Here is a 72089-nt window from a genome sequence, read left to right as displayed (position 1 = left end):
TCACACCCGTGAAGGAATTAAAAGTAACCTTTAGAGGTGCAAATAAGCCATTTTGAAGAATAAAATAACACTCTTAAAGGTGTAAATTCGCACTTTAAATATAAAAATTGTAGCTGATGAGAGTTGAATCACACCTCTATAGGTGTAAATAGGTTCGTATAAAGAGTAAAATCAAACTTTTAAAGGTGTAAAATCAGACTTTTAAAGGATTAAAATCAGAATTTTAAAGGTGTAAAATCAGACTTTCAAAGGTGTAAAATCAGACTTTCAAAGGTGTAAATTCACTTGGTAAAAGATAAATAACACCTATAAAGGTGTTAAAATGCCTTTTTGAAAGGTACATTCCACCTACAAGAGCACAATAACAATTTTAATGGTGTTACTATGTCACTTTTGTAGTGTTCTAAAAATCTTTAATTAGTTAAAAAACCATAGAAACAATTGTTGCAGTTTACAGCACGACAAACCGGGCGCAGCGGTAAAATTGTGCAGACAATTTACAAAAACCTTAAGTATAACTAAAGCAACGCCACAACAAACATGCTTTGCCGAAGACGTAATTTTAACTGCGACAATGAGCAATAATGCCCGGGTGTTTTATACCGAAAACCAAGCGTGAATTTGTATATAGATTTAAAATTATTCAAAATTGAAAGTATCTCATCGCCAAATTGAACTTTCTCGAATGACAAATACAATTTAAAAGCAATGCTTTGATAATATAAAGTTATCCTATACTTCGATGTATACGCCGTCGCCACCTAGGGGTAGTTTTACAAACTAAAGAGCATTTAACCAACCTTTTCTTATAGGAGGATTTTTAGTACACGCGGTGAATGGTACCAGTACAGAAGCTTAAACCCCCACTGGGGAAAGGGTTTACGACGTAAGAAAACTTTAGATGACCCTCGGCCCTCCTACTTAAATAAATAAATTGTTTATTAATAACAAAAATAAACATTGGCAGCGGTGGGATTCGAATCCACGCCTCCGGAGAGACTGGTGCCTTAAACCAGCGCCTTAGACCGCTCGGCCACGCTACCACTTGTATAAGTTTGAAATCAGCAAATGGAGATACATTTTCTTGTTAACTATGATGGGTTCTCATCCAAGCCCGCCTCCCTATAGATCGAGGCAGCAGCCACGCCAGGTAAGTATGCCAGTTTAGAGAAAAGTTAACCTTCGATTGTTGTTAGAATAGTCTTTCTAACCTTCTATTGCTGAATACAATAGCGCTAACTAAAGGTTGCTTTCAAAAAATGATGGATTTATATGAAAATAACCAAAAAAAGTTTATCACCTTTGGTATTTCAATCAGCAATTTCCGCGTTATCGGATTAAGAAATGCCCAGGACAGGGCGATAGTACGTCATTATTAGGGATGCAACGGTTCCACTTTTTTGGACTATCTCGGTTCCGGTTCCTAAATTTTTGATCTATCGGTTCCTGTTCTCAAAATTTAGAACCGATTGGTTCCTAAACGGTTCCTTTACGGTTCCAGTGTGTTTAGTATTAATTAAAGTTAAATACACAAGCAATTCAAATGAAGTTAAAGAGAAATAAAATCCACCACATTTTTTTATTTAGAATATAAAATTTGTTTTTGATAAATTATTTTTTAAAAATAGTAGCTTTCTCAGTGACATAGCTATGGGTTTGGGGTCCTCCCGCGAAACTGTTTTGTCGTTATTAAGGCCGAGTCGCGATTATCGCCATCTAGAAATAGGGCTAACATGTATCGCCTTCTACAATTAGATTTAACATGTACTTGCATGTTAAATAAATAAAACGCTTAAAAATGGCTTTAAGCCTTAAGTGAAACGATTAAGATAAATGACGACAATCAGCGTCCGGAGCATTAAAAACCAAGGTTCTGGTAGAATTTGCAAGTCTGGAACGTTTTAGAAGTTGGATTGGGCAAAGAGAAACGAAACGGGGGATCTAGGAGCTTAGCCCCCAATGTAGAATGAGTAATCGTTCGCGAATGTCATTAAGGCATTAACAGTAACAACAAGTTGCAACAGTTATCATACGAATTGTATTTTAGTCTTTAGAGTCGTTTATGAATTTAAGATACATAAATCCACAATAATAAAATGAGAATGGTTTTGAATTTTTAACGGAGTGTAGCTTCACCGAATGAATGCATGTGTTATTGTTTGACTACTATGCAAATTGGCGGGAAAAGACACAGTTGAGCTTCTATATGCTTTAAATGTTTTTAAATTGAGAATTTGAAGCTTTAAACTGACCAAAAAGTTGAAGGGGCAAGAACATTAGTTGCCCCTCCCAGCAAAATTCTAGGGAGGGGCATTGCCCCCTGGTTCCTACGCCCCTGCCTCATTTCATTGAAAAATATAAAGACGGGATTTCTATGACTCTTTTTGATTTCAGTTGAGTATATCGTTCTAAATGGAGTCCATATTATTTCGTTCAATAAGCATTGTCATTTGTAAAATATAAGAAAATGTATAAGTTGAAATTTTTGATTTTCTAGACAAAAACTACCCAGGCCAGCGATTATATTATGCAAACGAATTAGCCTTACCTTAAAAACTTTAAATTCAGAAACACAACTTAGTTATTAATTTACAAGGTTTAACGATCTGCTATAAAACACGTGTCTCAATACTTTTCAAACTTTAATTTTGTACGTTATTGTTTGGATATTTATGCGATGGTTATGGTGCCTGTATTTATAAAGGCCTCGCGCGGTCTGACTTCTACACGTTCCCATAGGCCACTTGGGGGCCCCTCGATGGAAGCCCCCCCCCCGCATTGCGGAGTCTGCAGGGGCGTTATTTACGCCACTGGTTTTTCTGCTGTTTCTCCTCTAAGTCGAGTTTTTCGACTGAAGAAAATAAAACTAAAACTATCGCGGATTTCCGGATTACGACAGTTTTGAAAGCAAACATTTGGAGGACGAGCCCATTTTCAATGGAGAATACGTAAGGGTGTGTCAGTTGACAGTTACGTAGAACCCACATAGAGTTATCTGAGATAGGATTAAGATGAGCTTATATGAAAAACTAATAGTAAATTAGGAAGTTTAATTACTAAATTTCAACATGCGCTAAATGTTGGTAAATAAAGTTACAGAACCGTTTAAAAACCGTTTAAAACAATAAAAAACTCGTTTCCGGTTCCGGTTCCGGTTATCATATTTTTACAAATATCTGTTCCGGTTCCGGATACGGTTATCAAATTTTTATATTATCGGTTCCGTTTCCTAGAATTTACTCGGTTCTTTTCGGTCCCGGTTCCGGTTATCCGTTGCATCCCTACCATTAATACCATCAAAACTTCCAAGCCGACCTCGGCAGGTTGTATAGCTATGGACCTTCTATACGTTAAGTGAAATTGGAATACTGTTGTATCAGATTACTACTCCAGATTTTTAGAAATAGCCAAGTTAAAAGACCAAAGAACGAACACCATTATAGACATACTCAAATCGATTTTTGGAACGTTTGGTATACCGGAAACAGAGAAAAGTGACAATGGATCTCAATTTAACATCACGAACTCATCCGAATTTAGTAGTTTCGCAAGAGATTATGGTTTCCAAAACAGAACCTCTAGTCCACGCTTCCAGCAGAGCAACGGTTTCGCGGAAGCTGCCGTGAAAATAATTAAGTCCAGAGTTACTAAATCAAAAGACTTACAACGGGATTTACTAGCGTATAGATCTACTCCACTCAGAAATGGATATAGTCCTGCTGAACTTCTATTCAACCGTCGACTATGAACCACCGTACCGATAACCTCATCGTTATTGGAACCACGCAACGAAAAGCTAAGAAAGAAGAGCAAAATAAAGTTAACCAAAAACATAATTATGATCACAGACATAGTGTAAGAAATTTTCGAGATATAAAGCCAGGCGAAAAAGTTTGGATAGTAGATCTACGACGAGAAGGAAATATTGAAAAGCAAACCAATACACTCTTTTACGAGCGTATCAACCCCCCCTTTACAATCTCCCATGTTTCGGCCGCCACCGCCGTACTACCTCTGCCTCCACTATTGTTTTTTCCCCTAACGGGTCCCTTCCCCATGTACTCAACCTATTCTCCCACGAATATTCTCCGTAAAAGAATCTATACTCCTAGATCATACTCGGTTGTTACACCAAAGCATAGCTGCACAAAAAGACTTGGTCTCGGGCTCAGTCTCACCAAAATTTTGGTTTGTTCTTAGTCTCGTCTCAGTCTCACAATAATTTCCCCAAAAACACGAGAGCTCGTCTCGGGCTCATAAGTTTTTTTCCTAAATACAAGAGCTCGTCTCGGGCTCATTAATCTATATTTTTAACACAAGAGCTCGTCTCGGGCTCATTAATCTATATTTTTAACACGAGAGCTCGTCTCGGGCTCATTAATCTATATTTTTAACACGAGAGCTCGTCTCGGGCTCATCAATATATTTTTTAAACACGAGAGCTCGTCTCGGGCTCATATTTTTTATCTCCTTAACAAAGTTGGTCGTGTCGGTGAGAAAGAAAGCGTTACGGCTACGGCCCATGTTTCTCTGCGCGGCAGCGCTCCCCAGTGGCCAAGGGGAACATGATCGTGCAAAAATGGACACATAACCGTCTCTTAAAAATTAAAAGGTCTCATATCGGGCTCGTTACGAAAAAATGGTCTCAGCTCGGACTCGTAGTAACACACCATATTTTATTGGACGCAGCTCAGGCTCACAGCAATTTACTATATTTTAATGGTCTCATCTCGAGCTCACACAAATACGCTATATTAAAATGGTCTCATCACGGGCTCAAATTAAATGACCACAACGTTTTGGTCTCTTCTCGGGCTCGTATCATTCTTATAATAAAGCCTGGGCTCAGTCTCAAATCGAGCTCGGGCTCTTAGTGTGAGACGAGCCCGTTCAGCTATGCACCAAAGGGGATTGTTCGAAGAAGTATCTTATCAACGCATTGCTTTTAGATTGTATTTGTCATTCGATAAACTTCAATTTGTGAAACGTAGGAATCTTAATGATTGGCGATGAGATACTTTCAATATTGAATAATTTTAAAACTATATACAAATTCAAAACCTTCGGTTAAAATTCGCTTTGCACATGATATCAAAACGAAACTTCCAGATCAGTTAAAAACCATACCTTTACCGAATCGAACGAATGAGAAACCGTTCTTATTCAACATGTCGTACTGATCTCCCGAAACTGTTACACTTGGGAAATCGCAAAAGGTTGAAGGTCATTGATAGATTAAGTGATATTTATCTGAAAATTGGTTAAAAAAATTTCATTTTTAGGGTTTTGCCCTCATAAATGAAAATTGAAATAAATTACTAACTGAACTGTGATAAGGTGGTGACTGAGATCAGAACATCCGGTGCAATAAATATCAAGCAGCCAACCAAAGACCTGTATGGGACATCCTTCATTTGCTCCTTCTCTTCCTCGGTTTGGGGGCAGTCTTGCCGCGTCAATACTACTCCAGCACTTATAGGCAGACTGACGTCCTCTTCTTTAGAGATTTTAAACTTCTTAGCGACCTCTTCAATGTATGACGACTGGTGGAGTTAAAAGAGCCATCCTCTGTTTGGTCAAATTGCACGCCCAACAACTTCCGTAATGGTCCTAAAATCTTAAGGTCATATTTTTGGGACAGTAAGTGGTGGACTTCTCGTAAATACTTGTCTTCTTTTGCCAGGACTACCAGGTCATCTACGTAAACCAAATCTATGGCTTTATATGGGATATAGTAAATGCAGTTCGTGCCGAGGAACTTCTTGAAACCCAGACCATTAAAAGTTTTGTCTAACTCCTGAAACCAGTGTCTTCCGCTTTGTTGTAGTCCATAGAGTGCCTTGTTGATTTTTAAACAATGAGTGTCCGTATTCTTCTCTTCGTAGCCTGGTACCTGTCTCATGTAGATCTCTTAATGTCCATGTGCCAATGGACCCATCCCAAAGCCATCACAAATAGTGATATGAAGAAATGAACGAGGGTAAAGTTAACGACAGGCGAAAATGTTTCATCATAGTCAATGCCTTCTTGACTATAGCCTTGAGCGACTATGCGAGCTTTAAATCTGAGGATCTTCCCATTGTGATCTCTTTTGATTGTGTATATCCATCGACTCTTCCTTTCGTGGCACCGGACTGTCTATAGGAAACATCTGTCTTCCAGCCCACTGGCAACTTGGGTGCCTGTTGTGGGACAACACCTGGTGCATGTATTAGTTGTGGTACATTATCTGTTGCAGGGACGTTTTGAGGTATGACAGCTGGAACAACTACCTTAGCTGGGATTTCTTGGGGTTGAAATTCTTCTTCAATCTCCTCTTGCGGAAAAGAAAACGATGAACCTTCTTTATTTGATTTCGTAATATGCTCAAAACTCATAATATTCTCGTCAAAGAGTACGTGATATGTATCCACCACTTTCGTTTCTAATGGGTAATATATTCTCTTGGTGTTGAACGCATAGCCAATTAGGACACCGAGTTTAGCCCTATTATGGAACTTGCTTCCCTGCCTCTGCTTTGGAATGACTGAAAGATAAGCTGCCAATGCGCTTCAAATGATGGGCACGCGGTGGCTTCTTAACCCAGAAATCTAATGGGACATGGTCGCCAATCAATCCTTGTTTTGCCCTGTTCTTTAGGTACGTTGCAGTTGTAATTATTTCTGCCCAAAGACATATCGGTAACTTGGCATCTTCCATGAGGGTTCTTGCGTAAGTCTCAAACACATCGCATTTATGAGCCATAGTATATAAAAATATTCTTCAGCTATAATCGTCCACAAAAGTGACATAGTAGCGGGCGCCGCCTAAAGATTTGGTCGGAATGGATGAGCTCGAGAATGCCATTACTCTGTATACCTTCGAGACTCTTGTGAGTTGATTTGGTACTTTTGCTAAGTTGACATTGTATGCATGTTTCTAGTTCTCCTGGGACAGGCTTCATCCCCTTTAATAGCTCGTGATTAACCATAAATTTCAAGTCCTTCTGGTTAACGTGACCTAACCTTCTATGCCACAGGTCAATTTCTTTGGTTCCGATATGGTTATCCCCGGAACTTGCATGAGCTTCAACTGTTTGTTTATCTTCGGAACCTGTAGGAGCTTCAATCATGTGCTTCCCCTTGTCCACAAGGGATCTGGCATTCCTCAACGTATAGAAATGTTCATTAGACAAAACTCCATGGAATATTGGTTTACCTCTCTTATTATACACCATGTATTTTGAGTCCATGATTATCGACTTCAGGCCTGCGTTATCAATTAACCTCCCAGATATGAGGTTCCTTCGTATACTCGGCGTATACATGACATTTGTCAATAAATGGATGGTTCCATTTGAACCCCCAATTTGTATTCTGATATCTCCCTTGCCTTCAATTTGAGATCTACCTGCGCCGCAAGAAACTTTAGCTTTTGGAAATTATAACATACAACATTAGAACCGGAACTATTATTATTTCCCTTCTCTGGCTGTCGTATCCCCTGATCTCTACCTCTAGTTTGCATTACAAGTGCATCTGACATGGTTTTAAAATCTTCCTTATGTATTTGTCTACTATACTCTGCCAGTAGAGTCCTCTTTATATTAATTGGGGTAAACTCCGTATCATTATAATGGTAGATCTGTTGCACTAAATTATCGTAGCTCTTACGCAACTTATTTTTAAGTTGGTATGCTATATCATTGTCCTGAACTAATTGACCAGCGTCTACTAATTGTCTCTTAACTTCATATAACCTCCCGATAAATGCAGGTATTGTTCAATCTTGTTTGCAATAAATAGTATAGAACTCCGCTAACATGGGATTTTGACCTAAAATTGATCAAAAGTTGATCAATTTTGATGTTTTTATTGTCAATTTTTATTTCTTTTTTCTTTTTTTTTGCATTTTCGAAGTTTTGAAATTTGTTTAAATTTTTCACAGGGTCAGAATCCCATGTTATTTTCAATGGGAAAATTTAAATTTTTTGTTGTCAAAAACATTTTTCATTGCCATGGCAAAACGGTTGCCCATTGATTAAATTCCCTTTATGATTTTTCATCATACATGAACGTCTACCAATCCCCCGAGTTTGAACAAAATCGGTGGGTTACACTTCGGGATGTCTCCTTTTAGTGCATTCCATATATCTTTCGGACTATTTGCTTCAACAATTAAATTCCTACAATCTTAAACAATTGACAGTTTTAAAATCGCTTTTGCCCTAGCTAGCCTTGAATTATATTTTTGAAGCTCACTAGGATTTGACCCATCAGGTGCTGTTTCAGTTCCATCTACCAATTACCAATATAAAAAACCTATATAGCAATAACAATTAATTCAACACACATATTAAACAAAATATATATAACTTTATTTATTAGGAACCCCAGCTATTTTACAAATGCAAAAAGTTAATAGGTGATTATGAAAAAGAATTGCGCGCAGAGGCTCACGGGAGTTGATTATTTTTTGACAAAGCGTCGGCTGCTTAAATTCGTCTGCACCTACCGAGGCCCGCGGTCGTCCGCGTTTAGTAAAAAGCACCAACCATGGATTGATTGTTTGAAAAGTTAGTATTTTTCTAAAATTATTAAAAATACATAAAGTTAACAAATTTATTATATATTTTTTTTATTTCTTAAAGTTCTAGACCAAGTATTGATAAAGAAACAAGCCCAATTTTAATAGAAGACACAAGGTTATATTTACATACATGTTTCCATTATTCCTGAAAATGAATTAAAATCAATTTGGATAGAATTTAAAAATATTTCATTTAATAAATCAATTACCTTAATTTAACGACTTTGCAAACTTCTCTCAAAACGAAAAACGAAAAATCCTTTCGATTGAACAATGAAATGATAGAAATCTCGCTAACCCTTGCCCAACTAGCCAGACGAATTTACAATAAGGGCCAATTTTGATACTTTCAACTTGGTAGTACTTAACCAAATCACGTGACCACCGATATTTTTCATAATCACCTATTCGAAAACTATGGTTTTGAATTTAACAGCCAAAAAACCTTTTCTGGTGAAATTTTAAATGAAAAAAATTGTTGAAATCCCAAATGAAAAACTGAAAATTTGTGAAAGCCTAGATATTAACTTTACACACAAAACCAATGTTAGGGGAGCGTAGACTGATACCTTGTATTGAATAAACTAAATACTCAACCATGGAGAAAGGACTCAACTATTAAGAACGCAAATATAAACCCATTCGTAGTTGTTTTGGTTACTAAATAATGTAGACTGATATTATTAAATTTACCCTATTCGAACTTGGATTAATAATATGTTATATTAAAATTCGATAGTGCTATATCCAGTAACATATTATTAATCCAATATTCGAAGATTCAAAGACCTGACCAAGGCTTAAAACCTACACTAACCCACACCTTGGATTAAATGTTATTAACAGTCCAAACTTTAATTGAAATTTTAAAAGGAAGAACTAATAATAATTAGAATTTGACGATTAGTAATGAATATTATATAGTTAACAAGAAAATGTATCTGCATTTGCTGATTACAAAATGTTTGAAGTGGTAGCGTGGCCGAGCGGTCTAAGGCGCTGGTTTAAGGCACCAGTCTCTCCGGAGGCGTGGGTTCGAATCCCACCGCTGCCAATGAATATTTTTGTTATTAACAAACAATTTAAGTAGGATAGCACCCAACGAGGGTCAACTAAAGTGTTCTTACGTCGTACACCCCTTCCCCAGTAAGGGTTTAAGCTTCTGTACTGGTACCATTCACAGCGTGACGTGCGTGTACTAAAAATCCTCCTATAAGAAAAGGTTGGTTAAATGCTCTTTAGTTTGTAAAACTACCCCTAGGTGGCGACGGCGTATACATCGAAGTATAGGATAACTATATCTTATCAAGCATTGCTTTTAGATGGTATTTGTCATTTGATAAACTTCAATTTGTGAAACGTAGGAATCTTAATGATTGGCGATGAGATACCTTCAATGTTGAATAATTTTAAAACTATATACAAATTCAAAACCTTCGGTTAAAATTCGCTTTGCACATGATTTCAAGTTTAATTATCATTATTTAAATGTCTAGTTAAGATAATTATTCAATTCATTTTCTATTTCATAGAGGTGGTTCTCCAAATTGGTCATAATTGTGATATTGATTTTGACTTTTATAATATTTAAATAGGTTTTCCAAATATTTACCATTTTGGCTTCTTCTTCAAAGTCAATATGAGACGAAATTCGATTTCACTCTCGCAATTTCTAGTTTCAAATGTGCTGAGAACGATGCAAAAAACCACGTGTCAATAGATTTAGCCATTAACGAGATGATCGTTGTTTTCCGGGCGCTTGTACAGGCATTAAAGTGATGTTTAAAAACAGCCACTTTAATATTCATTTAAGCTATCGAAATTTGGCTGGTAACTTTTATGCAACAAAGTGTCGCGACGTGCAAAATGAAGAGTGCTCAATACTTCGAGCTAAAGAACTCGGGATAAACGAGGGTGAAAACGCACTTTTTTTTAATTTTACGGTGCTTCCCCCTTAACTGAAATATGGGCATGGAAGAAAATATGAAACCTTTGCATTTCTTTTGTTTTGGTTCATGGCTTTAGAATCAACGGTCATGTATTTGCAGTTGAATCATTATGTTGAATAACTAATTCGCTGCTAGATGTCAAATTGCTATTAATAAGTAGATAATCATCACTGGATGGCAACCCCTAATCCGTATATACTTATTATGATTTGTCTTTGTTTCGATTTGTAACCACTTTTTCGTAAGCGTACTAACTGCCTTCGGTGCTCTATTCATACGAAGCGGTATCATAAACAACGACTACGACATTAACTTACAAAAGGAGGATATGTTAAATATGAGGTTTCACTAGCAGTTCAATTCAGTTAATATAGTTTTACTTAGCAAGTAACTAAAACATTTAATTAAATAAGGATAAAAAGGGGCTTCCTTAATTACGCAATTAAATTATTTTATTTATAATAAATTTATGAAAAGTATTACATTTAGTACATGCGCGACTAGTTTCGCCCTCTGTTCAGAGGTATAAGTGTTCTTAGCCAATGAAACGCGCAAGAAACTAAACGTGTGTTCTCACGTTCAAACCCCATATCCAGATGAAAATTCTTCTGAGGAGAGGTATATTTTGGCTTGCCAACTTGTTTTAAACTAAAATAAAGAAAAAAAATAGATGGTAGACTGGCAGTTTTAAGTTTTGCTGGAAAATGTAAAAAACGACGAACTTTAAAATAAATCAACCGAATACCTTCATGTTAATCATAGAATTTGCTCTATTCATTTCACTGATGAATGTTTTATGAATCCTAAAAAATAGGCTAACAATTTTTAACGTTATTGAAGGTAAAGAAAAAACTTCCACGAGCACTTAAATGGCTTCTTAATATTGACTGGCAATTAATAAATTCAAAATATAGCAACGGCTAAACAAGCACCAGAAGAAACTGTGTCAGTTACAGACTCATTGGAAGATATTTCAATGGAAAGAGCATCAAAAGCCCTATATCTTCACTACTATACTTTACCTTATTTGTTAAACAGTATTCCATCAGCCGTTACAGAAAATGGTAATTAAACTGTGAATAGCTTTTAGATTTTTGTTGATAAAATATTACAGTGCCTATAGTTTAACCAATTTATAAACAATTTCCAGACATTAAAATCGGGTACCATATTTTAACATTACACGAAAAGGAACTAACGCCTCTCTATACTCTCTGGTAGTACTATAGAAGCATATTAACCGATGGGGAAAGGATATCAATTATAAGCAAAACAGTCATTGGCAGCGGTGGGATTCGAACCCACGCCTCCGAAGAGACTGGTGCCTTAAACCAGCGCCTTAGACCGCTCGGCCACGCTACCGGTACATTTCAGCTATATTTAAATTAAATAAATTCATAATTATTAAAACGGTTAATTTTAATAAATCCCATTTAAAGTTTGTCATAACATTTACCGGGCACAATGCAGTCTTTCAACCGGTCCCATACGTAGCATTTTATATTTCTGATTATACGTTATTGAGCGTAGCTCTCACTGTGGAAACTTGCCAGGAAAGTTGGCTGTCCGTCGCGCATAGGGGGAAGGAAAAGGGGAGCTTCGGAAAGCGACTCTAGATTGCTGTCCGTCGGAAGCCAAAGGAGTTGGGGGAAAAGGGGAGCCGTTCCCAAGGTTTAACATGACGTATGTTGCCGTGTCGCGAGTTAAATCATTGGATGGTATAATCTTTGACCCGGGTCTTATTATTGCGCGCCTTTTAAAAATGAACAATAATAAGATTCTCCTAAAAATAATATAATCCTGGTGGTCTTAGAATCATATGTGAACGTTTTTCGAGATAAAACGTTAGAGGGTACAAATATCAAAGTCATAAGGAGGGTAAAGTCTATTCAGAACGTGAAGTCGAAGAAGTTTCCTTGCCTCCTGCTCTACTTTCAGCGCGTATGGAGCCACCCGTGGTGTCCGTAAAGAATTCTCTCTCTCCCCTTATAATCTCTTTTTCAATGAGAGGGCTGCTCGAACGCTCTACTATAGATAGGATACAAGCGCCACGTTTTTACCCCTTCCCAATATTTTAGGTCCCGACTTCTCGTGGTATTCGCACAGTCGCCTTTTCTTCGTTATTATAAACATAATTCAACATCGATTTTAAAGTAATTAAAAAAATGGCCAGGGTTTCTAAAACTCGAACGCCATCGAAGACGCTCTCTCGTAAAAAGTGTCACAAAGAGAGAAGAAAAAAATTTTGAAAATCGCAATCCCGTAAGTTTTTTTCTATTATTTCAATTACCAAAATGTTGTAATATCTAAATTGATATCTATGATGAAATAGTACGCAATATAGGATAAGTCACTCCTACAAGTTTCCCAGCATACATGTTTGTTTGTCGGTGGCTTGTTCTTTATTATTATAAAAATCACTCATAGCATCAAGAGCAGAATTACAATGTTTTAATTTGTAAAGTGATGTTATTTTATTATTTTGGTTATAATTTTAAATATTATAATTATTATGCTAGAGTGAAAGATGTTGGCCAGAAGGATTTATCACAAGGTTCATTTTCGGAAGTGGAAAACACTGAGCCCATATTTTATCGGATTGAAATCCCAATAACCGAACCTGAAAACACAGCTACATGTGCAACAACGTTGAACATAATGCAATTTTCCAAACCTTTAATTGTTATTACAGAGTCAACCGAAGAGTTACCCAAGACCTCCACTCCTAAAGTTCTAATGAATGATAACCGAAGAATTGAAAAACTCACCACCAAATTCGTCGAAAACCTATCAGAAATTCAATCGGCTTATCACGCTGGCTATGTTGAGAATCTTCCAGAATTACAAGTGGAATATTTACCACCTATGCCAACGCAGGACCAAAAAGTTAATGAGCTTGAAGGGAGACGAATTGTAGATATTCGAAATTTCCTAAATAGTATGCGATTGATTGAACACCACTCTTGTATGAAAAGCACAAGGGGATCGTACAAATTAGTACGCGAAAGTATCAAGGGCTTTCTTTCAACGTTTCATTTTGAATGTCCATGCTGCCGTCAAAAAGAGGTCGTGATGTCAGACCCGACGCCACTCAAAACAAAGGACTCAAAGTTTGGGGATTTTTGAGCATTGGATGAGGTCATGCGAACTTGGATGAAACGTTTTCTGTATTGGGAATCCCAGTTAAGTCTAAGAACACATTTAGAAAGTTGGAACAACGAATAGGAGAGATAATCCATAAAGTTTCGAGAGTAATTTAATTACAATTATTATTATTATTATTATTAAAAACGTGTATTACTTTTCAGAAATGGAAAGACATATTTTACGAAGAAATGCTATCCGCAGGAAAAGAGGAACGAAGACTCGCCGAAGAGGCTGGTGATGTCGACAATAAAGGTGTGCCATTTATAACGGTTATTATCGACGGGGGCTGGTCTCATCGAAATCATGGTCATCGTTATTCGGCCAACTCCGGTGTTGCCATCATAATTGGTAAAAGAACTAAAAAAAATTTGTTTATCGACGTTCGAAACAAATACTGTTCCACTGGTGAATTTCTGATCACGAATCTGCCGGGTGCCAGAGCGAGAAAGTTGGGCATTTTAAGTTATGACGTCATCAAGATGGCCGCCGGTACCACAACACTAAACGGGGCTTATCTCCAGAACGCCTTGTTCGAATATTACTTTTAAGGTGTCATTTGATAGATATTGGACTTTTTCATATCATAGTCGTAATGAATCGCCAATATCTATCACCAGGGGGCAGTGTGATTTTTTTAGGCCCTAAAGGTTGATTCTTGCAAAGAATATAGGCTTGTAATATCTCATTTAAAAGCATTTTACGACCCCTAAGTTATTTCAATGCTGTTAAATTAATAATTTATTCATAACTGCCACTAGGAGGCGCTGTGATAATTTTGAGCCCTTAACTGTGATTCGTACAAATAATATGTATAGGCTTGTAATATCTTATTTTAAAGATTTTCGCGATCCCTTGGTCGGCACCATACTAAAAAAACCCTAATTTATTAATATATTCCACTAAGGGGAGCTGTTATAGGTTGAAATTCAACAAATTACTTATGTATAAAAATATTTATTAAAATGACATATTTATCAGTTTCCGTCCTTATCATCGTCAAATTCTACAGCTGGATTAACCGAGTACTTATTTTTACAATTATCGCCCCCTTCACATTTGCAATAAGACGTACACGATAGACCAGAAGAATTGCAGTTACATCGTTTTCCTTCGCACATGTTTTTAGATTGGCAAGAGCAAGCAACAACTTTCAGTAACCCTTCAGGGGCTACAGCTGCTGTACCAAAATTTAGTACCGGGACATCCTTATCCAAAAATTTGGTACCGTAACGTGGTCATCTCAGTCGCTTGGCTTCCACCGTACAAATTTACCATGAAAGCTGTACCTGCTTTGGTGTAATTTTCTTCCGAGGCCATCTCGTCGCGCATTGGGGAAAGATCTAGTTTCGATTTCAAAAAGGATTCTAAGGCACCAACCTTCCCTTTCCCAAACGGAGAAGAATCGCACAAGGTCAAAGCGTGGAAGGGCAAAATAGAGCCGCGTATATCTCCCAATTTGGAAACGGTCTTCTTTATATCAATTATTCGTCCGCCAAACATCTTCATCGACACTGTGGAGCTTATTTTGTATTTCCAAACAAAATAAATTAACAAACGGAAAAGATCGGTATCGTCCGATTTAACTTGAAAATGAGTTCTTCCTTCGTTGTTGAGTTTAAGGAGATAGCTTATAATTGTGACATCGGCCTCTTCGTGTTGGAATAAACATTGTTCCTCCCCTTACCAAAATGGGAGTCTTACTTTAGTCGCCAATTAGTCTCAATGTAGGATTAAGGATTTTTAAGTATTATGTAAGCATAAAAAACTGAGACCAGAATTGTGGATCCTAAATAAAATCTATTTTAGTCTCAATAAAAGAGTTTTATTATTATATATTTAAATGAAACTCATTTTAGTCTCATTTGGGAAGACCCATTTCTATAGACTTAAAAGAAGCTTAATTGAGAGTTGATTATGAGTTACAATATTATATTAAAATAAGAGTTATTTAATACTTCAATTTAGTATCATATGGGGAGACTAATTTTTGGGGACTTGAAAGAGGCTTATATGAGAGTTGATTATGGGTTACAATAGTAGATAAAAAGAAGAGTCATTTAAGACTTCACTCTAGTCTCATATTTGAAGACTCATACTTGGGGACTTGAAAGAGACTTAATTGAGAGTTTACTATGGGTTAGAATTTTAGATAAAAATAAGAGTCTTTTAAGACTTCACTTTAGTCTCATATTTGAAGACTCATATTTGGGGACTTGAAAGAGACTTAATTGAGAGTTTACTATGGGTTAGAATTTTAGATAAAAATAAGAGTCATTTAAGACTTCACTTAAGTCTCATATTTGAAGACTCATATTTGGGGACTTGAAAGGGACTTAATTGAGAGTTTACTATGGGTTACAATATTAGATAAAAATAAGAGTCATTTAAGACTTCACTTAAGTCTCATATGGGGAGATTCATTTCTGGGGACTTGAAAGATACATAATTGAGAGTTGCTTAGATGTAACAATTTGAAGTTAAGCTAAAAGTAATCGTAAATTTCATGTTAAACTTTCGACTGGATCCTCTTATCTAGCTATTTTGGTAGTGTTATCTAAAATGGTCATACGGGATTGGCTGGCTATATTTGGTTAAGCTAAACTTACTTGAAACCCTCACATACTTAAAATTAAAATTTTTGTTATAAAATAACAGTTCCAAAATTTTAACTCTATTTACTAAATAATATACTTGAAATTCTTCAAATTGGATATTTCATTTCAAGTAAAATTAATTCTAAGTATGAGTGTGTAAAACAACTGAACTGGGTCAAAAATAGCCGAGCATCTAGCGCCATCCTTGAAGTCTGGAGATTTTAAAACTTGCAATCCAGCATGGCAGCTGAACAAAGTAGTCATTTTTTATTCAGTATTTGAGTAGCCAGATAGAGGGTCATTATAAAATTAGATATTTAGAAAATAATTTTATTTTTTTAAAGGACACCCGAGCGTAAAAACTACCAGCTATATAGCGATCGCCATGCAATAATTGGTGAAGAATTTCGCTATAGATTGCAGTGGACTGCTCACATACAGAGCACCCTGGATGTATATTAGTTTTACTGATATCGGCAGATTTCCAATTACAGCTAGAGTTCTTTTATCAAAATCGTGACTGTCACTTTTAAACTTAAAAAGGTTTTATTTAAAACTACTACAGTTCCAAATGCATCCTCAAATCAGATTTAATTCATACTTATTCTGAGACTAACGAAAGTCTTAATTACGGTTGCAAAATATCTTGTAAAATCAAGTGTTAAATAAGTATGCAAGAATAAACACATGTAAGACTTGATTTAGATTCAAAACAAGTGTGAAATAAGTAATAAATAAGGATCGATGTATTTGGAATTCCTGTGGCTTTAAGACTTGATTTAGACTCAAAACAAGTATGAAATTAGTTATCAATAAGGATGTATTTGGAACTGTGGCAGCTTAAATGAAGTCTTAAATGTGTTTATTCTTGCATACTTATTTAAAACTTGATTTTACAAGATTTTTGCACCGTAATTAAGACTCTCATTTTCTCAGAATAAGTATGAATTAAATCTGATTTGAGGCTGTATTTGGAACTGTGGCAGCTTTAAATAAACCTTTTTTAAGTTTAAAAGTGGCAGTCACGATTTTGGTAAGGGGTTGTAATGAAGTTGTTTTGGCAGTTGTACAGTGTGTTTGGAAATTTACCGAAGATTCAAATTCATTGTTGGAGCGTAGCTCCTTCACTAGCGACTTAAATGGCGTTATGTCTGTAACGCTGTTTCTCAGAAACTACCGCACCTATTGAAAAGAAACTTCACACAAATAACGATATAAATAACCTCCGTGTCCTAACGAAGTAGAAAACGAAAAAGGGTTGTGAAAGGTCCGAATTTATAGGACACGCACCGTTTTTTTTAAGTATATTTTTATTTGATTGGCAAGGTAGACGAAATTCGTTCGGAAATGTAATTGCCCAAGTTCCAGAATTTAAATTTACAGAAAATATTTCGTAATATACTGCAATTTGGTTTGACGTTTTAAGCATAGAAATAAATTATAAATTGTTTTTTACCAGTTCTCACCCTTTCGGCTGTGAATACGATGTAATATATTTGCGCTATGTAAAGGTTATATTTATTTTACGCATATTAAGCTTAATAAAATAGGTGTAATTGAGGTTGGAACTAAATTCAAATAATTTAGTTATAGGCCTGGTTTTCCTTTTCGATTACACTCTTAAAACAAAGGGTGTTTTAATGGTATATTAAGGGTGTAATATCTGTAAAAAACACTCTTTAATGTTTTTTTTTAAATAAAATAATATTACGTAATAAAAAGACTGGATACTTCATGGCTAATTCTAAAATAGCCATGAAGTATCCAGTCTTTTTATTACGTAATATTATTTTATTTTAAATTCTAAAGCCATGGCAGGTAAAACCTTTCAAACTCTTTAATGTTAATTTAAACGATCTAAAGGGATTTTTATTGTCCCAAATTACAAACTTGAAAAGGTGTGTATTATCCCGTAAATTGAGTGATTTAACACCTCGTAAGGGTGTAGCTCCCTTAAGGCAGTAGTTTAGTACCCTAGAAGGAGTATTTTAACACTTTAAAGGGAGTATTGTAGCACCCTGAAGGGAGTCGTTTGGTACCCTAAAAGGAGTAGTCTTGTACCCTGAATGGAATAGGTTTATACCACAAACTGTATAAAAAGTAACCAAAACGGAGGACCTAAGCATCCCAAACAGTGTAAATAAACACCCTAGCAGGAAAACTGCTTTTTAATGTGTAGAATAACATCCTTTATAAACCTGTTAAGGTGTTAAATATGGGACAAGAAAATACACTTTTGGTGTTAAGAGTGTACTCTTATTATATTAGCATGATGAACCGCCGGCAGGAGACATGAGCTATAATTTTTAAAGCAATAACTTTATGTACTCTTTGTATTGGATAACGATAAAGCATTCCAAGTCGAATGAGAAAATGATCGACGGTGAACGACAAAGTGTTCTACCACGAACGACAAAGCGTTCCGCGGCGAATGAGAAAATGATCCACGGAGAACGACAAAGCGTTCTAATTTGAACAAAAAAGGTGTGTTTAATATAGAACATCTAAGTTCAATTTTGAACCATCAACCATCGTTCTTTATCGAACGAATATTTTTTGTTCATATTAGAACAAAATGGCGTTCTGTTACAGGGACAACCTTCTGAACGGCGATCTGTTCAAATTAGAACAATTTTTTTTAACAGTGTGGTGATTGGAATTTCTTCGCATTATGTTATTTTAAACAAAATATTAAAAAAGAAATAACGTAGTATTCAAATACTAGTCTCGAAATTGGTCCATATAATTTTGTTCTTCGTTTAAGGAAATTAAATGGGTATTCAAAAGGACTAAATGTTCGAACATAACTTTTTTATACCTTTACCACCAGGATTGGAAAAGGTTTATTCTTTGAGCTCGTTCCCTTTCAATACCCCAAAAGGTATTGTATTCAACATGAAAGAGTAAAATGGGTCTAAAATAATTGATTGGACTGTTTTCAGTAACCAAATGGTTTGAAATAAATTAAAAGTCCAATTTTGGTCGTTTTATAAACCTTTATTTTTAACAGTGTGTCCTTTTAAAAAACTATTCAAAGCTTCTTCGGGTAAGGACACTTTCAATTCCAAAAGGTGCCACGTGAGGTATCTGGCGTAGTTCCAGTGACCAGCGGCGAAAAAATAAGGAGTAATCTTTTCAAGGCAATGTACATGCAGCGACCAGTTTCCTTCTCTTTCCGCTCTTATATAGCCAAAAGTGGATCAAATAAAAGTAATTAAGGGCCCATAGAGCAACGCTAAAATCATTCGACTCATTTGACGTCACGCGTCTACCCGTAAGTCGGGGGGCAGTTCGAGAGGGCGGGTGGAGTAATTCGGCACGTTCCCAACAAAAAAAACGCGCAGGGTCTTCTGGGTAACCCTCTTCGACCTCTCAAAATAGGCGCGAAAAGTTGGGCGTTATTTCTCGGTTAAATTGTTAAAATGGGTATTTAAATTTTTTAAGTTAGTATAAATTAATTCATGTTTTTCTAAAGATGGATAAAAGTACGCAATACAATTAATATTTGATAAATAGAAAAATTACAAAGAATACGGCGACGAATTGTGATATTACAAACTTATCTAAACTTTCAAAGCAAGTGCAAAGGCCTACAACCACAACTGGATATACCATAAACTCCAAAAATGTGTATTGCCAAGCAACTGATGAATTTAATTTAAGACAAGAAAAATCCGAAGAAAAGGCAACTCAGTGCAGCCGCGATATAATTATTTCACCCAAAGGGAAAGCAAACAAGTGTTCTGAAACTGATTCAACCATAACTAATCCCATGAGAGATTTTTCATGTCAAATTGATGGAAATTTTACGCTTCATAATCTTAAACTAAAAGACCCTGTCTTAGAAAAGTTTCCAATTGAAGTTTTACAAACCCTCAACAAACAGCAGTATGAAGATGTTACATTTGAGGTAATCTAAATAAGCATTTATCAAAAGTGGATCAAATAATTGATCCATGTTTGTATTTATGGTGTGAGCGAATTTTAAATTAAAATTTGTTTTCCTTAGAATAAAAATATTATTCGAGGAGAACATGCTCTAGCCTTCGTTCCTTCGCTACTGGGCCTCATTGAAGAAGACATTGAACCAATAAACATTCTACTCACCGAATCTGGAAAGTGTACTTTATCCGTAGTTTTTAAACCGACTGAAGTATTTAATCTCATTACCAGTAACATTTTTGACCAAGAAAAGTTTGAAGATATTCTCAACTTATTAGTAAACAAAAATTACGTATATTGTTCTGGTATATTGAAAGATAAAGTTCAAGGGGTTTGTAACCCAAAACTTCAATTTTACAACCACCCCTTTCCTCGCTACCAATCACAAGATTGCCCAATATTTCATCTTTCGGAAAAGAAGAGAGGAAAAATTGAAAGAATTCAAAAATGTAGTAGTTGCATAAGCTTAAGAAATTATCTAGGACGAGCCCAAAAAAGGAAAGCAGAATTAACTCCAACAACAAAATTTAAAAGGCTTAAAATAGACAGTCATTATAAAGCATCTTATTTAACACCAACGTCTAAAACTAATTGTTTCTGGTTCTTTTCCGTAGCTTAAGCTTTCACAGTTAGTAGTAGAGGTTTTTAAAGCGTGGGATTTTCATTCTCTCCAAACTGCCAAAGAATCAGTCAATAGATATCCAAAAACACTGTTCGCATAAAAACTCAGAACCGGTTCTAAATCTTCAGAGAAATACAATATAGTTATGCGCGTTATTTTAGGAATAAGGTTTTCTTCCAATGTTTTTGCTTCTTCAAAGTACTCTATTATTAATTGCCCCATTAAGTCTTTTTTCCCAAGTTTTCTTTTAAGGGTTGTGGTATTTCTGGAATCAATGGTTTCTTTCAATGATAAAAAAGACTGAATTAGGTTTTCAAAATGAATGTTAACATTTTGATCTCTCATCAACATTTCGTGTAGTTCAAATCTTTGTTGGCATTCTTTAATATGATTTTCTTCATTGGCTTGATTTTGAATATACTCATTTAAAGTTGGCAATGTTGTTAATGGATTAGGGTTAGCATTGTCTTCATTCTTGTCATGGTTATTAGGGCTTATTATATCTTCATCGAAAGCAGTTACCTCATCTGTTAAAATATCACAAATTGGAGGACTATCAATATCACGCATTTTGGTTTTGATTATCACAAGTCTTCACAACATTATATCAGTACGGTCTTCGAGCGGGTCCCAAAACATACAGTGGAAAGCCTCCACCCAATCCTCCCATTCCTCCCATTCCTATTATTCCTCCAATTACTCCTGCTCCTCCCATTCCTCCAATTCCTCCCGCACCGCCGTCCCGCCCGCACCGCCCGCGAGTACCGTGGTGGTGAACAGCCAAAGGTAGGGTGAACTAGCAAAGTTATGTTTAACGAAAGAGTGACGCAATACTTAGGTGGTGAACGTACAAAGGCAGAGCGGTGTCGGCAGTGAACAGCCAAAGCTACAGTTGAGTGGTGAACGTGTAAAGGCAGCAGCCTTTTGTGTATTAATGGTTGACGCTCATCCCTTTACCCCCTCGTCGAAAAGAAGGGTTATAATCCTGACTGACAGACCCCGCTTCCGTTGGGTGGTGAATTGTAACGCTATAGAGAGTGGTGCATAAGAAAACGTACAGGCTGTACCCCGCTAAAATGAAAGGTTTATAGAAGGTAGCAGCCTTTCTCTGTATTATTAATTTCCTACCGAAAAGAAGGGTTTTAATCCTGATTGACAGTCCCCGCTTTTCGTTGGGTGGAGAACGAGTAAAGATAAGACATCAGAGGTGGTGAACGTGTAAAGCTATAGAGAGTGCCAAAGTGTCCCGAAGAAACCCATTATCCTAACTGGACACTTTAATTTGGAATACGTCACTTTCAGCCAATAGGGAAAAAGAGAGATGCTCCTCAAAAATTGCTCAATATTGTGTTTGGGGTAAACATAGAATTCACCGCCCTCTCGGACACCGTTTAGGTATACGTCATTTTTAACCAATGAGAATCTTGGTGGCGAACTGGTGGTGAACGCGCAAAGGCGGGGTGAGGGTGAAGTTTTCAAATCTAAAAAGGGTATAAAAAGTCCTGGTACGAGGTGAAAAAGGTATATTCAAGATGTATTCGTGTAGTATCTGTTCAACCGTTTTCTCCCAAAAGGGAAATTTCAACCGTCATATGATATCAGTTCATGGTAATACCAGGTTAAAATGTCCCGTGTGTGATAAGTCATTTTCGAGACGCGACCTTTTAAATCGTCACCAACGTAATTTTAATCACGGGGCGGTCCCCGTTACGGTACTGAATTCTCCGCATCCACCGCCGCCGATGACGTTTCTCCAACCCGGACCGTCTTCGAGGACCCAGCCGTCCCCGAGATCCGAAACGTTTTCCCGGCCAGAGCTGTCCCCGATCTCTCAGAGGATTTCACAGCCCGATCTGACACCTCGTATCGTTGCCAACCCATCATTCACTCGTTCAGGCGCACCACATGAATTACCACCACCAAACTCGCCTGTAAAAAGGGTCTCATCACCCGAATCTTTTTCTCGTAAAAGAGTTAAAAATGGTAAGTTTCTTCAAAAAAATTTTATTATTTGTTACATAAAGTTTTTTTGATATAGATGGTCAAGAAGACAAAGTGATTCATCAATCGGATCCCTTAAACCATCTATTAGACTCTCAAGCCGAAGACGAATGGCTTGGTGAGCATTGGGATAATATTCAAGCCCAACACCAACAACCAACCGCAGTTGGTTCAGCCGTTGTTGATCAGCAAGCCGTCGACGCTCCTAACCCATTCACTAACCCATCCACTAACCTACCTACTAACCAACCCACTAACTCACCCGCTAACCCACCCGTTAACTTACCCATTGCCCTTCCAGTTGGTCAACAACCACCAATGCTACCAGCTAATCCACCAGCAGTGCTACCAGCTGACCCACCGGCAGTACTACCAGCCATCCATCCACTTCAAATAGAGGAGGTTAATGCGCTTGGTGACGCAATTTTTTCGGCTCGTATAACGGCACCAGATGGCGTAACCGACCCTGTGTTATTTATAAATGAACACCGTGCTAAGGTAGAAACGTATCTTCAAAACAAACTGAGTACCAATAAAGGTATCAAGTGGTATATGGTGGTGCGGGCACGATATACCCGTGAACTTGGCAATACTGGTACGGACGTTGAGGCAATGCCGTATTTCAGGGGTTTTACACACGCGACGCTTTCACCCGAGGTAATCCCCGAACAAATAACTTTAGTCGAGACCAAATTGCAGACTCTATGAACAATTATGAAGGGTTAGAAAGTGGTTGGGTTTTGGATAGAATTTTGTATTTACAAATAAACATTATACAATACTTACCACTCGTAGGTGGTACATATTTTCAATTACCGCCCGTGATTGAAAATAAACGAGCTACGGTAAATGTGAACCCTGAAGACCCAAGTGACAATAAATGTTTCTTGTGGTCAATTTTAGCACATCTACACCAAAGAACCAATTTTAAAATTCAAAAATTTTGGTTGGAGTCAAATGGTAAATAATTTAATACTTCTTTTAAATTCGAAATATTTATTTATTTGTTTCATATAGGTTCCTTACACCATTTTCGCCGATTTCGAGTCGATAATGTCAAAAATAGCGACATGTTTGCCAGACGCAACATTGTCATCGACCACGACCCTAGCCGTACATGTCACGTATGGATTTTCATACGCAATTGTCAGTCCCACTGGTACGTTTGATCACTTGAAATTCTTTAAATTCTTTATCTAATATTTATTTACTATGTAGGAAATCTCGTAAAGCACGAGACCTACAGGGGCCAAGACGGTGCGTTGAAGTTTTTGAATATGCTTTTGGACGAGTCTACGGCTATATCGGAAGCGTTGAAGGAAAACATCCCTATGCAACTTTCCGAAGCTGAAGAAATATCCTACCAAACCGCAACACATTGTTACGTCTGCGAAGAAAAATTCACGAAAACTTCAATTAAAACACGTGACCATGACCATTATACAGGAGCGTATAGGGGCTGTGCGTGTCAGAACTGCAATTTGAAAATGAAGGCGCCAAAATTCATCCCGGTTTTCCTTCATAATCTGAGCAGGTAAATTAATTAACTATATTTTTTAAAGGTATTTTTACTTATGATATAAAGCATTTGTAGATATGACGCCCACCTCATTATGCAACAAATTGCAAAGATCAAAAATAAGAATATAGGCTGTATCGCTACCAACAGCGAAACATACATTTCTTTCACCTTGGGTAAACTACGGTTTGTTGACAACATCCGATTCTTGCCAGCTTCTCTCGAGACCCTCGTCGGAAATTTATCGAAAGGTGGGACTGACGAGTTTCCGCTCTTAAACTCGGTTTTCACGTCGGAAGAGGTTAATTTACTCCTGCGAAAAGGAGTTTATCCGTATTCATATATGGATTCGGAAGATCGTTTTAAAGAAACACAACTACCACCTATCGAGTGTTTCTTCAACGATTTAACCGATGAGCCTCTGAGTGAAGCCGACTACGTGCATGCGCGAAACGTCTGGAAAACTTTCAACATCGGAAATTTGGGTATGAACACTATTAAAATAATAAATACGAATAATCTTTAATTGGAACTTTTATTTTTAAAGGACGTTATCACGATATTTATGTTTTGTCTGACACATTACTTCTGGCAGACGTCTTTCAAAGTTTCCGTCGTATGTGCATGACGTATTACCGACTAGACCCCGCACATTCGTACACAGGCCCGGGTTTCGCGTGGCAGGCGGCCCTATGTATGACTAAGGTGCGTCTAGACCTTTTTCTGGATGAGGACATGCATCTTTTCATAGAAAAAGGGATACGAGGTGGAGTTTCAATGATCAGCCATCGTCTCGCACAGGGTAATAACAAGTACCTGGAAACACACGACCGTTCCAAACCAGATAGTTACATCTGTTATCTCGGTAAGAATAATCAAAATTTTAATAATAAATTTAATTATACAAAAAAAAATATTATAATAAATTATAAAATTGTATAATTTTTTTAAATTTTATAAAAAAAAATATTTTAAAAATTTTATTAAAAAAAATATTTTAAAAAATATTTACAAAAAATATTTAAAAAAAAAGAAATAAATAAAAAAATTTATTAAAAAAAAATTAAAAATTAATTTTAACGATGTTATTTTAAACAGATTGTAACAATTTGTACGGTACTGTCATGTGCGACGCGTTACCAATGAAAGGTTTTGAGTGGATTGAACCCACCCCTGACTGTCAACGCGAAATTCTAAGTTGCCCCGACGACGCCTCTGAGGGATTTATTGGGGAAGTGGAGTTGGAATATCCGGACGCATTACACGACGAGCATAACTGCCACCCGTTAGCTCCAGAGTCCATGTCCATTAAACCGGAAATGCTTTCCGAGTATTCCAAAACCCGGATGACTGAACTGAAAATCCCTGTTAAAGAGAGTCTACCGAAACTGGTGCTCAACCTAAACAACAAAGAACGATACGTTGTACACTATCGCAATCTCAAGTATTACCTGGAAAAAGGGCTAAAAATCACGAAAATCCACCGAATTATGAAATTCGAACAAGGTGCCTGGTTAAAGTCATATATTGACTTTAATACGGATAAAAGGAAGATAGCCGCCAACGATTTTGAAAAGGACTTTTTCAAATTAATGAACAACGCTGTCTTCGGTAAATAATTAAAAATTAAAATTAAAAATTTAAATTTAAATTAATTTTTTTTTTCAGGTAAAAACCAATGAAAACTTACGTTTACGTAAGGATTTTAAATTGGTTACGACACCAGAAAAGGCTGTTAAAAAAGCTAGCTCGCCCGCGTTCGAAAAGTTCACCATCTTCCAAAACGACCTTGTTGGAATTCATTCCGCCAAGAAAAAGCTTATTCTAAACCGGCCCATCTATACAGGTTTCGCCATTTTGGATCTATCGAAACTTTTAATGTATAGATTTCACTATGACGTCATAAAGCCGCAGTACGGAGAAAAGGTCAAACTTATTTTTACCGATACTGGTACGTATACCCTCTTGTATATAGTATAGCTCATTTCTAATGATTGTTTGTAATTTACAGACAGTCTCACGTATCAAATCCAAACACCGGATTTATACGAGGATTTCGCCCAACAGAAGGAAATGTATGATTTTTCTGGATACCCCAAAAATCATCCACTGTTTGACGAAACCAATAAAAAGAGACTCGGAAAGTTTAAAGATGAAATGGACGGTACACCTATTGAAGAATTTTGCGGACTGAGACCCAAAATGTACTCTATATTGTCCGCCAAAGGTGAGAAAAAGACTTGCAAGGGTGTGTGTAAACGTGTTGTGCAAAAGCGCGTCCGTCACGCGGAATATCGCGAGTGTCTTCTGAACCGTAAGTTAACTATCGCGGAGATGAAGCGCATAGTGAGTAATAAGCATATTGTGACGACTGTGCGACAAAACAAATGGTGTTTAAACCCGTGCGATGATAAACGTTATATTTTAGTCGATGGTATATCAACGCTCGCGCACGGACATTATAAAACGAAACAATAAAATATTTTTATGACAAATTTATTGAGTATTTCTTATACATAAATTCTACAATCATACGATCATTAACATTTTTGTTTTTTGAAAATCTTTCCAATATACTAAACATTTTTATTCCCTGACACAAATTAATTGCAAAATATATACAGTAACCACCGCAAGCTTTACTAGAATTTCCTTGCAATTGAGCAGAATTATACGTGACAGTTAAGCTGTTTTTCTCTATAAAATAGTTAAATTTAAATAAATCAGGGCTGTTCCCGAAACTCTCGAAGAATGTACAATTGAGTGACCTTGAGAGATATATCAAACACCAATGTTCTCCTACCCCATTGGATGTATCAGTGTTCACGATGTAAAGTGAAGGATACGTTTTCACATTCTCGGGAAGTTTGTCGGCAGGGAAGACTCCTCTGAACAAATATTTGGTATACGGGTCTTTCTTGAGTATGATTTCAAGTTGTTGCGAGTCCATTAAGAACTTTTATCAAATAAAACTGCTCTGTTCTTGTCGATCTCGACTAAAGATTGATATTCGGAATAGTAAATCACGCTAACTGTTGACGGCAATGATTCTCCGAATATTAATTCGAGACGAACGCTCCCGTTCTTTATCAGGTTAAAACAGTCAGTTGAACTTCCATTGAGGTCGGGAGTTAAATCGAATACGAATAGTGCGTTTCCATTGGCGAATTCATCACGGTTGATGAAATTTCCTTCATCAATATTCCATTGACCAGTTTGAAGAAAGAGATTAGCGTATGATCGCATAAACAACTTATCTTTGAAATTTGGGTTTAATGGTTTTGCCGGGACACTACTACCATCAAGGTATAGGGCGATTTGAGTTATAGAAAAATTTTTAAAGTTAAAAGGTGACATTTTGTAGTCTCCCAAATACGCATTCCGGTCCACAAATCCGATCACCACCTTACTCGGTATTTGACCATTATATAAGTTGTCTTTGACGCATATTTTGTTGCCTTGGGAAATTGAAAATGAATTACATTCCGTACGGGTGATAGGATATTTCATTGTTGCCAGTTCCAAAGTTTTAGCGTGGGATAACATAATCTCTGGCGTCAATCTAACTTTTCAGACAAACATTGATGCGTGTGTGAAAATGACTGTGCATTTTTCACCGTCTGTGTGTAAACAAAACTCGTTTGAGCTTTTGATTTGAAATTTAGATCTATCAGGTTAGGAATAAGTCGATTTTGTTGACAAATATCGGTTCGTACAACTCCTATCATGTCAATAACACCTTCTTGAGCAAATTTTGCACGTTTCTTAAATCCGTCGTTATTGGAAAATTCGTCAAATTTCCCAGCTTTGTCTTTATAGAATAGAGACGCGGTTAAGAAACTTTCCTTGGCTGGTCCACCATATGTCAAGAGCGTTTGAATCATACTCTTGTAAGGATACTGTTGAGGGCATGACGTAACTGATCTGTCACCCAATGATACGTGAACTTCGCCAAAGAGACTATGTAAAAACAAATTTTCCGGACCAACTTTGTCCGCGGGAATTGTGGTTTTAGATACAGCGTCGTAAATATCGGGTTTTGGTAGAGTTCCATCTGCTTTCACAATTTTCACTTGAACTTGAAGTAAAGTATTTTTCAAATCAATGTAAGTCTCCGAGTTTCCAGCGATACTAAAGATAATTGCTTGGTTTTCATTTATGTTCGATGTTGGATTATATTCAACCCATTGACTTCCTATTATACCAGTTTGAGTATAAGGTACGTGAAATAAATCAAGTTCCGAGCTAATGCTGTTTTGTGAACTGGGGTGAGCTAGAGACATTGTTCAATGATTACGAGAATATATCAGACTGAAGCAGAGGACGTCTTTTCTTCTTCCTGGTTCGAACTGAACTGATGATGGGAGACGTTTTACGTTTCCTTTTACGTCCATTTCCACTAAGTTTACTCACTGCTTCGGCAGCTCTTCTTAAGGTTTCTTTCCCCGCCTCTTTCCCCCGAGATTTTAACGCGTCTTTAATAGACACACCACTCGAGACGTCGGAAGCAATTTTTGCCCCGGTATTTAAAAATTTTCGACCAAGGAATGTGGCACCTTTTTTGAGTAAAGGCATGGCAGACCGAAATGCCGAGGCTAATATATTTCCAAGACCATATCCTCTTTGCACGGCTACTCCACGGTATACCGGAATTGATCCGTGTCCAATTTTATTTAAGTAATAGTTATTATAATCGTTTACAGAAACGTGATCCAGATTACGTGGAGACATGTTTCTCCTTTGACCCGCTAACCACAAATGAACAGAAGAAAGATTTTACACTTGATTTTATAAAAAGTCCATGTTCTTCGGGGTCTAAAATGAAGAGTGACGTGAACCTTTCCTCGTTCGAAATGTACAGGCTGACCCATTTCACTCATAATATTAATTTCAATGGTTTGAAAATTGTTAGGCGCAATAGGCATATAATGTGGTCGTGAAAACTCTTTCTCAACAGTGTCTCCGTCTTTTCCTTGAATACTTATAATACGTAATAATGGAACATCTGAATCTCCAGCCGATCGACTTTGTATAATGTCCGAGTATATGAACAGAGAATGTAACCCAGCGTCCATATCACAGCTAAAAGGCGCCGTCATGGAAGTCACTATAGTTACGTCTTTGCCTGGAGTTCTCGTGAATCCTAATATGATGGCGATTTCATGTGGTATGTAAACTTGGTTCATTTCATATAGTTCAACAATTACACGACGGTTTGGTTTGTTGTAATATAACTTGATTCTAGAGCTAATATTTCGCCCGTCGTCATCAGTAGTCATGATTTCCAGTAAATCTTCAACTCCGTAATATCCTGGTGGTATTACTATATTAACGAAATCCATTACGTCGTTGAAATTTTCTATGTCAGTGTGTTTTCTCAGTGTCTTAGGTGTTTTAGTCTTTGATTCTTCTAAGGAATCCGGTAGAGAGATAGTTTTCCAAATTCGAACAACACATTCTTCATTAACGTTATTCCACGTTCTAGGATAACTGATTTCAGCAAGTCCAACTTCGTAAGCTCCCTCAAGTTTAATGGGTTCTGGTAAATACGTTCTAAACTTGCTTATAGTATTGTTTTTGAAATAGCCCATAGAAGAGTCGGACGGTAACGTGATATAGAAACTCATAATGTGACGATTTCTTGCACCCAAGAGTCAAAATCTGAACTGTATCCGCGCCAACGTACTAGTAGTTCTTTAGTTCCGTCTGGTTTTGTTCTTTGCCTTAGAACTTTTTCGATTTTGAATAAGCAGTTATCGAGGTCTTTCCCGATTTTCTGTATTTCCTCCTTGTAGAACACACCCGAAATGAGCTCAGTTTTCAAATCCTCCAGCTTATATACCGGAGGGTCTCTTGGTATGCACTGCACTACTTTGAATATTTCCTCGGTATAATTGGCTTTGTAACCCTTTTCGAACGTAGTTTTATTCTTACTCATGCGAACCAAGTCCCCTATTTCAAAAGGGAACGAGACTGGGGGTGAAAAATTGACTTTCCCGTATAAATTTTGCCACACTTGTTTCGAATTTTAATTCTTCACTTCAACGGGTTTGCATTTAATAGATTTGTGGTAGTTATTATTATACGCTTCCAATAAATCCGGTAAAACGTCGATATATTTGTGCGTATCTTTCTCCGTAAAATATCGGTACATTCGAGACTTCAGTGTTCGATTGAATCGTTCTATAATACTGGATTTTACTTCGGAGTGCGTTGCGAAAAACTTGATTCCTCTACGTTTTAATTCACCTTGAACTTCTTTGCATAGAAACTCGTTACCATGATCAGTCTGTACAACCTTCGGCTGTCGACCTGATTCTAAAATATATTTGAATGACTTTACCATAGTTGATCCTTTCTTATCCTTGGTAGCCACAGCGAATGCGTATTTGCTAAATACATCGATACAACATAAGATATATCGGTATCCACTATTGTGATTTTTTATATCTTGCATGTCTGCCAGATCTAGTTGCCATTGTTCGTCTATTCCATACACTATCGTCTTGTTTCTTCTGAATTTATGTTTTATCGGCTTGTGTAACGTGTACGTATCTTGTCGTTTTAAAAATTCTCTCACATCGTTTATTGTCACTTTAATTCCCTTTGCCCGGGCAGCACGATAAAGACCGCGAATACCTCCGTAACTACCGGCGTCCTTAACGTTGAAGTATATTTCTTCTAACTTATCCATTCATCGTACAGTTCATTTTCCGTTCGTGATACCAGTACGCGAAATCAAATAGTTCAAAAACGATATTAATAAATATTAACAAAAACGCCGTAATAACTTTGGGTGATTTTAAGTATGATATCGACAAAGAGGTTATCAACCCAGACGGAGTAGGATCGATGCCACCTTCCATGTTGAGGTATAATTCGTTAATGAAAGAACTGAAACCTGATATATTATTATATTCTTTATTTCAAATTTATCCAACTCAATAATCCATTGCCATACATTGATTCGGGACTGGGAGGTAAATAATCTGAATCATCGTACACCTTCTCTGGTAGATCGTTAGAAATAATAGGTACATTTTCAATAGGGGATTCAAAGGGGAATTTATTTTTTACAAGTGATTTGGGTACATTTTCCTTGGCCAACAATTCATAAAATTTATCCAATCCAACAATTTCATGTTTCGGTTTGGTTTTGTATCCTTTAACTGATTCGTGTAAAATGTCCATGATATTAGATCTAACTATAGGGCGTTCTTTATAAATAAGTTCACCACTGGTAGACCAATCAATTTTACTGTTTCGTTCAATCCACTTGTAGTACATCAACTAATGAAGATTAAAAATTTCAAAAACCACTCCTTGTACAGTAAAAAGTTTATTTAAATCTTTAAAAATTTTATTGTACAAGAAGTGGTTTTTGCAATTTTTAATCTTCATTACATTATGATTTTCTGATATTATAAAATGGTATTTTTAAATTAAAGGGCCACAGAATAGTTTGAAAATTCGTGCCGAATTTCTGGTAGCTCCATCCCTTCCATCAAGTGACTCAAACGTAGCTTCCCTCTTTCCAAAACACGCGATTCTGTAGCCCCACCCTTAATATTATATCGATTCTGTGGCCCTTTAACAATGGTAATCTTCGATACAATTTTTAGAAAATAATAGGTAATAGCTCTTTGGTTTCTATAAAGTTACGTCAGTTATAGCTAAATTTCTAGTTAGACCAGTATTATGCTAGGCCTATACCTTAACAAATATTCAATTTCGTAACGGCCAGTTTCTTTTAGATGGCGCCAGGTGTTCCGTGCGGGACTAAGAATTAAACTTTTAACACGTGGTTATTGTTTTTCCGGCAACGGACAAAAACAACATCTATAATAATTAAAATTCTAATCTAATAATTGAAATAAAGTAAAAAGAAGGTAAAGGCTTCTCAGAAAATTTAGTACTGAAGCTCAGTTTAATGTAAAAACGGTGGAGGATTCCTTTTTCGAATTTCTTACAAACGTCACGTATCTCGTTTTGCTGGACTTTGGTAGCGTTCTATAAAATCGGCCCAAGACCGGCCAAACTTTTCATACAGACTATAGAGCTAGTGCAGCAGGACTAACAAATTTTGTTATTCTTTGGTTAAAGAGAATTCGGCTTTATCCTGCCTTAACAAAAGTGACATAATTACTAAAATATTCATATAATTATGTCACTTTTGGTCTTTATATGAATATTTTAGAGACGTACCTTTTAGGAGTTGTAGGAGGGACCCTAGGTGTTGAAGTATGTTTCGGGTTAAGAATATTTTCTTGATCAAAGTTTCTTTTTAAACCCGTGGATTTGGGACTAGCATTTTGCTTATTTGCCATCAAACATTTATTACAAAAATCATTTAAAATAAGAAAAACGGCGCGGAAAGCCGGAAATTAGTGAAGCCTAGGCTAGCAACTACGCTACTCCTAAAAATCGACTGTTCTCAATTTCTTACGGGTTTGCCAGATAAATATTTTTCTCTCACACGAAAAACCCGCCAAACCTTCACCTCCTCCGAACTCAAAAGGGGGAAAGCACACCACACCGTTTTTAGTAGAACGCTGTATTTATTTTACCGTCACATAAAAACAAGTTGAGCAGGCGTAGCCACTTCGTAATATTCATTAGCGGTAAACAAAATAGCATTGTATGTAATATTATTTGAACACAATCTTGAGAATAGTTTAAGTAGTACAAATCGGCCTTTTTGCCCTCTGGTAGTTGAAAGTATTACTATCATTTAAAATATTTAAAAATTCGCATACGAAACTAGAGTTAAGTGTTGGTCAGCTATAAATCGTGCAACTTCCTAGCAAAGTTACTTACTTGGCGCAACTACAGTCTCGATCTAACAGGAGACGGGTTGGGAGACGGTCTTACCATTGCACTCGGGTTGGATTGACTCTTACCACTAATTGCAAATAGCAATATGTGGGGCGCGTAATTTTTGGTAGCGGGGTCTTGCGTACGCGCTCGACCCTTTAATAACGATTAACCAAAATTAATAATATACAAATAACCCTCTAGTGCGGGTGAAAGAGGCCCAAAAAGAGCCCTCCAGTTGCAAAATTTGTTTCAGTTGGCAATGTGGCCTAAAAATTCTATTTTGGAGTCTACTATGAGGATCCGATGAGTCCACAGTGATGAGGGGTGGACAACACAGTTTTTGGGCCGTGTTTAGTGTTGTTCCCTAAGGTACATTTCACCCTGAGTCAAATGCGACCAACCACATGCCCGTAGGATGAACCGCTTACGAGTTATGGCCGAATTTGTACTGAATCATGTGCCTTTTTTCTCTAATATGAAAACAAAAATCCCCAAATGTAAAATTTTGCAATCCGGTCAAAACATTCAACCCAATCCGGGGTTTCTTAAAAAGAGTCACGTGATCTTCTACGTATAAGATGACAGCGCTGTCTCATTTCTAGAAAGTTCGAATCAGCCATTTTAAAGGCTCCACCTCCGACTTCGGTCCGGTGTGGGCTGGTAACTGGGCTTCGGCCCAGGCTAACGGAGAGGGGCTGGGCAAACAGGCCGTCTCGGCGGATTGAGTTGCCTGCTGTGGGGCTGCGGGCCTCCGTATGAGGGCACGGCGGACCCATCTCCCGGCCTTTTGGAGTTCCGCCGGGATATCCGGTGCCAGATGTGCCGGGTTATGCGGGCTGCTGTGTGCCCGCCGTTCCCCTTTAGGCGCTCCTTCCAAAGGGTTTGACTCTCTACCTCCATAGGTAGGGTGTCGGCCGGAGTTGCTAGAGCATCCGCTCTCGATCCCACTGTTGTGTGAGAAGTGGTGGGCTGGTCGACCCATTGCTGCACCTTCTGCTGGGTTGAGTGGCTTGCGTCAAGGGCACGACTATCAGTAGTGGGGTTCTGCTACCCATACTGGTTTTGCCGCCTGTCCGGGTCTGTGGACGCTGGGCCGGCGTTAGGGGGGGGGGTAAGCGGGGCAAAAGTACCACGGGCGCCTAACTAAAAGTTACTGACTATTTACAAAAAAACAGATTTTGGGGTAAAAATTACCTGGGGCCCGAAAATCCTAGCGCCGGCCCTGCGCTGGCGTAGGGCATAATGATGACAGACCTCCGGTGGTGTGGTTTAAATCTTACCGGGTACACCGGGCTATAAATCTGACACATGTCCAGCCATTTTAACGGTTGGTTTTTTTTCCGGCCGCTTGTACCATTGAGTTGGGAATATTAATCTAGAGGTCCAATCAAAACGTCGGATTTCAGTATTTCACGAAACAAGTTTTTAAAAAATAAGAATACTGCCGTCTGCTCCCAAATGACGAGAAAACTTTATCATTATACCCGTGGCGCCGTCTATCTCAATGGTTCGTTCAAATAAGACGCGTTTTCCGTCAAAAAGATTGTTTTTTTTTCTTAAAAAATAATGGATTGCGCCACGGGTCATATGGTAATGTTTTCTCGTCATTTTAGAGGAGACGGCACATTCGTAATTTTCAAAAACTTGTTTCGCGGGGAGCAGATTTATAAATTTCAGCAAATTCTACAAGTTATTTTAAAACTCGATAAAATATACAAGACCATGTTTGGTTTAGATTTTTAACGAGCGAATCATAGACTAACCCAATGCAAAGACGGGAAAGCGATCAGTGAGAATTGTTAACAATTTTAAAACGTCAATTAGCGGGCTAGCAATTTATTTATAATAATATTTCTTATAATTTTTAATTATTTTCAAATAATTATAAAAATTATAACGAAGAACTCTTATCAAGAGAAGAATTCCTTCTTAGATGTATTCTTAGTCTTTTAGCTAGTTCAGTTTTCACATTAGATCAACTTCGTCACGCTATGAGGAAAATTTAAAAGACTCAACTGATGTGTGGAAATTTAAGAAGACGTTAACGCTATGGGGACTAATTCCGAGGGGCTAACCACTCTTTGAAAGTCTGTACACCGGATTACGCTTAAATTAGCACTACCAAAGGCAGGGACTTCAAAGACTACACGTAATCCCATTAGTACAGTCAAAGGTACGGCTCTGTACACCGATTACGCGGAGTGATCAGCCCCTCGACTAATTCTTTGCGCTCCTGTATCTAAAAACCGGTTGCTTTGTTAAACTTTAAATTTTACAGGAAGGTACGGTTGTTTCTAATTTAATCGCTTTATATTTTTCATACATTATAGCTTATATTTATGGTTAGAAATTGTATTTAAAAAACAAGTTGGCAAGCCAAAATATACCTCTCCTCGGAAGAGTTCAGTGAAGCGTAACTTTATCCGTGGTTCTGCGGTAGAACGCTCACCTGTCGTGCAAGAGGGCTCGGGTTCGAATCCCGGACGATTAAAAAATTATACTACACCCAATGACAAAAAGAAGGCGCTTTTGGAAAAACCTTTTCCCTGATTCTAAGAAACTGGGTACGCAGTGATTACCCTTTGCCCCGAAAATGCGAACGCGTTCGCAGGCCTGACAGACAGACCCACAGACAGACAGACAGGGTGGTTGTATAACCCCTTCTAGGGTACAAAGTCCCCTCGGAGAGGTAATTACTATGGTTGTTATTGGGAACCAGATGGCAATAGCGATCCGATAGCAAATAACTTATCGCTATTGAACGAGCCTCTCACTGGGTTATGTTTTTGCTCTCTCGGTAAAAATAAAGTAAAATAAAATTCTTAATTATTACAAGCGGTTAATTTTAATAAACCCCATTTAAAGTTTGTCATAACATTTACCGAGCACAATGCAGCCTTTCAACTGGGTCCCATACGTAACATTTTAATATATCTGATTATTCACGTGTGTGTGACGTCATTCCCTATTCAAGGATCGAACCGAGCCTCGGCCATTTGGAAAACCCTCGGCCTCGGTCCGAGGGTCGTCTAAATATAGCCGAGGAACCGAGGATTTTTTCGCTCTTATTAAAAACATAAATAACTGAAATTTTGGCCCATTTTCTACCGTAAAATTTATATCTAAGGAGAATGAATATGTGGAGACGATCGTCCGGTTACCGGCACCTTGAACGCTTTTTCCCCTGTCTTGCGCGAAGGAGGAGTCAATACTCGAAAGTTTTAGTTTTAGTTTTGTAACTTTTGTTTTAGGTTCTTTTCGTGTTAACCGTCGATAAGCGAAACGTGAGGGGGCGGTGCTGCTTTATTTATCCATTTGACCCAGTGGCGTAGCGTGTATTTCTTTCACCCGGGGCAAACCCTAAATTTTCCACCCCCCCCCCCTTTATTTTCGCAACTAAGCAAAAAATTGGTGAAAAATCTGTGATACTTTGTTGCTCTGTTGATTGCAAAAGGATTCAAGTAATTTAAAAATTAAAATTTTATTTTGCGTGTTTTTAGCAACGCGAACTCTTTAATGAAATGGTCAATATGAATTGGTACCTCTTGTTCGATTGCCAAGAAACCCAGATTTGTTCATCTCAACATGCACATTGTAGACCTTTAATAATTTTTTATAATTTTTCTGATACACGATCTCGGCCGGCCGCGTTCGTTTCAATTTTCTAGGCCACTGGCCGCCCCCTACATCTAAGCCGCCCAGGGCCATGGCCCCCTTTGCCCCTCCCACGCTACGCCACTGATTTGACCATTTAACCGTTGCCTCGTTGCCGAGGCCGAGCATTTTTGAACCCTCGGCCTCGGCCCGAGGCAGTTTTTCGACCCTTGTTCGATCCTTGTGACCCTATTGGCAGTTTGGACAATTGGATTTGGTTAATTTCTTACTTATTTCGCGCTGTATACGGTTAATCGATACGGGCAAAAATAAAATTGAAACTTTCGAAAATAAGGAGGCAAATGTTGATATAAATATTAAAAAAACGATCAGCCTAAAGATAAAATTAATAATTCGAGTGTTCATTTTGTCACGGGTGAGTTTAATATTTAAGGTTACTTTTGATATCAGAGTAAACAATGCTAAGATTACCAGTATTTACACTCGGGTTGAATTAAACTGCCATATCCTTCGAAGAACCACATTTGCTGATCAAGAGTTGTTTTTTTATTCATAAAGTTTGGGGTCGAGCGCGTACGCAGGACCCCACTACCAGAAATTATACGCCCCATCCAATGCAATTTGCAAAAGAAAGTTGAAGTCAAACCCATCGTGGTGCAATGATTTGTTCTCGTCCAAGCCCGCCTCCTCATAGATCGAGGCTGCAGCGACGCCAGGTAAGTATGATTTATTTGGTAAAATTGAGACATTTATAATGAGAAAATTAAACTCGGATGCCCTACGCGACCTTTGTTTTTCCCGATATTTTAGGTATTAAAGTGTTATTTCGAAATATCAGATGACTTAACTCTACAGTGTAGTTCATATTAAAGGACCCCTTGATAAAATATACAATAACGTTTTTACTCCGCTTTGGCTTAGTCGAATTTTGACAATTTTTAAATCAACGTTTTAAGATAAATACTTGAAATAAATGGTATATTTCATTATATAGGTCGTAACGTAAAATCTGTTCACAGCACATTTTCAATTTAATTATTTCATTAAAAACTATAAAAAAAAGTATTTTAAGTCAACTTTGGCCTTTGCACTTGATACTTACGGCGCCGAATGTATGATATTTTTAGATTATTTATTACATTATAATATGATGTTTCAAAGCTTGCAGGTTTACTCATTTAATACCGCGCAATGCTGAGAGAGTCCTTACCCCATCTGGTGGCAGAAAAAGTTAGACATTCCAAGGTATTTCCTTAAAGGGGATAGATACGCAGGTATTTGGTGTGGAACACTAACCCTTGCAATATTGGTATCTCCCAAAGACTATATAACGCTTTGCTTACTAGACAGGCGTGTTCCTAGGAAAAACCTGTTAACACCTCTGTAGCACTGTAAAAGCTGGGGTAATATTTGGACCCGCGGCTAGAGGCGCCACTAGTAACACAGCTCAAGCTAGGGAAAATTTTGGGCCAGCGTCGAGATGGAGCCACAATCGGTATGCAAGTCGAGCCATAGAACACGCCTGTCTAGTAAGCGAAGCGTTATATAGTCTTTGGTATTTCCATTATACAGGGTGTTAACTAAAAAATGGACCAGGGTGAATATCTCAAAATATGTTTTAGCTACGATTTTGAAATTTTAGGTTGTTATAGAGCGCTCAGGGGGTCACCCAACTATGAAAATTTCAATGACCTTGAACCATGTTTTCAAGGTCATTCGAAAATTAACTTGAGAACCGTAAGAGCTACGAAGTTGGTTCCAATTAGAAAGTTGTTCCCCGTCACATTTTATGGTTAACTAGCTTTGACTCGATCTGATTTGCGAAATAGGAAGTCGAGAAATGTTAGGCCAAAAACAAGACGGTCGTTAAGTTGATAACGTGTAGAAGACGAGTTTTGGGAGCTGAAATTTTCAAACTAAAGACCCTCAACCACGATGAGGTTGTCTAACAAATATCAGTACTCTAACAAGAGTACTTTTAAAGTTATCAGTTGATCATCGTCTTTAACACGTTATCAACTTAACGGCCTTTCTTGATTTTGGCCTAACATTGCTCAACTTCCTATTTCGCAAATCAGATCGAGTCAAAGCTAGTTAACCATAAAATGTGACGGGGAACAACTTTCGTGACAGACTAAGCAAACATTCCTGAAAGCTCGGACGACGATGACGACCAACGTACCAAGCGCTCCTTATAATATAGATATACCATTTATTTCAAGTATTTATCTTAAAACGTTGATTTAAAAATTGTCAAAATTCGACTAAGCCAAAGCGGAGTAAAAACGTTATTGTATATTTTATCAAGGGGTCCTTTATTATGTACTACACTGTACAGTTAAGTCATCTGATATTTCGAAATAACACTTTAATACCTAAAATATCGAGAAAAACAAAGGTCGCGTAGGGCAACCGAGTTTAATTTTCTCATTATAAATGTCTCAATTTTACCAAATAAATCATACTTACCTGGCGTCGCTGCAGCCTCGATCTATGAGGAGGCGGGCTTGGACGAGAACCAATCATTGCACCACGATGGGTTTGACTTCAACTTTCTTTTGCAAATTGCATTGGATGGGGCGTATAATTTCTGGTAGTGGGGTCCTGCGTACGCGCTCGACCCCAAACTTTATGAATAAAAAAACAACTCTTGATCAGCAAATGTGGTTTTTCGAAGGATATGGCGGTTTAATTGAACCCGAGTGTAAATACTGGTAATCTTAGCATTGTTTACTCTGATATCAAAGCTAACCTTAAATATTAAACTCATCCGTGACAAAATGAACACTCGAATTATTAATTTTATCTTTAGGCTGATCGTTTTTTTTAATGTTTATATCAACATTTGCCTCCTTATTTTCGAAAGTTTCAATTTTATTTTGGCCCGTATCGATTAACCGTATACATCGCGAAATAAGTAAGAAATTAACCAAATCCAATTGTCCAAACTGCCAATAGGGTCACAAGGATCGAACAAGGGTCGAAAAACTGCCTCGGGCCGAGGCCGAGGGTTCAAAAATGCTCGGCCTCGGCAACGAGGCAACGGTTAAATGGTCAAATCAGTGGCGTAGCGTGGGAGGGGCAAAGGGGGCCATGGCCCTGGGCGGCTTAGATGTAGGGGGCGGCCAGTGGCCTAGAAAATTGAAACGAACGCGGCCGGCCGAGATCGTGTATCAGAAAAATTATAAAAAATTATTAAAGGTCTACAATGTGCATGTTGAGATGAACAAATCTGGGTTTCTTGGCAATCGAACAAGAGGTACCAATTCATATTGACCATTTCATTAAAGAGTTCGCGTTGCTAAAAACACGCAAAATAAAATTTTAATTTTTAAATTACTTGAATCCTTTTGCAATCAACAGAGCAACAAAGTATCACAGATTTTTCACCAATTTTTTGCTTAGTTGCGAAAATAAAGGGGGGGGGTGGAAAATTTAGGGTTTGCCCCGGGTGAAAGAAATACACGCTACGCCACTGGGTCAAATGGATAAATAAAGCAGCACCGCCCCCTCACGTTTCGCTTATCGACGGTTAACACGAAAAGAACCTAAAACAAAAGTTACAAAACTAAAACTAAAACTTTCGAGTATTGACTCCTCCTTCGCGCAAGACAGGGGAAAAAGCGTTCAAGGTGCCGGTAACCGGACGATCGTCTCCACATATTCATTCTCCTTAGATATAAATTTTACGGTAGAAAATGGGCCAAAATTTCAGTTATTTATGTTTTTAATAAGAGCGAAAAAATCCTCGGTTCCTCGGCTATATTTAGACGACCCTCGGACCGAGGCCGAGGGTTTTCCAAATGGCCGAGGCTCGGTTCGATCCTTGAATAGGGAATGACGTCACACACACGTGAATAATCAGATATATTAAAATGTTACGTATGGGACCCAGTTGAAAGGCTGCATTGTGCTCGGTAAATGTTATGACAAACTTTAAATGGGGTTTATTAAAATTAACCGCTTGTAATAATTAAGAATTTTATTTTACTTTATTTTTACCGAGAGAGCAAAAACATAACCCAGTGAGAGGCTCGTTCAATAGCGATAAGTTATTTGCTATCGGATCGCTATTGCCATCTGGTTCCCAATAACAACCATAGTAATTACCTCTCCGAGGGGACTTTGTACCCTAGAAGGGGTTATACAACCAACCTGTCTGTCTGTCTGTGGGTCTGTCTGTCAGGCCTGCGAACGCGTTCGCATTTTCGGGGCAAAGGGTAATCACTGCGTACCCAGTTTCTTAGAATCAGGGAAAAGGTTTTTCCAAAAGCGCCTTCTTTTTGTCATTGGATGTAGTATAATTTTTTAATCGTCCGGGATTCGAACCCGAGCCCTCTTGCACGACAGGTGAGCGTTCTACCGCAGAACCACTGAACTCTTCCGAGGAGAGGTATATTTTGGCTTGCCAACTTGTTTTTTAAATACAATTTCTAACCATAAATATAAGCTATAATGTATGAAAAATATAAAGCGATTAAATTAGAAACAACCGTACCTTCCTGTAAAATTTAAAGTTTAACAAAGCAACCGGTTTTTAGATACAGGAGCGCAAAGAATTAGTCGAGGGGCTGATCACTCCGCGTAATCGGTGTACAGAGCCGTACCTTTGACTGTACTAATGGGATTACGTGTAGTCTTTGAAGTCCCTGCCTTTGGTAGTGCTAATTTAAGCGTAATCCGGTGTACAGACTTTCAAAGAGTGGTTAGCCCCTCGGAATTAGTCCCCATAGCGTTAACGTCTTCTTAAATTTCCACACATCAGTTGAGTCTTTTAAATTTTCCTCATAGCGTGACGAAGTTGATCTAATGTGAAAACTGAACTAGCTAAAAGACTAAGAATACATCTAAGAAGGAATTCTTCTCTTGATAAGAGTTCTTCGTTATAATTTTTATAATTATTTGAAAATAATTAAAAATTATAAGAAATATTATTATAAATAAATTGCTAGCCCGCTAATTGACGTTTTAAAATTGTTAACAATTCTCACTGATAGCTTTCCCGTCTTTGCATTGGGTTAGTCTATGATTCGCTCGTTAAAAATCTAAACCAAACATGGTCTTGTATATTTTATCGAGTTTTAAAATAACTTGTAGAATTTGCTGAAATTTATAAATCTGCTCCCCGCGAAACAAGTTTTTGAAAATTACGAATATGCCGTCTCCTCTAAAATGACGAGAAAACGTTACCATATGACCCGTGGCGCAATCCATTATTTTTTAAGAAAAAAATCTTTTTGACGGAAAACGCGTCTTATTTGAACGAGCCATTGAGATAGACGGCGCCACGGGTATAATGATAAAGTTTTCTCGTCATTTGGGAGCAGACGGCAGTATTCTTATTTTTTAAAAACTTGTTTCGTGAAATACTGAAATCCGACGTTTTGATTGGACCTCTAGATTAATATTCCCAACTCAATGGTACAAGCGGCCGGGAAAAAAACCAACCGTTAAAATGGCTGGACATGTGTCAGATTTATAGCCCGGTGTACCAGGTAAGATTTAAACCACACCACCGGAGGTCTGTCATCATTATGCCCTACGGCCCCAAAACTGTGTTGTGCACCCCTCATCACTGTGGACTCATTGGATCCTCATAGTAGACACCCAAATAGAATTTTTAGGCCACATTGCAAACTGAAACAAATTTTGCAACTGGAGGGCTCTTTTTGGGCCTCTTTCACCCGTACTAGAGTGTTATTTGACGATTTGTAAAATATGAATTTTGGTTAATCGTTATTAAAGGGTCGAGCGCGTACGCAAGACCCCGCTACCAAAAATTTCGCGCCCCACATGTTGCTATTTGCAATTAGTGGTAAGAGTCAATCCAACCCAACTGCAATGGTAAGACCTTCTCCCAACCCGTCTCCTATTAGATCGAGACTGTAGTTGCGCCAAGTAAGTAATTTATGTTAGGAAGTTGCACGATTTATAGCTGACCAACACTTAACTCTAGTTTCGTATGCGAATTTTTAAATATTTTAAATGATAAAATACTTTCAACTACCAGAGGGCAAAAAGGCCGATTTGTACTACTTAAACTATTCTCAAGATTGTGTTCAAATAATATTACATACAATGCTATTTTGTTTACCGCTAATGAATATTACGAAGTGGCTACGCCTGCTCAACTTTTTTTTATGTGACGGTAAAATAAATACAGCGTTCTACTAAAAACGGTGTGGTGTGCTTTCCCCCTTTTGAGTTCGGAGGAGGTGAAGGTTTGGCGGGTTTTTCGTGTGAGAGAAAAATATTTATCTGGCAAACCCGTAAGAAATTGAGAACAGTCGATTTTTAGGAGTAGCGTAGTTGCTAGCCTAGGCTTCACTAACTTCCGGCTTTCCGCGCCGTTTTTCTTATTTTAAATGATTTTTGTAATAAATGTTTGATGGCAAATAAGCAAAATGCTAGTCCCAAATCCACGGGTTTAAAAAGAAACTTAGATCAAGAAAATATTCTTAACCCCAAACATACTTCAACACCTAGGGTCCCTCCTACAACTCCTAAAAGGTACGTCTCTAAAATATTCATATAAAGACCAAAAGTGACATAATAATATGAATATTTTAGTAATTATGTCACTTTTGTTAAGGCAGGATAAAGCCGAATTCTCATAAACCAAAGAATAACAAAATTTGTTAGTCCTGCTGCACTAGCTCTATAGTCTGTATGAAAAGTTTGGCCGGTCTTGGGCCGATTTTATAGAACGCTAACTGAAAGCCAAAGTCCAGCAAAACGAGATACGTGACGTTTGTAAGAAATTCGAAAAAGGAATCCTCCACCGTTTTTACATTAAACTGAGCTTCAGTACTAAATTTTCTGGGAAGCCTTTACCTTCTTTTTACTTTATTTCAATTATTAGATTATAATTTTAATTATTATAGATGATCTTTTTGTCCGTTGCTGGAAAAACAATAACCACGTGTTAAAAGTTTAATTCTTAGTCCCGCACGGAACACCTGGCGCCATCTAAAAGAAACTGGCCGTTACGAAATGGAATATTTGTTAAGGTATAGGCCTAGCATAATACTGGTCTAACTAGAAATTTAGCTATAACTGACGTAACTTTATAGAAACCAAAGAGCTATTACCTATTATTTTCTAAAAATTGTATCTAGGATTACCATTGTTAAAGGGCCACAGAATCGATAAAATATTGAGGGTGGGGCTACAGAATCGCGTGTTTTGGAAAGAGGGAAGGTACGTCTGAGTCACGTGATGGAAGGGGTGGAGCTACTAGAAATTCGGCACGAATTTTCAAACTATTCTGTGGCCCTTTAATTTAAAAATACCATTTTATAATATCAGAAGATCATAATGTAATGAAGATTAAAAATGGCAAAAACCACTTCTTGTACAATAAAAATTTTTAAGATTTAATAAACTTTTTATTGTACAAGAAGTGGTTTTTGCAATTTTTAATCTTCATTAGTTGATGTACAAGTGCCGTAAGTTACTTCTAATGATCATAATGTTCATTGTGTAGGATCAAAAGTTCATAATGTAGTACAAGATGTTAATAATGCCGTAGCAGGAGTTCATAATGTAGTATCAGAAGATAATAATTTAGTATTAGAAGTTCATAACGTAGTATCAGAAGATAATAATGTAGTATGCTTTATAGAAATAAATTTTAAGTGAAGAATAAAAGAACGTCGTTATATTTGCATATATAAAACTTTTTTTATTTAATAATAAAAGCAATTAAATACCGTCTGACCGGTTTCGTCGGGCTTAGCCCTTCATCGTCGGAGACGTTCTTTTATTCTTCACTTAATATGAACGCATATAGTAACTGAACTACACTCAAGCCTTAGAAATAAATTTCGCGAAATGCATAATGAATGAGCACAAGCCGTGCGCGAACGTTTTTAAACTTAAAACCACGTGGGAGAAATCGCCGCCGCGAGCCCTTATCGCTTTAAAACTTAAAATTAACACTTAAAATGATTCATCAGAACCTACAACTGGCTATTAGAAATAAGAGTTGTGTGTTTATGAAGGTATTTATTTTTGAAATTTAAGATTTAGACGCGTTTTTTTTTGGCTTTTATCAACCAGAGCGTGGCTGCTCTACCAATTAAGAGAATATTTTAAGTGTAGATATTTTGAAAAGGAAGATGTCGCTACTGCCCTATCGTCGTACGTTGATTTTCTTCACGCATGGAGAATGCCATAAACATCTTTGCTAGACCTTTACTTATGAGAATCTTATGATAGGCTTATGTTGTAATATATTTAGAAAATCAGTGCAATGACGTATTAACATAAGCAATAACGGAAGATACTTCTGTTTAAGAGTTAGTTTATATACTTTTTATATCATTAAACCCAGGAACTAATATGACGACTTAGAACAACGAACATTTTTTATAAAAACCGTAGTTAATATAAAGACTTCGTGCGTAGTTTAAATTTTGGTCATAAGTATCGCCGCCTACCGACAGAGTTTTAAATTTAATGTTAAAGCTGTCTGAAGGTGGGGTGGCTGAGTGGTTAGCACTTTCGCCTCGAAGCAAGAGGAGCTGAGTTCGATTCCACCTTTTGGCATCTGGTGAAAACTCGGAACCACTCTTTCTGCGTTGAGTTTACAAGCTCTCTCCCCACTGGTTAGAGGGGTTTCCCCCGAGCTCTTCGGTTTCCCCTGAGCTCTTCGGTTTCCCCTTCCCTAAAAATTTGTTGAGGTTAACGGTAATAGTTAGTGTAGGAAGCAGTTGGCTCGCGTGGCAGGAAGGCTTTGCTACCCCCCTCCTACGCATTGTAACCCGGCCGCCTGAATTAAAGGCTTCAAAAGTCGCTTCATGACTTAATTAGGCCTAAGGTGGTGCCTTGGGTATTAGCCTAGCTGATTATTATTATTATTATTTTTATTGCTCGTTCAAAATTATCTCTGTACAACCACCGAAAGATTCAAGAACATTGAAATCCAAAAGTCGTCTGCTATTTCTTAATATATTTAGTTGACGGATATTAAGGCAGATGGCGTTATATTTCCTAACTTCGAAGCCTATAGGAATCATTTTCCTAATGAAAAATCGTCGGGAGCCTACGAAGGTACATGATTCATGAGAATAACAATAGCAATATTATAGGTAGATGGGTACTTCTATTATAAGAGAAATATTATATACTTCTGATAATAGTTAGAAGAAAATGTAAGATGCCAATATTACTGGCGCCGCGGAGAGCTAACGACCGTTAACGTACAATATTCCCGTGGTGGGAACGCTATCGCCATCTACCAAAACAGATGTTAATTAAATAAATTGACTTCATTTTAGAAAATTGTTAGTGCTTTAACAATTTTTAAATTTTAGTTGTAGAAACTTATCGCTCAAATTTGACCTAGACTTCGGTTAGTTCGTTCAACAACCAGCGGTGTGCAAATACCATTTTTTGGGGATCGAATCGAATATCAAATATTTTTTTCAAGGCACGTCAAATACCAAATCGAATATTTATAACGTCAAATAATTTGGTCGAATATTTTTAGAGCAAAATTTTAAGCCAGTTAACTGATCAAATACCAAATAGTATTTCGAATACCAAATAATTCGACGTTTTTGGTTTTGAAATAACCAAATAGTTTGCATATTTGTCAAAAATAGTAATTGAAATCACTGTTCATTTTAGAATAGGAAAATACTAAACCAAAGGTATAATTTTTATTTTAATAAATTTAAACTATAATACTAAACTTTTTCAAAGAAAGCGTTTACAAACAAAATTTAAAATACACATTTTTAAAGTTTAACTACCCCAGGTCCAAGTCAGCTAGTGACTTTTATTCTTTAGTAACTACTAAATACAATTAAAATCAAAGGATCTGCTATATTTTTCATGCTTTGCAAACACTTCATTAAAATCTCGAGGTTTTAAATATATGTAAAACACGAAGGAGCAGATCTTTTATTACAAATAAAAAAATAATATTTAATTTAATTTATAGTAATTTTAAACCAATAATTTAGTGAACTCAAAAATTCAAAACCGAAAAATCCAAAATAGCTTTCCTAAGTGTTTGTTACGGGTTCTGCCTTGTAAAAGGCTTCGTGTTACGGGAATTTCGGAAATTATCCGTTAACTTCGCCAAAGCGGCGCTGCTGTCGCAAAAGTCATTTACTTGTCAGGATTTTTCCAAGTCATATATCCAGGTAGGCACTACTATTGTTAATCCAAGGTGAAAGTGACAGCTGTGGTTCTGCCACGTGCTTATAGGTAGTGAGTTTTTAATGAAAATGGTTTACCACCAAAAGTGCTGCTATAAAAATTGCAATAGCAACACTAGATATCTACTAGTCAAGAAATGTAAATTATGCCATATAAAATTATAACTTACTTTTAGTTCTATATTAAATTTTTACCGATTCTACCGAACTTTGGTAAGCCTTTGCCAAAAAACGCAAACGAACCGAGAAAGCTCTCTCATTACTATGTCGTAGTTGCGCACAACGATGCGCGTTATTGTACAAGATTCCGTCAGTAACCATGGTAGCCATATGACGCGAAGAGCCGCTTCTTGAAAAGGGGAAATACATTGAATTCGCCTTCACCATCTCTCCCCTTCCTTCTTTCTCTATGATTGTATATATTCTATTCAAAAACAGTCGACACTGTCACTCAATTTTGCGGGGGTCAAAATTCACGCACGAGAAAATGGAATCTCTGTTCTCGGCCTAATGGCTGCTTCGAACTTTCTAGAAATGAGACAGCGCTGTCGTCTTATACGTAGAAGATCACGTGACTCTTTTTAAGAAACCCCGGATTGGGTTGAATGTTTTGACCGGATTGCTAAATTTTACATTTGGGGATTTTGTTTTCATATTAGAGAAAAAAGGCACATGATTCAGTACAAATTCGGCCATAACTCGTAAGCGGTTCATCCTACGGGCATGTGGTTGGTCGCATTTGACTCAGGGTGAAATGTACCTTAGGGAACAACACTAAACACGGCCCAAAAACTGTGTTGTCCACCCCTCATCACTGTGGACTCATCGGATCCTCATAGTAGACTCCAAAATATAATTCTTAGGCCACATTGCAAACTGAAACAAATTTTGCAGCTGGAGGGCCCTTTTGGGGCCTCTTTTACCCGTACTAGAGGGTTATTTGACGATTTGTACAATATTAATTTTAGTTAATTGTCATTATAGGGTCGAGCGCGTACGCAAGACCCCGCTACCAAAAATTACGCGCCCCACATATTGCGGTTTGCAATTAGTGCAAAGTGTTTCGAAATCGACTTTTTTGGGACAGTTAAATATGAATAAAAGATATTAAATGTGTATATATTTTTGATCAGATTCATTAGCTCTATATACGAATATATAACTTATATTCTTGTAACTGCCACCAGAGGGTCGAACTTTCCCCTCTTTCGGTAAATTACTTTTTTTCATTGAATGTGTAGACTTAAGTTGAACGTAAATTTAAAATTTCAATAAATTTGGTTGAACAGAAGCTCTGTAATAAGCACTCAAAGGTACAATTTTAACCAAAATAAGGCTTTTTCAAAAGGCGGTCCGTCCCAAAAGTCAATAAGAAGAAGATGGAGAGAAAAGACGCGTATGCAAATTCAACACTCACAACCGCCATAATACAAATTCAACACACACAACCACCGTAACAAACAAACTTACCATTCCTACACTACACATAAACATTGCAACAAAATTCCCATTACAACTGAGCTGAAACCGTCGCGACGGTGAGCGTTAACGAAAAAACAACCGAACCGCACCCTACGCAATCGCAACTTTACGCGTTAACGCTCACCGTCAGACGGTGGTTTTGCCAACCTTTAAACACGATTTCACCGGCAACGCGTATTGGACTTTGCCCCGGTAACGCGTTTTGAACTTTGCCCCGGTAACGCGTTCGCAGCCAACAGACAGACAGACAGACAGACACACACACACACACACACATACACACACACACACACACACACAGACAGACACGATGATTGTATAACCCCTCGGAGAGGTAAAAAGTGGCAATAAAACACCTTATTGCATAATGTGGCACGAAGCCATTGAAGGTCGAAAAGCTGATGCCATTACATCTGCTATAGCTCGGATAGTAGAGTCGCAACCAGAAAAATTCTATTGCGACAACTGTTCTGGCCAAAATTAGAATTTTTGCTTATTTACATCACAAGTTCAGATGGTAAATGGCGGAGAGCTGCTTTACCTTAAAGAAGACACACTTTGTTTCCTCACAAAGGGACATACACACATGTCAGCCGATGGCGTATATGGAAACATTGAGACGGCCATTAAAAAAACCAAAAATGTTTATGACTACGAACAGTTATTGGACATAATTCGCTCTTCTCGCCAAAACATTATTGCCAAAGAACAAAAAATAGAAAACTTTCGTGAATGGAAGAACAAAAAATAGAAAACTTTCGTGAATGGAAGAACAAAAAATAGAAAACTTTCGTGAATGGAAGAACAAAAAATAGAAAACTTTCGTGAATGGAAGCACAAAAAATAGAAAACTTTCGTGAATGGAAGAACAAAAAATAGAAAACTTTCGTGAATGGAAGAACAAAAAAAAGAAAACTTTCGTGAATGGAAGAACAAAAAATAGAAAACTTTCGTGAATGGAAGAACAAAAAATAGAAAACTTTCGTGAATGGAAGAACAAAAAAAAGAAAACTTTCGTGAATGGAAGAACAAAAAATAGAAAACTTTCGTGAATGGAAGAACAAAAAATAGAAAACTTTCGTGAATGGAAGAACAAAAAATAGAAAACTTTCGTGAATGGAAGAACAAAAAATAGAAAACTTTCGTGAATGGAAGAACAAAAAATAGAAAACTTTCGTGAATGGAAGAACAAAAAATAGAAAACTTTCGTGAATGGAAGAACAAAAAATAGAAAACTTTCGTGAATGGAAGAACAAAAAAACTTCAAGAAAAATAAACATCAAGTTACTTGACGTCGTACAAGCTTCTTTTATACGAGGAAATACTTATGTATTTATAACAACGTCGTTTGATAACGAAGCCGTTGCAATAAACTTCTTACCCCAAAATTGTTATCTGACTAGATTACCAAATAGGAAATCTCAACCAAGAGGAATTGCCATTAAAAAGAGAGAAAATACCAGAAAACAAAACAATATTTTGGCAAAATCTCCCGGAGTTTGCCACTTCTGGAGATTTCTTAAAAACGCATGGAATTTACCTTTATCTAAGTTCTGTTACTTTCAGTGATATCAACTCTTGTGATAACCAATGCTAATTTTAACCTCACAAAACGAAAACCAAACCATGTGGTATTTTATAAAACAAAATTGTTTTTTTATGAAATTATATATTGTCAGTGCTTTTTTAGTTAATTTTAACGAAATTAATAAGCACACCCTACTATTCTGCTTAGGAATACGAAGTGGAAAATTTAAAAATATGAAATTAAGCTTAAATGACATTTTTTTTTAAATAATTTTAATTATGAAGTATGAAATAATAAACTGTTAATATTATTAGCATATCTTTAAATTAAGTCTAGTGATAAATTAAAGTGCCGAACTGCCCGAAAGATAGCGTACTCTAACGGCTGATACATAAACTATAATGTACAGTTTGTTTCATGTTTAGTTAACCCTAACAATGGCGTACTTATGAGTGATAATGTTAAAACATTTAAGGTAGCCGATATATTCCTATAAACTGAAAATTAATCTTATCGTTTTTACCCTAATGGTGGAAGACTAGCCTAAAGCAGAGCCGAATGGGAAACTAATATAAGGGAATTCCCATTTTGATTGTGTGTAAGAAAACGAAAATATCGAATAAATGTTATTTTAAACAACTACGTCAATTTTTAAAATATACATGTATATATAAAGAAGGACATTTTAGATTTCTAAGCCGATTAAGTCCTTTGCGTAGCTGTATCTATAAAAATTATCAATTTCGTTTAAGTTTAAACAGGGTTCTGATTTAAGTTAAAATGGTAGATACTTTAGAAAATTCTCCAATAATTCGAATAAAAGCATATCAATAATTATTGTATTTGCCTACAGAAATTAGCGAAACAATGAGCGATGATTTCTTTAAAGCAATTTACTGAGAGCTGTCAATTCATAGTGTGTATAGTGTATTTAATTGATTTCATGTAGTGTAATCCCAAGCGTCTGGGAGGCAGAGTTTATGGATGGCCGTTTGAGGAAGACCACCAATCCCCCAACGGGTGGTCGGAATACTTCCGCCACGGGTGTCCCCACCCCTGTCCCCACGTACCCCCAGTTGGCGTGGCCGTTACACATATCTCGCCCTGATTAGTCAAATGGACGAGAGGACTGAATTGTCCCACACGTCACAATCGACTAAAAAAAAAAATTGCCGAGCTGCAATGGTAGTTATTACTGCTGTCTTGGGAATTGAAGCGATAGGCTTAGCGAAAGAAGTATACATTTTTATCCAAGGTAGCATGGAATTGAGAATCTTTGGAGAAACCGGTATGCAATATGTACGTTACAATCGTGAAACATAAGGTTTTAATTGGCGTTATTTTTTTAAGCTAAGGCTCTTCTCAACATGTTTTGTCTAGTAACCACGAAACTGGGCTACGTTCAGTAACGCTCATCAACACACTCGGCTTTCCGGGACAAAATCAGAAAATTGAAAAGACATTGGAACAACACTCTTTGTTAATTATGATAACCTTATTAATTTGGAAATACAAATATTTTTATTTGCAGATGCATGCGTACTACCGAATGAACTTTGGCGACATCAATAGTACACATTGCTATGTATATTTGGGTGATATCTTTGCACGTTGGCTTAGTGTCCTAACCCACAAGGGCTGGGGTTTAAAAATACGTCAATATGAATTATATTTACTGTAATGCTTTTTTATTTACTGTGAGGGCTGACGTGTCGATGGAGTATTGGAATATAATTTTATCCTGCGGTCTCTTGCATAATTTTCGAACTTTGAAAAACCTCCCATGTCCTGTTACAATTGGCAAGAATATTTTTCAATCAAGAGCACTAAACTCAGTTAATTCATTAGAATTATACTTAAAGGTAATATTTATTTCATCGCAATTGCTTTTTACTTAAAACATTTTCCCTACTCCAGAAGCTTCATTAATCTTCCGCACATCTAACGCCATCTGGACGCAGTCAGATTGAAAATGTAACCATTAATAATTATCTCCTCGCATCATTACTACTCTATATATTTGCAAACCTTTTGTGTGAACAAATCACATTTCAATCGTTTTGGAAACGGTTTTTACTCAAATCGATTGAAACCGTTTCAAACCAATGTATTTATTATTGAAAGGGGTGACAAGCCGTGCACGTCGACCTTACGTCCATTGAGCAACCCCCAACCTGACTTTAAGTAAAAAGTCCTATTTCCGACAAAAAGTTAAAGCAAGTGTCGGCTCTATTATTACCTACGTTCTTTTTTATTGGGTCTATGTATCGAAGATGGCTATGGTTGCTCAAATCGCCGGGAAGGTGCTTCCATCTAATATCGACTTTCAAAAACGTTTTATCGTTTATTTTCAATTACGTGTTTGACCAAAAGCAAATCCAAGCGACGTCGACTGAGCACGTGATTACAAATAGTGTTTTCTGATACGTGATTAAGATTACCCAATGACCTAAAAGCAGGCTTTTGGGCCACGAAATATAGGCAGGGTTTGTGGAGAGATGGTTGATAGACTCCGATTTTTTCCCATAGTATAGCTTTGATAACGCCATTGTAAAATATAGATGGCGCTGCCATCGCTATGTAGCCCCTTTGAGATGTCGACAACTTCTCTGCAGGACATAGCAGTATAGCGGTGAAGCTCATTCGCTATCTTATTTCCAAAACCACGTATCTTTGCACAAATCTTTTTAAAAGATACGTGGTTTTGGAAATAAAGTAAAGTAGCGCACTGATGTTTTGTAGCTATAATTGCGAGTTCACATATTAGATTTTTAAAGTTAAATTAGAATATTGATTTGAATTTATGGAAAAATGTTATGTAAGAAAACTTTAAAAAAACTTATTTGAAATTTCCGATGTCATTTTACCACTATTTAAAGACAACTAAATTAAAAAACGAAAGCACAGCACCGATAAAAATCATTGTTCATAAAACTATATTTACCGCCCGCAAATTTCGTAAAGTTTATAAAAGGTATCGCCTACTGATAAAATGGAGTAGAGTCGAAGACGCAAAAAATCTTTCTTGATATGACGAAAGCAGAGAGCTGATGACGAGCCCCTAAACATAGCGCTCGCTGCGCCTTCTGGCGCAGACTAAGAATATTAAAGAGTTAAAAATCGGAGTCTATCAATCATCTCTCCACAAACCCTGATATAGGTAAAATATGCTGGGTAATGTGCCTAATCATCTTGTTTAAATTTGCACGGTGGCGACAGCTGTCGAGCCAGAACGCAACTCAACTAGAGCCGACACTCGCTTTAAGAAGTCACGCGTCTTCAACCGATGCATACCTAGATGCTCAAACCTTTGAGCCGCGTAATAGAAACAACTACAAAGAATGCGAGAAGCAGTTTCCTCCTCGGCTAGGCAAGCCCTACAAATTGGGTCATCACTGAAAACAATATGATTTAGGTGTCTGTTAAGTTGGCAATGGCCCGTTAGTAGGCCAGTTACCAATCTTATATTCGTCTTAGAGAGCGAAAGTAACTCATTTGCTCTCTGCTTGGACGGGCCAGGGATAAACTCCTTGGCCTGCCTTTGACCATCCATCTCAAGCCAAAGATAGAGTTGACGATCCGACAGTTTCGGACCAATAGTCTCAACGTAGCTTCACGGACCAAAGTCGGACCTGAATTTTTAACACTAAAAGGTACCGGATTTTAACCAAATATGAAACGAACCGGAATTGGAATGTTTCATAGCAACGCGTAGCTTTCAGCTCTCCAAGATAAGCAGTTGCCTTCAAAATATTTTTATGTAATATTGAGTAGAGCTCAGGGGCGGATCCAGACCATGAGCTCGGTGACATATATTGAATTTTACATTTATTTTGAAATTATATGAGCCTTGAAATTGTAACAAGGGCTGGGGCTGTAAAGATAAGTAGACAGAAAGGGCAGAACAGGTCACGTGTTTAGCTGCCGCTTTACTCTGGTATTTGCCTACGCAAATAATCAACCACAGCCAATCAAGGTTTTAGACACATTATTACATTGTAACAAATTTACAACTAAACTCTGTAGTCTTCATCAGTATAAATATACTTCAATAACCTGAAGAATTGCGCAAAAATTGTTTTGAAAGTATTTTAAGGCAGGGGGGATGGGCAATCACCTCGATTTCCCCCTATAGACCCACTCCTGGTAGAGCTAAGTTAGCGGAAGGTTTGGTTCAACAATGTATGAGATCAGTGGAGTAAACAAAGGGGTGGTTTCCGGGTCTAACGTTTGGCCTACCTTTGACCTAAATATTATTCCCTTCTCAACATTCACTTACTCGCCCCCCCCCCCCCTTGACAAATTTCTGGATACGCCACTGTATGAGGTTAAGACATCTATAACCGTTAGTGCTTAACCACGATATATTATTCACACTCTTTGCAGATAATGAGGAAGTAAATGAAACGAGCCGTGATTTTTCCGACTGGAATATATAACCGATCATAATTTTTGTAAATATAATTTATACTTGCTTTAAAAAAACTCGAAGCTATAAGTGAAAACTGCCTTACGGAATAATACGTTTTATTTTCATTACCAAAAGAATAACATATGAACAAACGTTTACGAATATAAATACATTTTTTAATATATACATTTTTGTATATGCATAGAGAATTTAAATGGGATGTCTTTCAAAGCTGTTGATAGAGATAACCAACCGATATATATTTTTGCGATTATTTTTTGCATTTAATATTTCAATAACATGTTTGTTGAATAATTATCGGGTTTTATTTGTTATTGTAATCAAATTGTTACAAACTAATGTACTTTTTTCGATTAATCGAAATTAACCGCAAAATTTGTGGATAACGGTTGGATAATGCCGAGCCCTAGTTAGGGGTTTCTGAGTTGGTTTCGTCTCCAATGGTTCTGTGTGAGGTTTGGAGCTCCTTGACTAGCTTTTATACTTTTACGCGATACATTCGCCTCGGTAATTCGATAATTACGAATCTTCAGTTTAAAATTTCAGTCAGTCCCCCTTTTGACGTTAAAAAATATCTCCTTTTATAATAGTTATTGTTATCTTTTAGAATTCGAAGAAATGTTTTGCAATTATCAATTTACATTAGTTTGTATCTCATTTATAACTGTATCACCGTTTAATTAAATCGAACATACGGCTTTTTATTAGTTCTGGGAAACGCATTCGATACGCTATCTTTTCGAAATATGTAATCTAATACTAACTGTCGATTCTTCGAAACTCTGGTTTTATTTTACCGCACACACTATGGCGATTTTTAAAGGCGATTCTTCGGTGATAATATTTAAATTCATTCCAATATCAGTTGACACTAAGATGTTTCTGCGAATCGATAATTATTATCATTATACATATTAACATCATTTAAAGTCATTGTTGTAATATTAGAAATCAAAGTCTTTTTATATATGCAGATACACGATTCTAATAATTTTTAATCATTTTAAGTTGGGGAAAAATATGATTCTGTGTTTTTATACCAAATCTTTTTGTAAAAATTAAAGGAAACTCACTTTCTGTCAAACCACCTTCCTCTTTTACCGAAAAGTTTAATAAATGAAATGAATAGGTTGCTCGTATTGTGAAAGGTGTCTTTCCCCACTAATTTCAATATTTTAAAAGAATTACGGATGTCGTAACAAATAATCTGACAATCCGTTCTGTCGTTAAGGGGGAAGACTACAGTGGCCATTGTCTACTTTCGCGCTATTTCAAGCTGAACTCTTTCAATTTTGAATTTTAATTTATAAAATTAATATTTAAGTGTAGAACAGTCTATTGTTTAGTGACTAAAATAATTTTCACAATTTTAAATTTAAAAGTAATTACGTTTTAATTCTGACCCCCGGTGCTAAAGCGGTTGGGCAAGCGCCCAAACTACTCTTTAGTTAGGACCTTATATCTCATTAACTATTAATATTTGAATTATCAAAATTATTTTAAGCACTAGAGGAAGGGTCAGCCATTCTCTTTGAAATGTGTTATGGTTGTATAAAGGATTTTAACTCAGTAAAACACTTAGGACGCGCAAGATCTAGCATATTACTTCAGAGCACATCACTTGTCGATAAATAAGTCCAGTTTATGCCGTTTATGGGAATATAATTACAGATCTTGCCCGTTATTAGATTTCACTACTTTTATGGCCTAGAGTAATATAGGACGTGACGTTTTTGTTTAAAGGACCTTGCAATTTTTAACCGAATGGTTTTTGGGTGGATTTTACGCCTTTTGTTTATAACAATAGAAGTGAAGTTATTATAATACCTTTAAACGTAACAAAGCGGAAATAATATTTATAAACAAAATTGGAAAGTGAACTTTCATTGTGTACGTTTAGGTTAACGGTAATAGTGAGTGTAGGGAGCTGTTGGCTCGCGTGGCTTGCAGGGCTTGCCACCACCCTCCTACGCAATGTAACCCGGCCACCTGAATTAAAGGCTTTAAAAGTCGCTCGATGACTTAGGCCTAGGGTGGTGCCTTGGGTATTAGCCTAGCAAAAAAAATATTGCTTACTTTAATTTTTTGAAATCGTGACGTCATTATGTTCTTTAGTTCATTTTTTAATGTTAATAAATAAGCTTGTACGATTGTTATTAAACTTTACACGTCTGGTACTGTGTTTATTACTCATTGGCATCGTCTACCGCCCTCTGGCGGCACATTTCCCACCCTGACACTGGCGAGACAATTCGAACTCACAGTACTCACTGCACCTCTTTCACTTAGAAACAACCCATAAATCAGTAGCATTCGAATGTTTAATCTATTTCCCTAGGACAAGATCTGTAATTATATTCCCATAAACGTCATAAACTGGACTTATTTATCGACAAGCCCTATGGCGGACAACCCCACCTTGACACTCGCGAGACTATTGTTGTCGAACTCAGCGCCCCTTTTTACCTACAATCCACCTATAAATATCTGGCATACATAGTTTCCAAGTATATCCGCCATACGGGCATTTTAACCTTTAAGACTATTTTTTCGAACACAGCGCCACGTTTTCACCTAGAATCAACCCTCAAACCTTTTGCATTAATTTTTTTAAATCGCTGGTCGCTCCGGTTTAGTACTTCTTATGTGTTTATTACTCGATGGTTTCGTTACCGGCTCGCTCAAGAACTATACCAGATATTAACTTATCCTTTGGAAGGATACAATGGGAGCGTAATTTAAAACTGTTTACCAAATTGCATTTAAATCGGTTCAGTAGGTTTTGCTGTAGAGCGGTCTGCGAGGAGAAGATGGAAGAAGGAGAAGAAGAAAATTTAAGCCTTACTTTGCCCCATTACTCCGAAACGTCGCCTCAGCCCTGTTCGATGGAATTCGTATATGTTTGTCGCGTGCCTGTAACCTTTCAAACGATACATCGCTTGTTTTGATACGACCTATAGTATTTGATATAATAGGAGGTAAAATCGGCTTCATTCTGACTCGAGATAATATAGCAATAGCTCGGGTAGGTGCTCTACTCTATATCCGGACCTTGCATAGGGACTACCGCCCCTTTTGATAAAACCGGAGTTTCTTAAAATCTACGATTGTGTGCGTTGGATTTTTCGGCGTTCTTTTAGAGCGCCGCGCGTTTGTTAGTGAGCGTGGCTATGGGTTTTCATAGAATCCCAATTGGTTGGTTATGCTTAGTGGGATGATTATGATTAGTGGGTTAGTTATGTTAAACGACAGGGTGATTGAGATAGTGATAATGGTAAGGTTGTTATAGTTCAATCTATTTCGACCAAATTCCTCTTGGGTGATTATGGTTCACTTATTAAGTTTCTGTAAAATATGATTGAAAATGAGTGTAATTTAAATTTAATAATCAAAATATATTTAATGCAACGGGGGATTGTGTTTCCAAGTGACCGTGGCATCTTGTTTTGATTTAAAAAAAATTTATATTCAACAATATATTTTTACTGCAATTATTAAATTAAATTTAAAAATATCGATGACCAGAATCATTACTACAATTGAGGCTCGAACTTAACGCTTGTTCGAAATGAAATATTATGATCACATGGTAGGTTATCTTTTAAGTCTCGATGGGGTTGATGTAAAATAAACCCGGATATTCTACGAATCGACTGCCAATATGAAAGTAAATCCAAAGCATTTCTTAACGTTTACTCCATGACACACACTGGTAAAGTGTCTCCTTTGCCCATCTCGTGGCGGGGGGAATTCGACCATCATGCTAGCGGAGAGTCTTCACGCAGTCATTCTCCTAAATATCAATAAAGACATCCTCGTATAAACTGAAAAGAAACGTCGATAATAAAAATAATTTCTCGGAAATTGATAAAGGCCGAAACATTTCTTTATTATCAAAAGATAAATTTAAATATTATCGTAGCAAAGTTTCTTTTGAAAATCATGAAAGTTGATTGTAGCAAAATAAAATTGGAATTCCTAAGAAACTTATTCTAGATTACACGAATCTAGAAGATGATGTATCAAATGCATTTCTCAAAAGTATAAAAGCTAGTTAAGAAATGCCGTAAAGCTCACAGGACGTTTGCGGACGAATCCAAGTGTGAAATATTTCGCAGCAGAAGTCGTCGGAACTCAAACAAAAGTCAACAATGAAGAAGCGCAGCTCCATTTTCGTAAATACAAATTTATTTTATTATATTTGTATAGAAAATTTGAGAGAGATGGCATGGAAACGGTTAGTTAAGCGAGGGATTACAGGGGAACGGCCGACATTAATAATAATAATCAGCTAGGCTAGTACCCAAGGCACCAACCTAGGCCTAAGTCATAAAGCGACTTTTAAAGCCATTAATCCAGGTGGCCAGGTTACAATGCCACGTGAGCCAACCGCTCCCTACACTAACTATTCCCGTTAATCTCGACAAGTCTTTAGACTCATTTCCTTAATACGGGAAAGGTTGGTAATTATTCATTTTTTTATTATATTTCTTTTATCTAAGACAATTGATAGCGGAGTTAATATTGAAAACCAAAACTGCTGTTTATATTACACTTACCCCTTCAAAATATGGCAGTATTCAATTAAATTCGCCAAAATAATAAATCAACTCGATTTTAAATAACCTAGCGAGTTAATACAATAAGTAATTTTAATTGATCGGTATTACTTAAGTAGGTTATGTTATTATTTCAATTGGAAATTTAATTTAGTTTTCAGCAACAAACTTTTATTTATAGTCTATGAAATACCTGAAAGCAATTCGCTAAAATGGCGAAACTATTTCATGCTTTTATAAAATCTAGGCGTTTTAAAAATGTCAAGGTGTTAAAGCTTTTTCGATTACCAAATTAAATATAAAACTATATAATGGTTTATCGAATTGGAGGAGCTCTACAATTTCAAGTAAAAAATTAAGTTGTGGCACCTCCATGTTTTTCAGATGACAATGGCTTTGTCGTTGCTGGTGGCGGATAATGCGGTGAGAAGCCACGTCTTGTTGAAATTGGTGGCGGAAAACACAGACTCATCGTTGAATTTGGAACGATCACCACCGCTTACAGGACCATATCATCTGGTTCTTTTCGACGGAACCTGTATTGAATACAACGAAACCACTCGAGAAGTACACGGAGGATCTGAATGCGTCGAGGGGAACTACAGGGAACTATTTTCGTTGAGAAAACTCAATTCCCCATTTGCAAGTTCTAAAAGCCCTAGTTCTCTGTCCGAGAGGAACACCATCCCCAAAACCCTCAATCACAACATCGCCCACAACATCAACGACACCCTTATCGAGCAGCAGTTTTATTATCTTTACAACGTTGAGACCAAAAAGGTTTTAGATAGTGACGCCGGGAAAGCTGTCGTAAACCAACAAACTTACGCAAATTCACAGAGATTTCGAGTAGAAAATATCACTGCTGGTCTCGTCATACGATCAATCGAGACGAACTTCGCTTTAACGGTCGATAGCAGCGCATCAGGCGAATTCGCGCAAGCTACGTTTCTGCCTTTTACCAATGACGATACTCAGATCTTCCAGAAACATTCTCTTCTAGAAGGATACTTCAATTTGGTCCCGAATTCCAATCGGGAATTATACCTGGTAGTGGATGGTAATGTTCCCCTCGATTTGGCTCCTGTTGGGACTGCTTCCAAAATAGCCACTCATTTCAATAAATTTCTTCAGAAGTTAGCGTAGTATAAAGGTAAAATTCTTTTGTTTGTTGTCTTTATAGGATCTTTTCGGTAAATATTTAATTTCAACATTTGGTTCTTCCAGCTTGAATAAGAAGTTTAAAATCAAATGTTTTTGAAATGTTATAATTGTAAACTTCACTTTCTAAATAAATTATTTGAAATCGAAAGAGTGGCGTTTGTCGTTTAAAGTTAATTACTGATTTGTTTAAACTGGACGTTGACACCAGAGATATTAGTTATTCAAAGATACTAGATAATTTGCTTCATCATGAAATATTATAAAAAATGTATTTCTACGTGTTTGAATTTCAACCTATTAATTATTAACTCTATTAAATTTTTATTTTTAAGGGAATAGTTTCATAAAGAAGACGCGTTAGAAATAAAAGTTTTGGTATGTGGAAATAATAAAATTTGACCGAAATAATAAAAGTTCTAGAAACCTTTGAACTTACTGGTTTGGGAAAACATTTCGTCGTCTAGTTAGTCATACTAATTGACGCAAATAAGAATAATAATTTAGGGTAATTTTTATTCTCAATTTGACGCTTTTGTTGAAGAGTTTGACCGAAACGGATGCCGACGTTGGAGTTTCGGTGTTTTATAAAACTGGAGAAAGAAACTTCGTATTTGGAGTCAGTGGCCGTCCGAGTCGATTCCTCGTATGCCTTAGCAGCTCAGTTCATCAGATTAGGCGATAAATATTTGGTTTCGAATTCTTCTAAATTTCATCGTTACGAATGCGTTAAATTTAATTTTCTTTTGACTAATTATAAATGTCTTGGAATTGAATCGAAATTTAACAAATTTACTGCATGTTCAATTAGTTTAACTTACGGCCAAAATTTAAGTTGGTTTTCTCATTTCGAATGGTATGGTTAAACAACTATCTGCCAACGTAAAATAAATGTACCTCCAATTTGGATTATGAACTGATAGTTGTCGCCACGAATCGGAAATATTTTCTCGCGTGTTTTTTCGTACAAAAAAAGTTATCTAAATAGGTTTAACAATATCTTTTGGGCTAAAGTGACTGGTTTCAGCCGCACGATCCTTCTTAATCTAGTTTGATCCAAATCCAAACTCGGTACTGTCCAAATCATTTGGAATTTGGACAGTTGGCACCCCAAATGACAAAAATGCTAAATCCCAAATCATTTGTCTCGAAGAAAGCTAAATGATTTGACCAAATGGGGGCGATTTCTCATTTGGGTAGTTGGTCCCCCTTATTTTAACTCACGTTTCCTTCCTTTTTGGTCACCATTGCTTCTCTATAGTAAACGCTGTAGAGTGGGCTCTTTTTCGCTGCCATTTTGATATTTTTCATGGTATTTTACAACTCTGAATTTTTGATATTGCTTCAAGGAAGTTTAAATCTTTATTGCGAGGCTAAATTTATATTTTATAAACTTTAAACTACTTCTTAACTTGGGATTAATTTTTTTGGTGGTGGAATATCGAAAGCCTTTGCTTTTTCGTTTAAAATGGCTGCTTTGTTTTTCCGACTTGAACTTTTTCGTTTGTAGTAAGAATATCAAAATCGCGTGGAACATCGCGATCTACGAATTCAAAGAGTTTATAGAGATATGAATCAAGTGTGGGAGTTAGATGACCTGCGTTTCCGAAGAAATTTTCGCTCAACGCGTTATTTGGTTTTAGTCCTTTAGATTTGAAGGTTAGAAATCTCACAAATGTAACAATTCTTAACTTTGAATACTAATAAAATTAAACGTTCTTTTTCAAGGTGCTTATCGCTTTGTGATTTTATTCGAAAGGGTCATACCAACTGGATGTAGGCCAAAATATTTTCTTGGAGTCAGCCAACCTAGTGTAAGTCATTGTCTTAGTGACGTTACAAAGGCTATCAACCGGCATTTAGTACCATTGTATATTAAGTTTCCTGTGACCGAACACATAACCGCCACGTGGCTCCAAAATTATGACGATCTAAATGTCACGGTGTGCTCGTATGGCGCAAAATGTGTTGGTGGAAAAACTCAAATTAAATGTGTCTGGTGCTACCAATGGGTACACACTAGCTGTGAAAAAAAGTCACAAAAACTAAGAAATTATTACAAGTGTAAAAAATGTGAAATTACGCAAACTAGTAAAGCCCTACATTCGGGAAAATGTTCCAACAAAAAGCGTAAATCAGATTCTACGGTAAGAAACAAACAAATAGGTCTGGAAAAAACTACAATATCATCTATGACGGAATTTCGTTTAATAGATCATAACTACGCGTCACCTTGTCACATTAATTCAAATTTAACCAACGAAGATTCTGTACAAGCACGCCTGTATGTTAGAACTAACGAAAGGGCCATAATTGTTAGAAAAATGATAAGCGCTGTTGGGTTAAATTTAAATGAAATGTTAAAGATCAAATCAAACAATGAGGGATTCCTAAACCCAGTGCTTGTGGAATCGGATATCAGGGATGTCTTTAACTCTCAAGGAAAAAGTTATCTACCTCAGGATTTGTTGGATATCTTAGAAAATTATAATCATAAAGATTTGTAGTGGGCCCAGAAACAATATGATCATTGGAAAACAGAGATTCGGGGAGAAAATCCAAGTTGGGCCAGATGGCCAGATGTGTCCAACCCGACTCTGAATGAAATAATGCTAAGAGATCCAATTCAAACTGATGACGAGAGAAGTATCAACAATATTAAACATGATTTAGCAGGTGATTTAGCCTTTGGAAAACATAAACTATATTTGACCAGATTAATTAACAACTGGATTGAGCAAGAGCAGAGAAAAGACGGTAAACTATCTCGTGCAGAAGCTTTTACTTTATTGGATTTAGACCAAAATTATATGGATGACCTTAGGTGTCACGAGGTTTATATCAAAGATGACCAATAAGGACGATGGAATAAAGTTTAGAGTGGCGTCGAATGGGCTACACGATGTTCTTTTAAGCACGTTTAATTACGCATAATGCGTCTTGATGGTGTGGTGTTTACAGGAATAACAGGAATCGACTCGGACGGCCACTGACTCCAAATACGAAGTTTCTTTCTCCAGTTTTATAAAACACCGAAACTCCAAATTCCAAATGATTTGGACAGTACCGAGTTTGGATTTGGATCAAACTAGATTAAGAAGGATCGTGCGGCTGAAACCAGTCACTTTAGCCCAAAAGATATTGTTAAACCTATTTAGATAACTTTTTTTGTACGAAAAAACACGCGAGAAAATATTTCCGATTCGTGGCGACAACTATCAGTTCATAATCCAAATTGGAGGTACATTTATTTTACGTTGGCAGATAGTTGTTTAACCATACCATTCGAAATGAGAAAACCAACTTAAATTTTGGCCGTAAGTTAAACTAATTGAACATGCAGTAAATTTGTTAAATTTCGATTCAATTCCAAGACATTTATAATTAGTCAAAAGAAAATTAAATTTAACGCATTCGTAACGATGAAATTTAGAAGAATTCGAAACCAAATATTTATCGCCTAATCTGATGAACTGAGCTGCTAAGGCATACGAGGAATCGACTCGGACGGCCACTGACTCCAAATACGAAGTTTCTTTCTCCAGTTTTATAAAACACCGAAACTCCAACGTCGGCATCCGTTTCGGTCAAACTCTTCAACAAAAGCGTCAAATTGAGAATAAAAATTACCCTAAATTATTATTCTTATTTGCGTCAATTAGTATGACTAACTAGACGACGAAATGTTTTCCCAAACCAGTAAGTTCAAAGGTTTCTAGAACTTTTATTATTTCGGTCAAATTTTATTATTTCCACATACCAAAACTTTTATTTCTAACGCGTCTTCTTTATGAAACTATTCCCTTAAAAATAAAAATTTAATAGAGTTAATAATTAATAGGTTGAAATTCAAACACGTAGAAATACATTTTTTATAATATTTCATGATGAAGCAAATTATCTAGTATCTTTGAATAACTAATATCTCTGGTGTCAACGTCCAGTTTAAACAAATCAGTAATTAACTTTAAACGACAAACGCCACTCTTTCGATTTCAAATAATTTATTTAGAAAGTGAAGTTTACAATTATAACATTTCAAAAACATTTGATTTTAAACTTCTTATTCAAGCTGGAAGAACCAAATGTTGAAATTAAATATTTACCGAAAAGATCCTATAAAGACAACAAACAAAAGAATTTTACCTTTATACTACGCTAACTTCTGAAGAAATTTATTGAAATGAGTGGCTATTTTGGAAGCAGTCCCAACAGGAGCCAAATCGAGGGGAACATTACCATCCACTACCAGGTATAATTCCCGATTGGAATTCGGGACCAAATTGAAGTATCCTTCTAGAAGAGAATGTTTCTGGAAGATCTGAGTATCGTCATTGGTAAAAGGCAGAAACGTAGCTTGCGCGAATTCGCCTGATGCGCTGCTATCGACCGTTAAAGCGAAGTTCGTCTCGATTGATCGTATGACGAGACCAGCAGTGATATTTTCTACTCGAAATCTCTGTGAATTTGCGTAAGTTTGTTGGTTTACGACAGCTTTCCCGGCGTCACTATCTAAAACCTTTTTGGTCTCAACGTTGTAAAGATAATAAAACTGCTGCTCGATAAGGGTGTCGTTGATGTTGTGGGCGATGTTGTGATTGAGGGTTTTGGGGATGGTGTTCCTCTCGGACAGAGAACTAGGGCTTTTAGAACTTGCAAATGGGGAATTGAGTTTTCTCAACGAAAATAGTTCCCTGTAGTTCCCCTCGACGCATTCAGATCCTCCGTGTACTTCTCGAGTGGTTTCGTTGTATTCAATACAGGTTCCGTCGAAAAGAACCAGATGATATGGTCCTGTAAGCGGTGGTGATCGTTCCAAATTCAACGATGAGTCTGTGTTTTCCGCCACCAATTTCAACAAGACGTGGCTTCTCACCGCATTATCCGCCACCAGCAACGACAAAGCCATTGTCATCTGAAAAACATGGAGGTGCCACAACTTAATTTTTTACTTGAAATTGTAGAGCTCCTCCAATTCGATAAACCATTATATAGTTTTATATTTAATTTGGTAATCGAAAAAGCTTTAACACCTTGACATTTTTAAAACGCCTAGATTTTATAAAAGCATGAAATAGTTTCGCCATTTTAGCGAATTGCTTTCAGGTATTTCATAGACTATAAATAAAAGTTTGTTGCTGAAAACTAAATTAAATTTCCAATTGAAATAATAACATAACCTACTTAAGTAATACCGATCAATTAAAATTACTTATTGTATTAACTCGCTAGGTTATTTAAAATCGAGTTGATTTATTATTTTGGCGAATTTAATTGAATACTGCCATATTTTGAAGGGGTAAGTGTAATATAAACAGCAGTTTTGGTTTTCAATATTAACTCCGCTATCAATTGTCTTAGATAAAAGAAATATAATAAAAAAATGAATAATTACCAACCTTTCCCGTATTAAGGAAATGAGTCTAAAGACTTGTCGAGATTAACGGGAATAGTTAGTGTAGGGAGCGGTTGGCTCACGTGGCATTGTAACCTGGCCACCTGGATTAATGGCTTTAAAAGTCGCTTTATGACTTAGGCCTAGGTTGGTGCCTTGGGTACTAGCCTAGCTGATTATTATTATTAATGTCGGCCGTTCCCCTGTAATCCCTCGCTTAACTAACCGTTTCCATGCCATCTCTCTCAAATTTTCTATACAAATATAATAAAATAAATTTGTATTTACGAAAATGGAGCTGCGCTTCTTCATTGTTGACTTTTGTTTGAGTTCCGACGACTTCTGCTGCGAAATATTTCACACTTGGATTCGTCCGCAAACGTCCTGTGAGCTTTACGGCATTTCTTAACTAGCTTTTATACTTTTGAGAAATGCATTTGATACATCATCTTCTAGATTCGTGTAATCTAGAATAAGTTTCTTAGGAATTCCAATTTTATTTTGCTACAATCAACTTTCATGATTTTCAAAAGAAACTTTGCTACGATAATATTTAAATTTATCTTTTGATAATAAAGAAATGTTTCGGCCTTTATCAATTTCCGAGAAATTATTTTTATTATCGACGTTTCTTTTCAGTTTATACGAGGATGTCTTTATTGATATTTAGGAGAATGACTGCGTGAAGACTCTCCGCTAGCATGATGGTCGAATTCCCCCCGCCACGAGATGGGCAAAGGAGACACTTTACCAGTGTGTGTCATGGAGTAAACGTTAAGAAATGCTTTGGATTTACTTTCATATTGGCAGTCGATTCGTAGAATATCCGGGTTTATTTTACATCAACCCCATCGAGACTTAAAAGATAACCTACCATGTGATCATAATATTTCATTTCGAACAAGCGTTAAGTTCGAGCCTCAATTGTAGTAATGATTCTGGTCATCGATATTTTTAAATTTAATTTAATAATTGCAGTAAAAATATATTGTTGAATATAAATTTTTTTTAAATCAAAACAAGATGCCACGGTCACTTGGAAACACAATCCCCCGTTGCATTAAATATATTTTGATTATTAAATTTAAATTACACTCATTTTCAATCATATTTTACAGAAACTTAATAAGTGAACCATAATCACCCAAGAGGAATTTGGTCGAAATAGATTGAACTATAACAACCTTACCATTATCACTATCTCAATCACCCTGTCGTTTAACATAACTAACCCACTAATCATAATCATCCCACTAAGCATAACCAACCAATTGGGATTCTATGAAAACCCATAGCCACGCTCACTAACAAACGCGCGGCGCTCTAAAAGAACGCCGAAAAATCCAACGCACACAATCGTAGATTTTAAGAAACTCCGGTTTTATCAAAAGGGGCGGTAGTCCCTATGCAAGGTCCGGATATAGAGTAGAGCACCTACCCGAGCTATTGCTATATTATCTCGAGTCAGAATGAAGCCGATTTTACCTCCTATTATATCAAATACTATAGGTCGTATCAAAACAAGCGATGTATCGTTTGAAAGGTTACAGGCACGCGACAAACATATACGAATTCCATCGAACAGGGCTGAGGCGACGTTTCGGAGTAATGGGGCAAAGTAAGGCTTAAATTTTCTTCTTCTCCTTCTTCCATCTTCTCCTCGCAGACCGCTCTACAGCAAAACCTACTGAACCGATTTAAATGCAATTTGGTAAACAGTTTTAAATTACGCTCCCATTGTATCCTTCCAAAGGATAAGTTAATATCTGGTATAGTTCTTGAGCGAGCCGGTAACGAAACCATCGAGTAATAAACACATAAGAAGTACTAAACCGGAGCGACCAGCGATTTAAAAAAATTAATGCAAAAGGTTTGAGGGTTGATTCTAGGTGAAAACGTGGCGCTGTGTTCGAAAAAATAGTCTTAAAGGTTAAAATGCCCGTATGGCGGATATACTTGGAAACTATGTATGCCAGATATTTATAGGTGGATTGTAGGTAAAAAGGGGCGCTGAGTTCGACAACAATAGTCTCGCGAGTGTCAAGGTGGGGTTGTCCGCCATAGGGCTTGTCGATAAATAAGTCCAGTTTATGACGTTTATGGGAATATAATTACAGATCTTGTCCTAGGGAAATAGATTAAACATTCGAATGCTACTGATTTATGGGTTGTTTCTAAGTGAAAGAGGTGCAGTGAGTACTGTGAGTTCGAATTGTCTCGCCAGTGTCAGGGTGGGAAATGTGCCGCCAGAGGGCGGTAGACGATGCCAATGAGTAATAAACACAGTACCAGACGTGTAAAGTTTAATAACAATCGTACAAGCTTATTTATTAACATTAAAAAATGAACTAAAGAACATAATGACGTCACGATTTCAAAAAATTAAAGTAAGCAATATTTTTTTTGCTAGGCTAATACCCAAGGCACCACCCTAGGCCTAAGTCATCGAGCGACTTTTAAAGCCTTTAATTCAGGTGGCCGGGTTACATTGCGTAGGAGGGTGGTGGCAAGCCCTGCAAGCCACGCGAGCCAACAGCTCCCTACACTCACTATTACCGTTAACCTAAACGTACACAATGAAAGTTCACTTTCCAATTTTGTTTATAAATATTATTTCCGCTTTGTTACGTTTAAAGGTATTATAATAACTTCACTTCTATTGTTATAAACAAAAGGCGTAAAATCCACCCAAAAACCATTCGGTTAAAAATTGCAAGGTCCTTTAAACAAAAACGTCACGTCCTATATTACTCTAGGCCATAAAAGTAGTGAAATCTAATAACGGGCAAGATCTGTAATTATATTCCCATAAACGGCATAAACTGGACTTATTTATCGACAAGTGATGTGCTCTGAAGTAATATGCTAGATCTTGCGCGTCCTAAGTGTTTTACTGAGTTAAAATCCTTTATACAACCATAACACATTTCAAAGAGAATGGCTGACCCTTCCTCTAGTGCTTAAAATAATTTTGATAATTCAAATATTAATAGTTAATGAGATATAAGGTCCTAACTAAAGAGTAGTTTGGGCGCTTGCCCAACCGCTTTAGCACCGGGGGTCAGAATTAAAACGTAATTACTTTTAAATTTAAAATTGTGAAAATTATTTTAGTCACTAAACAATAGACTGTTCTACACTTAAATATTAATTTTATAAATTAAAATTCAAAATTGAAAGAGTTCAGCTTGAAATAGCGCGAAAGTAGACAATGGCCACTGTAGTCTTCCCCCTTAACGACAGAACGGATTGTCAGATTATTTGTTACGACATCCGTAATTCTTTTAAAATATTGAAATTAGTGGGGAAAGACACCTTTCACAATACGAGCAACCTATTCATTTCATTTATTAAACTTTTCGGTAAAAGAGGAAGGTGGTTTGACAGAAAGTGAGTTTCCTTTAATTTTTACAAAAAGATTTGGTATAAAAACACAGAATCATATTTTTCCCCAACTTAAAATGATTAAAAATTATTAGAATCGTGTATCTGCATATATAAAAAGACTTTGATTTCTAATATTACAACAATGACTTTAAATGATGTTAATATGTATAATGATAATAATTATCGATTCGCAGAAACATCTTAGTGTCAACTGATATTGGAATGAATTTAAATATTATCACCGAAGAATCGCCTTTAAAAATCGCCATAGTGTGTGCGGTAAAATAAAACCAGAGTTTCGAAGAATCGACAGTTAGTATTAGATTACATATTTCGAAAAGATAGCGTATCGAATGCATTTCCCAGAACTAATAAAAAGCCGTATGTTCGATTTAATTAAACGGTGATACAGTTATAAATGAGATACAAACTAATGTAAATTGATAATTGCAAAACATTTCTTCGAATTCTAAAAGATAACAATAACTATTATAAAAGGAGATATTTTTTAACGTCAAAAGGGGGACTGACTGAAATTTTAAACTGAAGATTCGTAATTATCGAATTACCGAGGCGAATGTATCGCGTAAAAGTATAAAAGCTAGTCAAGGAGCTCCAAACCTCACACAGAACCATTGGAGACGAAACCAACTCAGAAACCCCTAACTAGGGCTCGGCATTATCCAACCGTTATCCACAAATTTTGCGGTTAATTTCGATTAATCGAAAAAAGTACATTAGTTTGTAACAATTTGATTACAATAACAAATAAAACCCGATAATTATTCAACAAACATGTTATTGAAATATTAAATGCAAAAAATAATCGCAAAAATATATATCGGTTGGTTATCTCTATCAACAGCTTTGAAAGACATCCCATTTAAATTCTCTATGCATATACAAAAATGTATATATTAAAAAATGTATTTATATTCGTAAACGTTTGTTCATATGTTATTCTTTTGGTAATGAAAATAAAACGTATTATTCCGTAAGGCAGTTTTCACTTATAGCTTCGAGTTTTTTTAAAGCAAGTATAAATTATATTTACAAAAATTATGATCGGTTATATATTCCAGTCGGAAAAATCACGGCTCGTTTCATTTACTTCCTCATTATCTGCAAAGAGTGTGAATAATATATCGTGGTTAAGCACTAACGGTTATAGATGTCTTAACCTCATACAGTGGCGTATCCAGAAATTTGTCAAGGGGGGGGGGCGAGTAAGTGAATGTTGAGAAGGGAATAATATTTAGGTCAAAGGTAGGCCAAACGTTAGACCCGGAAACCACCCCTTTGTTTACTCCACTGATCTCATACATTGTTGAACCAAACCTTCCGCTAACTTAGCTCTACCAGGAGTGGGTCTATAGGGGGAAATCGAGGTGATTGCCCATCCCCCCTGCCTTAAAATACTTTCAAAACAATTTTTGCGCAATTCTTCAGGTTATTGAAGTATATTTATACTGATGAAGACTACAGAGTTTAGTTGTAAATTTGTTACAATGTAATAATGTGTCTAAAACCTTGATTGGTTGTGGTTGATTATTTGCGTAGGCAAATACCAGAGTAAAGCGGCAGCTAAACACGTGACCTGTTCTGCCCTTTCTGTCTACTTATCTTTACAGCCCCAGCCCTTGTTACAATTTCAAGGCTCATATAATTTCAAAATAAATGTAAAATTCAATATATGTCACCGAGCTCATGGTCTGGATCCGCCCCTGAGCTCTACTCAATATTACATAAAAATATTTTGAAGGCAACTGCTTATCTTGGAGAGCTGAAAGCTACGCAATGCTATGAAACATTCCAATTCCGGTTCGTTTCATATTTGGTTAAAATCCGGTACCTTTTAGTGTTAAAAATTCAGGTCCGACTTTGGTCCGTGAAGCTACGTTGAGACTATTGGTCCGAAACTGTCGGATCGTCAACTCTATCTTTGGCTTGAGATGGATGGTCAAAGGCAGGCCAAGGAGTTTATCCCTGGCCCGTCCAAGCAGAGAGCAAATGAGTTACTTTCGCTCTCTAAGACGAATATAAGATTGGTAACTGGCCTACTAACGGGCCATTGCCAACTTAACAGACACCTAAATCATATTGTTTTCAGTGATGACCCAATTTGTAGGGCTTGCCTAGCCGAGGAGGAAACTGCTTCTCGCATTCTTTGTAGTTGTTTCTATTACGCGGCTCAAAGGTTTGAGCATCTAGGTATGCATCGGTTGAAGACGCGTGACTTCTTAAAGCGAGTGTCGGCTCTAGTTGAGTTGCGTTCTGGCTCGACAGCTGTCGCCACCGTGCAAATTTAAACAAGATGATTAGGCACATTACCCAGCATATTTTACCTATATCAGGGTTTGTGGAGAGATGATTGATAGACTCCGATTTTTTAACTCTTTAATATTCTTAGTCTGCGCCAGAAGGCGCAGCGAGCGCTATGTTTAGGGGCTCGTCATCAGCTCTCTGCTTTCGTCATATCAAGAAAGATTTTTTGCGTCTTCGACTCTACTCCATTTTATCAGTAGGCGATACCTTTTATAAACTTTACGAAATTTGCGGGCGGTAAATATAGTTTTATGAACAATGATTTTTATCGGTGCTGTGCTTTCGTTTTTTAATTTAGTTGTCTTTAAATAGTGGTAAAATGACATCGGAAATTTCAAATAAGTTTTTTTAAAGTTTTCTTACATAACATTTTTCCATAAATTCAAATCAATATTCTAATTTAACTTTAAAAATCTAATATGTGAACTCGCAATTATAGCTACAAAACATCAGTGCGCTACTTTACTTTATTTCCAAAACCACGTATCTTTTAAAAAGATTTGTGCAAAGATACGTGGTTTTGGAAATAAGATAGCGAATGAGCTTCACCGCTATACTGCTATGTCCTGCAGAGAAGTTGTCGACATCTCAAAGGGGCTACATAGCGATGGCAGCGCCATCTATATTTTACAATGGCGTTATCAAAGCTATACTATGGGAAAAAATCGGAGTCTATCAACCATCTCTCCACAAACCCTGCCTATATTTCGTGGCCCAAAAGCCTGCTTTTAGGTCATTGGGTAATCTTAATCACGTATCAGAAAACACTATTTGTAATCACGTGCTCAGTCGACGTCGCTTGGATTTGCTTTTGGTCAAACACGTAATTGAAAATAAACGATAAAACGTTTTTGAAAGTCGATATTAGATGGAAGCA

The 72089-nt window shown here is 36.8% G+C and overlaps 3 protein-coding genes and 7 non-coding genes across 10 annotated transcripts; 4 read left to right on the top strand and 6 right to left on the bottom strand.

The window, feature by feature from the left end:
• Nucleotides 1-961: 961 nt before the first annotated feature.
• Nucleotides 962-1043, bottom strand: TRNAL-AAG (transfer RNA leucine (anticodon AAG)). Its single transcript has one exon. It is a non-coding gene; the product is annotated as a tRNA-Leu (tRNA).
• Nucleotides 1044-9540: 8497 nt separating this feature from the next.
• Nucleotides 9541-9622, top strand: TRNAL-AAG (transfer RNA leucine (anticodon AAG)). The gene has a single exon. It is a non-coding gene; the product is annotated as a tRNA-Leu (tRNA).
• Nucleotides 9623-11797: 2175 nt separating this feature from the next.
• On the bottom strand, nucleotides 11798-11879 carry TRNAL-AAG (transfer RNA leucine (anticodon AAG)). Its single transcript has one exon. It is a non-coding gene; the product is annotated as a tRNA-Leu (tRNA).
• Nucleotides 11880-27899: 16020 nt separating this feature from the next.
• Nucleotides 27900-28625, bottom strand: LOC149957770 (uncharacterized protein F54H12.2-like). The gene has a single exon (XM_090167135.1). It carries the CDS (start codon nucleotides 28623-28625, stop codon nucleotides 27900-27902), a length of 726 nt encoding a protein of 241 aa, XP_090023261.1.
• Nucleotides 28626-33151: 4526 nt separating this feature from the next.
• On the top strand, nucleotides 33152-33315 carry LOC149957769 (U1 spliceosomal RNA). Its single transcript, XR_016479425.1, has one exon. It is a non-coding gene; the product is annotated as a U1 spliceosomal RNA (small nuclear RNA).
• A 4019-nt stretch (nucleotides 33316-37334) lies between these two features.
• Nucleotides 37335-37498, bottom strand: LOC149957768 (U1 spliceosomal RNA). The gene has a single exon (XR_016479516.1). It is a non-coding gene; the product is annotated as a U1 spliceosomal RNA (small nuclear RNA).
• A 1737-nt stretch (nucleotides 37499-39235) lies between these two features.
• On the top strand, nucleotides 39236-39399 carry LOC149957767 (U1 spliceosomal RNA). Its single transcript, XR_016479459.1, has one exon. It is a non-coding gene; the product is annotated as a U1 spliceosomal RNA (small nuclear RNA).
• Nucleotides 39400-42516: 3117 nt separating this feature from the next.
• Nucleotides 42517-42680, bottom strand: LOC149957766 (U1 spliceosomal RNA). The gene has a single exon (XR_016479560.1). It is a non-coding gene; the product is annotated as a U1 spliceosomal RNA (small nuclear RNA).
• Nucleotides 42681-58469: 15789 nt separating this feature from the next.
• Nucleotides 58470-60256, top strand: LOC149957765 (uncharacterized). The gene is made up of 3 exons (XM_090164890.1): nucleotides 58470-58560; nucleotides 59329-60097; nucleotides 60172-60256. The coding sequence occupies exons 1-2, from the start codon at nucleotides 58537-58539 to the stop codon at nucleotides 60088-60090; spliced, it is 786 nt and encodes a 261-aa protein (XP_090021016.1). The 5' UTR covers nucleotides 58470-58536; the 3' UTR covers nucleotides 60091-60097; nucleotides 60172-60256.
• Nucleotides 60257-64092: 3836 nt separating this feature from the next.
• On the bottom strand, nucleotides 64093-65879 carry LOC149957764 (uncharacterized). Its single transcript, XM_090164889.1, has 3 exons — nucleotides 65789-65879; nucleotides 64252-65020; nucleotides 64093-64177 (listed from the first exon to the last, which is right to left on the bottom strand). The coding sequence occupies exons 1-2, from the start codon at nucleotides 65810-65812 to the stop codon at nucleotides 64259-64261; spliced, it is 786 nt and encodes a 261-aa protein (XP_090021015.1). The 5' UTR covers nucleotides 65813-65879; the 3' UTR covers nucleotides 64093-64177; nucleotides 64252-64258.
• Nucleotides 65880-72089: the final 6210 nt, after the last annotated feature.

Source organism: Leiobunum rupestre, chromosome 2 (assembly GCF_980474605.1).
Source record: "Leiobunum rupestre chromosome 2, qqLeiRupe1.1.hap1, whole genome shotgun sequence".
Classification (NCBI taxonomy): Eukaryota; Metazoa; Arthropoda; class Arachnida; order Opiliones; family Sclerosomatidae; genus Leiobunum; species Leiobunum rupestre.
The sequence above is the reverse complement of the archived record's forward strand: the minus strand, read 5'-3'. Positions and strand labels throughout refer to the sequence as shown.

Excerpts from the sequence above, each read along its gene's own strand:
- LOC149957770 (XM_090167135.1), bottom strand. The coding sequence starts at position 28,625 with ATGTCTCTAGCTCACCCCAGTTCACAAAACAGCATTAGCTCGGAACTT.
- LOC149957765 (XM_090164890.1), top strand. The coding sequence starts at position 58,537 with ATGAAGAAGCGCAGCTCCATTTTC. Across the intron at positions 58,561-59,328 it reads AGAAGCGCAGCTCCATTTTC|ATGACAATGGCTTTGTCGTT; the intron begins GTAAATACAAAT and ends CATGTTTTTCAG.
- LOC149957764 (XM_090164889.1), bottom strand. The coding sequence starts at position 65,812 with ATGAAGAAGCGCAGCTCCATTTTC. Across the intron at positions 65,021-65,788 it reads AGAAGCGCAGCTCCATTTTC|ATGACAATGGCTTTGTCGTT; the intron begins GTAAATACAAAT and ends CATGTTTTTCAG.